Genomic DNA, 71,686 nt, shown 5'->3' with positions numbered 1-71,686 from the left:
CACTTGTCCTCCACAGCCCCACTCATGGGCTGCGTTCCTGTGGGCCTTGTCCCCCACACACATACACACAACCCTTCCATGCCCTGACAAGTAGGATACTATATCCAAGGGACTTATTCTCCTACCAATCAATCAATCAATGGATGGCACCAGCCCCCAACACTGAGACCCAGCACCTGCCTGGAGAGGCAGGCACCATGAGGGTTAGGAGCACCAGCTCCAGGACAGGGCATCTCTCCTCACCTGCCAGCCCTGGCTGCGTGTCCTAAGTGAGCCACCAAACATCCGTGTCTGTCAGTTTAGCCATCTGTAAGATGGGCTGTCATGCCAGGTCAACAAGGTAATAGAAGCCAAATGCTTAGAACACAGTATGGACTAGAACAGCACTTGGGCAGTGTTAATGACTCCTCCCATGTCTCAAAAACCCCTCTCTCCTTGTCCTAAGTGAGTAGTCCCTCCCCAGGGCCGTGTGAGGATGAGCTAGCCCTGTAGAGTGTGGGACCCCGGCCCAGCAGTCAGCAGGCACACTCTAGCACTAGCTGCCACCATATTTCTGCCCCTCCAGCCATGAACAGGACCTGGCACGGGGAAGAAGACAAAAGTGACAACAGTGTGGACCAAGTCACAGTGTTCGGTTTATAATTCGGTTTATAATTAGAACAGATGGAAACAAGTTACACGGAAAAAAAAAACCAGGATGCCACACTGAATGTGCAATGTAATTTCAAATGCATAAAAGTACTCAAGTAGAAAAAATGAAAACATATCTATATACTAATATTAGTTTGCTTGGAGTCATGGGATCATGGGTTATTTCAAATGGTTTTGTATTTTTTGAATTTTCTGCAATGAGCTTTTATCATGCTTTTATAAAGAAATACACACAAGGATACTTCAAGAAGTTCACAGAAAATAGAATTAAAGGGTAAGTTTATTTTGATGCCAAAAAAGATTAAAATGCTTGCATATGAGGGACCTTCAAATCATTCATGAGAAAAGTACATTATGAATAAAGCATGCGTGGATTTCAAAAACGTTTGGCACCAAATAAATTACTTTTAGTTCTGTTCTTCCATGAGCTTTGGGAAGTCCCCTTGAGCCTGCATACACACACACACACACACACACACACACACACACTTGTATAAATCTGCGCTAATAGCTCTCTAAGTCTAGGCCCCTGCCCCCCTAACCTGGTTTCATGCAGTGAGAAGCCTGTGGGTCCTGGCTGAACATCCACATGCAAGACCAACCACACCAAGGCCTGTGGCCCACCTGACAGAGAGGTGGGTTCTGAGCCAATGCACATGCCTTCATGGTGCCCCACACTGTGGCAGGGCAGTAATGTTTCCTGATGACAGGGGCAGCAAATCACAGGGACTGTGTGTCCCCAAGTACCAGGCTCGTCTCAGCCAGCTGAATAAACTTCCCTGGGGCAGCAGATTAACTCTGTGGCAGCCACGTGCATTGGCAGGCAATCAGATGCCTACTAAGAATTTGGCCAGGCTAAGGAAAAACTAGCCCGCCCACACTAATTAGGTGAGCTCTGCCTCTCCATGCCACTACTGTGCTCACTTGGCAAGGCAGGGACCATCCGGAGGGACCATCCAGCAGGAACAGCCCCAGGCAAGCAGGGCAGGACTTGGAGCAACTGCCTAGTTAGCAGCTTCCCAACAGAGGTGCTCCATCCCAAGTCATAAAAGAATCAATTACAGCACAGAGATTTACAGCAATTTGCCCAAAGCCAAGCAGCTGGTAAGTCGTGGAACCAGGACTCAGCGCTTGCATGGCAATGGCCTCCTCCCACCTATCTGAGGCCCTGACCAGAGCCGGAGTGAACTCCAAAGAGGAGGCTTCGTACAAGGGAACTTCATGGAGGGCATGCAGAAAACAACACGGAACACTCAAGTATGGGAGCTCTGGCATCTGCCCACCTGAGTGTGAAGCCCAGCTTTGCCCTTCTGCAGCTCTCGGGACAGGTAGGGCTCCAAGTCCTCTGTCAGCCAAGATGACCTGTCCTCAGAGGAGGTGGTAACAGAGTCAGCATGATGGTAACATGAAGCAATGCGAAGACTTAGCATAGCAACGCGGCACCCAGAAACTGCTGGGAAGATGGATGAAAAAGCCCGGGCCCCAGTGAGGTTTGCTTCTCACATTCCACACTGCCCATTTCACTCGTGCAAGGAGCATTCATTGCACAGCCACTGAGGAGCCTCATGGCAGGCATGAGGCAAGGTTCTGAGGACAAAGAGACCAGGAAGATGTGACCCCTGCCCTCGAGAGGAGTCAGGGGAGAGGTCTCTGACTGCACAGCGGAGGCCGCCAACATAGACCAGATGGAGATGAGGCTCCCGTGAATCTGAGTAATGTGTAAATATCACCACCACTGCATCATAGAGAATGGGGACAGTAACTGCCTGCTGAATTCACTGCCCACATCTGGGGGCCCAGAACTAAAGGAAGACTCATTGCCCAGTGGCTTGAACTGCTGGGTCCCAGACTTGGCAGCTACCCATCTAGCCTATCAGAAATCCATAACTAGTGGGGCGGAGGGCTACATGTTACAACCAGCTACAGCACTCTCCTCGCCTGTCCAGAGGGCTTTTCCTTCCTCAAAAGTGCTTCACTGGAGAGATGAACTCTGGGACTGAGGCCAAAGAGCCCTAGGGGCAGGGGGACTGAGAGGCGGTGGTGTATGGCGGAGAAGGGAGGTGCGAGGAACATAAACCCTGACTGTTGCTGATCTGCAGGAGGCACCTGCCAACCACAACCCCAAAGGAAGTGCAGGAGCAGGGGGCAAACATGGGCTCAGTGCTAAGTGCTGTCACCAAAACACCAAGAGCCAGGCAGCTGGTGTCTGTGCTGGTGTCATTCTGCATGAGGGCAAGACTAGATCCCAGTGAGTATCCAGGAGGCACTTTAAGCCCCCAGCAGTCAAATCGCTCAAGCCAAGTCAGGCAGCTGGTCACTAGCAGACAACCCAGCAACAGCAACATCCAGGAGAGGGAAAGCAAACCCTGAGGAATCTGAGGAGTGTAAGGGGCCGGGCCGTCCCCCATACACGTGCGGCAGGGCAGAGCATGAGAAGAGGTGTGAAAACTGCTGGCACAAGGCCAGAATGTCAGTGATGCTCCAGGGCTCACACCTGGAGGCCAGCATGAGGACACTCAGACACCGAACACTCTGCTTATGTTGTAGGAAACTCTGTGCCTTAAGTGATGTGTGCAAGTTACAGACAGTGCCACACTCAGGGACCATCTAATGCCAAACAACCAAAGCCTTTATGGCTAAGACACAGCATGCAGCAGTGGGCAGGGCCAGTGAGCCGTCTCTGTGGCTGCAGTATCACAGAAAGCTACACAGCTCAGGCACCAGATTCAAGACCAGGCCCTGCCTCGCAGGCAGCCCTTCCTGTTTGTTTCTTCTCTGTATTTCTGTGCTATCAGACAGAATGAAGAATGCAGCCTCTCAAAATCCCACAGAGGGACGTGCGGCCAGAGGAAAAAGGAGAAACAGAAGTCAACTGTGGGGCACACGTCACTCATTCTCCCCCTGAAAAAAGTGCTGTCAGCATCGTAACACCGAGTAGCACTGGATGATGAGGCAGGGACCGCTCAGCTCTGCCTGTGGTTGCCGGCTTCTCCCTGTGCCCGGGCTGAGCTCCAGCATCCGTGGGAAAAGACGCAGCCCAAGAAGCTCGGCCCAGTCAAAACCTGCATGAATCTTCAATCACGCTGGCATGGAGTCAGCACTTCTTGTTGAAGAGAAAAGACATCCAGGATTGTGTGTGGGTGTGGCTACATATGTGCATGTGTCTGCCTGTGTGCACACCCTCGCACATGTGGTCATTTGTTGGAAAGCTTAAACAAACAGTAGACTTTTCTGAATCTGGGACTATTTAAGCAAGAGTGAGTATTGACATCTTCCCAAGTCTACAAAGGATGACTTGTTGCTGGTGAATTATAAGTAAAGGGTTAAATCACTAGATAATCCTGGTCCTGAAATGCAGTGGAGTGTAACAGCTCATCTCCCTGGAAGGAATGTGTACACGTGGGGACAAAAGACTCCACTAAGACAGTATTGAAACTCAGAGTAGAGTGTGGTAAAGTGGCAGCAAAGAACATCAGGAGCCTATTTGTATACACAGACAATGTCATGGCTGAGAAAGGACTTCAAAGACCAATCCCGTTCACATAGCGACAAAGAAAATAAAAGAGCTTGGAATCAACTTAACCAAGGATGTTCAATATCTGGGAATCACAAAAGATTAAAGAATGAAATAGAAGAGGACACCAAAAAAAAAAAAATTGAGAAGCTTCTGCACTGCCAAAGAGACACTCAGCAAAGTGAAGAGGCAAACTAATAGTTGCAAAGCACGCAACTGATAAAGAATAAACTACCAGACACTTTCAAGAAACTCAACAACAGCAAAACAAAACACCAAGAAATGGGCAAGGGACTTCAACAGGTAAATATTTCAAGGAAGGAAATCTCAACGGCCAACAAACGCATGCAGAAATGCTCAGGATCACTAGCCATCAGGGAAATGCAAATTGATACTACAACAGCCTTGAGGATGTGGGGGAAGAGGCACCCTAATCCACTGCAGGTCAGATTATAAACTGGTATGGCCACTGTGGAAGACAGTATGGAGATAAGTCAGAAATTTGAATACAGACGTACCATATGAGCCAGCCAATCCACCTAAGGTATATACCCAAGGGAAATGAAATCAGCATACAAAAAAGTTATCTATGCCCCCATATTTACTACAGCTCAATTCACAAGAGCAAACATATGCAATCAGTCAACACACCCATCACCTGAAGACTGAATAAAGCCATTATGGGAATGGACACCATCCACGAATATACAGACTGCATAGCCTGCCTATTGTGCATCCTACTGCAATAAGCACAGGCCTGTGAAAACCTCTCTGTCTACACAATGACTTCTTTCCTTCAATATGTTTCCAGTAGTGGGCACATCCATATAGTTTTCCATGTTGACAGGACTAATCTCACGTGAGAAATTGTATTGCTCTACAGGTATATATTACAGAATACAGACATCGGATCCATAAACCCAATTTTACCTACCTTAAAACACTAGAACAGCAAAGTACACCTTAAGAAACTGGAAGGAGGAAAAAGTTTCAAATGGAAATCAACCCAACAGCATAGAAAATATCACAACAGACATTCAGTGAGACCAAACTAGAGTGCTTGAAAACTCAGTCAACCTGACAAAACGTTTATCCACAGGAAACAGGGGAAAATTGAGAACAGACTCAAGTGACTTGACAGCAGAAATGACAGAGAGGACATCACTACCAACCTTGCCAAAATAATAATCCAAAACCACTAGGGAAAAACCAAGGCACGGGGATTTGGTCAACCTAGATAGAGTGGAATGATTCTCAGAAAGACCCAAGCCACTAAAACTGAATACAGTAAAACAAGAAACCCTGAATACACTTATAATTTCCAAAGACACTGTAGTAGCAGGGAAACTGAAACAAACAAACCAAACAGACATGAACAAAGTCCAGGACCAGATAGATGGCTCCATTGGTGAGAACTCCCAAGGAAAAGATAATTAAAATCCGTGATTCACAAACCCTTCCAACAAGGAGATGAAGAGGAAAAGCCTTCCATTTCATTCCATCAGACCAGCATTATCCCAACATCCCAAACAAGCACACATCATCAAGAAAATGGCACACACATATCTGTCATGAATGTGTCACATGCCTCAACAAAATATGACCAGACGCCATCCAGAAGCACAACCAAAACTTAGCACACTGTCGGTAACTGAGAGTTACTCCGGGAATGCAAGGACCACAACCATACAAAATCAATCAATCCCAGAACAGAATACACATGGGGAAAGCCCACAAAGTATGCCAATAGACACAGAAAACCTATTTCACAAAAACGTCCATGACTTTTGCGAAACTAAAAAACGAATCATGAAATTAGGAACAAAAGGTACACCTCGGCCTGACAAGGCTCTTTCATGAAAATGCCACAGAGCGCTAACATCACACCCAATGCCAGGAACCCGAAACTGTCCTCCTAGACCAGGACACAGACACGCACTTTCGCTCTCCTTCCTCCCGACAACACTCACAGGCCTAGAGCAGGGCGGCTGGGCCCTCCAAAAGCAGACAGACAAGAACACAAGGCCGTTCTGGAAGAAGACCGAGCCACCTCTGCTCTCACACAGCTGCTCGCACTCTGGGGACCCTTCCAGACCATCTGCACAGCACGACTGTGACCCCACCCGCGCCTTCGGGACCCACGAGCAACAGGCACGCCAGCAGCCAGGACGCCCAGCAGGAAACCGCAACAGCTGTGCATCACTCACCTCCAAGGGGGCCCAGTCTGTTGGGGGCACAGAGGTCCATGAGAGCCGTTGCTTCCGGAAGGGGCCAAAGAAGAGCAATGCACCTGGGAAACGGTGCAGCAGCCTCACACATACAGCCTCTCTGATGCTGGCCTGCCCCTGGGGTCGCTGGGTCTCCCTCAGGCTCAGCCAGCCGCGTCGAGGACGGCTCCTCTCCATGTGGCTTCTGCAGGCTTCGGGCATGAGCAGATGCGGCGCTGACTCCCAGCAGAGCACCACGGGGCAGTCGGCGCCAGCCGTGTGGGTGCACTTCCGGGTCATAGCACCAGGCGCAGGCGCACTCCACATGGGCTGTCACCATGGCACCCCAGGACGCATCTGCACATTGCTGCATCCAGCATTCGAAACCCCAGGGCCGCTTCCACTCCCGCCTCTCCAGGCTGCTACCAGGGACACAGATGCTGATGGCCCAGGTTCTCTGGACCCCACCTCCATGCCTCGTGGGAGTCCTCAATGGACCTCCTGCCTCCTGCCTCCTGCCTCCTGGCTTCTGCCTGGCCCAGCGCTGGCCATTCATTGCAGCCGCTTGGGGAGAGAAGCAGTGCAGCGGCATCGCCAGCACTCTCTCGCACTCTCTCTCTCTCTCTGAGTGATCGTCCATGTGGAGGTTCATCCCCGAGATGGCTATAAACGCCGGGACTGGGACAGAAGCCAGGGGCTGAAGCAGAAGCCAGGGACTTTAGCCGGCGCTCCATTCTGGGTTCAGGGGCCTAAGTCCTTGGGCCGTCTCCCTCTGCTTTCCCAGGCCTGTTAGCAGACAACTGGATCCCACGGCAAATGGCTTCCGGGAGGGTCGGCACTGTGAGGGAGCAGGTAAAGCACTGCCACAGTGCAGGCATCCCATAAGGGCGCCAGTTCGAGTACGGCTGCTCCACTCACTTCTGATGCAGCTCTCTGCTGTGGTCTGAGAAGGCAGCAGAATACGCCCCAAGTCCTTGTGCCTCTGCACCCATGAGGAGATCCTGGCGAGGCTCCTGGCTCCTGGCTTCAGATACTCTCAGCTCTGCCCATTGCAGCTAATTGGCTAATGGACCAGCAGATGAAAGACTTTCTCTCTCTCTCTCTCTCTCTCTCACTCACTCTCGCTCTCTCTTTCTCTGCCTCCCTCCCTCCCTCTCATCTCCTCTGTGTGTTACTCTCAATGTCAAAGAAATAAATAAGATCTTCAAGAAAAGTAAACCAATTAAAAAAGGAAGACATAGGTATAAATAAAATACCACATCAACGCCAACTACTAGAGATTTTTTAGAATTGGTATTATATGCATTACCTACCCTATTAACATAGAATTTGAAAAAGAGTTTAACTGGGTCTTAGAAAGGATTTTGGTACCCAGTCATTCTCTTCTTCCTTACAAACATTCCGCATGGCATTATCTCTGACTTGCACATGAGGAAATCTTTGGGATTTATTTATCAGACACTTACGTACCCATGCACACAAGGACGTGAAACACCTGGGATCTACAGAGTTCTCCACGGAACACAGGTCTGCTTCCCAGTCACTTCCCTCCACAGTCTAGCCCTGCCTTTAAAGTATGGATCATGTTTGAAATAGACCAAATCGTGTCTTTCACAAAGAAAAATTGAATACCGAAAGATAGCGTTTGAGGTCCCCTGGCTTTTTTTTTTTTTTTTTTCAGGGAGAGTGGACAGTGAGAGAAAGAGAGATAGAGAGAAAAGTCTTCCTTTTCCGTTGGTTCACTGTGCTGATCCGAAGCCAGGAGCCAGGTGCCTCTCCTGGTCTCCCATGCGGGTGCAGGGCCCAAAGACTTGGGCCACCTTCCACTACATTTCTGGGCCACAGCAGAGAGCTGGACTGGAAGAGCAGCAACCGGGACTGAATCCGGCACCCAAACCGGGACTAGAACCCAGGGTGCCAGCGCCACAGGCTAGGATTAGCCAAGCGAGCTGTGGCGCGAATTGCAGTTAGTTACCTTCTAAAATACATGCAAATGCACTGTATGGGATCATTACTGAAGGTATAGTAATGTAAAATGTTTTTAAGTTAGTAAATCTCTATCCTGTAAAAATAACTTCCTAATTCATTTGTCATCAATTTAACACATGATGAATTAAGTGTATTTCAAATAAACACTGACAAAATTATTTTTTTTGTTACATTTTTCTCTTATATTAAATTGATGTAACTTTTCACTTTTTGTGAAAATCCGGCGCCCAGACTGGGAATAGAACCCAGAGTGCCAGCGATGTAGGCCGAGGATTAGCCTAGTGAGCCATGGCGCCCGCCGGTCCCTTGGCTTTTAATGGGAGCCTAATTCACTATCTCCTCTGTTCAATTCTCTGTCATTTCCTCCTGAATTTCCTGTTTTGAGTCAAGGGTGCTACCTTCTTCTTAGTCTTGGAAGTCTCTGCAAACTCTATGTGCCTGCTGTGTCCTGTGTCCATGTGAGTTGATCTCACCTTGGCCCCTCCTGCCTGGCGTGTCCTTTGTCCACAGGTGAGTTGATCTCACCTGGGCCCCAACTGCCTGGCATGTCCTATGTCCATATGAGCTGATCTCACCTGGGCCAGTTCTTCCCCTTCCCGCTGTCATGGCCCTGGTGCAGATCTCAGGTCCCTCCTGCTCTGCAAGCTGCAGCACCCTCTCAATGTCATGCCCCGTTCCCTGGCATGGCTCTTTCCAGCCTACTTGTCACAGGGTAGGGAGAGTTTGCACCTTCTGCTTAGCTCGGGAACCTGTGGGCTGGCCTTGTGTACCCTGTGAAGTCTTGGCTTTATCTCAAGGACACTCATGGTTTGCTTCAAGCCATCTTTTTAGCCTGGTTTCATACTTTCCCCATCTACATAGTGAGTATTTGGTTTACTGGGCATTTTTGGTTCTTGGAGCAGGTCATGTAGTTGGTGCTGTTCCTGCCTGAGCAGAAGCTCTGGGATGCTCCTTTCCCCAGCTCCCCTGCTGTTAAGAAGTCAGGGGATTCTTCCTCCTCTCCTTTTGATTACCTGGCTGAGATCTCAATGAGAGCATTTCGTTAGGCTCCTAGTGTCCCTTAGCTAGCTGATCTCTCCCTGTGTTGTGCACTCCTGGGCACAGGGATCCTGCTGTCTTTCTTTCCCTGTAAGTCGGGCAGTCTGTGTGGAGCTGAACGATTTCACATTGTCTTTTCTGAAGGTTTAGTAACCCAGGCAGAGTGACAGCCAGGAGTTAGAGGACCGATGTTTCTCTTCAAGAGATGGTATCTCGCTGAGTGATGTCAGGGAGGGTCTTCCTCACAGGATGATGGCTGCTTAGGCAGTGTCTGTGTGCTGGGGGGAGTGGAGTGAAATCTGGGCACGTGGGGGAGGAGTGGCAGACCCCCGACGTGGGGTGAGTCTCTGAGCCTTGGCTTCCTAATTTGTGGAGAAGGGATGGCAGTGTCTATGTGTGTCCTGAGTTTGCACTGTCCTGGATGTCTGTCGCTGCTGCCACGGTCATCTCAGGTCTAGGAATGCCCTGCATTCAAACCAAGGCACCTTGCAGCTTCTGTCCACCTCTGACCTTTTATGGTGCTGGGTTCTGTACCCGGATGGAGGGTTGTAGCAGGCCCCGAGTTTTCTTTGTTAAAGCTTTTTGAAAATTCAAGTTGAAGCATTTAAAAAATTTTGTTTATTTATGTAAGAGGCTGAGTGACAAAAAAGAGAAAGAAATCTTCCATCCAGTGGTTTACTCCACAAATGCCTGCAACAGCCAGGGCTGGGCCAGGCCAAAGTTAGGAGCCCAGAGTTCCTTGCAGGTGTCCCATGTGGGTGGCAGGGACACAAGCACTTGAGCCATCACCTGCTGCCTCCCATGGTGCTCATGAGCAGGAATCTAGATCTGTAGCATGGAGCAACCAAGACTGAACCAGACTCTCCAGTGTGGGATGTGGGTGTCCTAAGCTGCAGACTAACCTGCTGCACCTCAGTGCCTGCCACAGTTGAAAGCATTTCAATGATAAATTTTAGCTTACAAATTATGTATGTTCCTTTTAGAAATCTTAAAAAATATAAATGGATAGTAAAAAAATAATTCCTCATCCTGCATCCTAACTGTGCATAGACAGGCACACTTAACATTCTATGTGCTTATTTAGTACTGTATATTCTTTTTAAAAATTGGATTGATTTTAAAAATGGAATTTATTGGCCGGCACCACAGCTCACTTGGATAATCTGCCTGTCTGCAGCACCGGCACCCCAGGTTCTAGTCATGTTTGGGGTGCCGGATTCTGTCCTGGTTGCACCTCTTCCAGTCCAGCTCTCTGCTGTGGCCCAGGAGGGCAATGGAGGATGGCCTAAGTGCTTGGGCCCTGCACCCACATGGGAGACCAGGAGGAAGCATCTGGCTCCTGCCAGAGCAGCCGTAGCAGCCATTTAGGGGGTGAACCAATGGAAGCAAGACCTTTCTCTCTGTCTCTCCCTCTCTCACTGTCTAATTCTGCCTGTTAAAAAAATAATAAAAAATTTTGCCGGTGCCATGGCTCACTAGGCTAATCCTCCACCTAGCGGCGCCGGCACACCGGGTTCTAGTCCCGGTCGGGGCGCCGGATTCTGTCCCGGTTGCCCCTCTTCCAGGCCAGCTCTCTGCTGTGGCCAGGGAGTGCAGTGGAGGATAGCCCAGGTGCTTGGGCCCTGTACCCCATGGGAGACCAGGAAAAGCACCTGGCTCCTGGCTCCTGCCATTGGATAAGCGCGGTGCGCCGGCCGAAGCGCGCCGGCCGCGGCGGCCGTTGGAGGGTGAATCAATGGCAAAGGAAGACCTTTCTCTCTCTGTCTCTCTCTCTCATTGTCCACTCTGCCTGTCAAAAAATAAATAAATAAATAAAAATAAAAAAAATAATAAAAAATTTTACAAAATTGAATTTATTTTATAAATCTGTATTTTGATTTTTGAAGTAGCATAAAACTTTTCCATATTATGAAGGTTTTCTGGGAGTCAACTAGAAAATGGTAGATCCCTCTGCTCTCTCTCTCTTTTTTTCCTCTCTCTCAGCCTCCTTTGCCTTTCAAATAAGATGAAAATAAATTAAAATTAAATGCCTGTGATAGTGGTTTGTGCTAGAGACTTGATATCTATATATGTACACATTCACACATACATAAACACATATCCCAGTAAGTAAATAAATTCTTAACCATAAGACCCAAAACTCTAAAACGACTAGAGGAAAGCAGAGGGAAAGGTCCTTGGCATCGATCTGAGCAGTAATTTCTTGGATGTGACCCCAAAGGCGTGGGTGGCAAAAGCAAAAATTAGACATATGAGATTGCATACAAGAAAATCTTTCTCCAAGCAAAGGAAACAGATGGGATCTCTCTGTCTCTCGTTCTCTGTCTGCCTTAACCTCTCTGTCTCTGACTTTCAAAAAAAATTAAACAATTTTTTTTGTAGTAAAATAGGTCAGGAAAGCAAGGAAGATGGAAGAGGGGATAACAGAACAGGATACTTTTCTTTCCCTGAGGTTGGTATCTGAAGAACGTGGGGGTTATTCAGGGTGAGTACAGATGCGTTAAGGGGCTGTGGGGGCCCTGCCGGGACCCTCGGTGCCTCCCAGCAGTCAGGCAGGAGCAGGAAAGGACACAGGGTGCCGGCAGGTTCAGCGGCATCAGGCACTGAGACCACAAACGCAGTCCTGCAGAGAGGAGGGTGCACCAAGCACCGCCACTGCCAAAGCAAGCTTGGGTCCAGCACTTCGGTGCCTAGTACTGTCCCCCTGTGTCCTGCATCCTCAGGACGGCCCCAGGAGGGGAGAACCAGGGTTGACACTTGTGCAGCACCTGCTAAGTGACGAGCACTGCTCTGGGTTCTCAGGCACGGGGGATGTCACAGTGAAATAAACAGATTACCAGAGCACCCACCCCGATAGCCCTCCTGTGGTCACTGGGACACCTCATATGGAAAAAGAATGTCAAGTGCCTCACACCTGGTGCATGAAATGAGCTCCAGGGTGAGAGCTCTTCCTAATTTAAGATAGAAAATAACTCTACCACCGGCACAAAGAAAGAAAACGTTGCAGGCACCAGAGAAGCATTCCATCCGCAGAGCAGGCATTTGGTAGGCTCAGTGGGCCCAAGGTGAAGCTGAGGCGAGAATGGAAATAGATGCTCTTTAATATCCACAGGCAAACCTGCTGCTGTCACCATGGCCCCACACAGGAGCCTTGCGCACGTTCCCAGTTTCTAGTGCTGGCGGTCATCTGTCACCACTGGGAGCCTTGCCTTGTACAGCAAAAGCACCAGGAATTATTCCTTTTGTATATTCTGGAAGTATATGGTTTGTTTCCATTAATTTAATTCCACATGTAAATGTATGGCAGCTTGGGAGGAAACTAAAGAAAGAATGATGGCTTTAATTTTTCACTGGTAACTGTGTTGCTCTGAGGTGGCTACACCGGGCAGTGTGTTACATGATTATGGTGCTTCTGCCTCCTAAGGGTGACTACACCAAAGCTGAGAATCAGGAGACTTTGGTCCTCCTGCTGGTTCCCCGTGCACCTGCTATGTGACCTTAGTTAGTCACCTCATCTGCCTTTACTTCCCCTGTCCATAAAAAGGAGGAGAGTAACATAGACCCCAGCCATCCTAGGCCTAACTAGAGACAAGGGCCTTTGGCCCTTTGGGAGTTAAACAATCTATGGATCTTTCTCGCTCTGTCTTTCTGCCTTTCAGGCAAACGAAAGTAAATTTCTGGCCAGTGCCGCGGCTCACTAGGTCAATCCTCCACCTGCAGCGCCGGCACACCGGGTTATAGTCCCGGTCGGGGCACCGGTTTCTGTCCCAGTTGCTCCTCTTCCAGTCCAGCTCTCTGCTGTGGCCCAGGAGTGCAGTGGAGGATGGCCCAAGTGCTTGGGCCCTGCACCACATGGGAGACCAGGAGAAGCACCCGGCTCCTGACTTCGGATCGGCGCAGTGCACTGGCCCCAGCGCACCATCCGCAGCAGCCATTGGAGGGTGAACCAATGGCAAAGCAAGACCTTTCTCTCTGTCTCTCTCTCTCTCACTGTCCACTCTGCATTAAGATTTATTTTATTTGAAAAGCAGAGTTACAGAAAGAAAGACACACAGAGAGAACTCTTCCATCTGCTGGTTCACTCCCCAAATGGCTCCAACTGTCAGAGCTGGACCAGGCCGGAGCCAGAAGCCAAAAGCTAGGAGCTTCCTCTAAGTCTCCTACAGGGACCCAAGCCCTTGGACCACGTTCCATTGCTTTCCCAGGCATACTAGCAGGGAGCTAGATCAGAAGTGGAGCAGCTGGGACACAAACCGGCACCCACATGAGATATCAGTGCCACAGGCGGTGGCTCAACCAGCTACACCACAGTGCCAGCCTGAAAATAAATGTCTTTAAAGATTTTTAAGACCGACCAGGTGTGGGCAAGACCCAGTGGAAAATTAAACGCAAGGTAGGGAAGAGAAGGTGACTGGGCTGCACGTCTGCCAGTTGCCACCTGCCGGTTGCTATGCATGTCACCCACAACCTGCATCACCAGCAGTAAACACCCAGTGGGGCTGCCCAGCACACAGACGACAGACAAGAGTGTTTGCTCCCGGGGTTGCACTGGGACTTGCTGGGAAGAAAGCTGGGGAACTTTCTGGGGTGATGGAAATGTTCTGTATTATATCTTGATGAGGGCTTAGATTACACAATGACATGGGCCAGCATCTGTTGAAACTCATCAGATGAAACATGTTAGACCTGCACATTTCAGTGCATGTGCATTTTATCAAAAACATTGAGCTCAGAAGCACTCACAGGTGCTTCTGAAATCCGGAACTTTAGACAAGATACTGGGCGGGGTGGGGGGTGTAGGTAGGACGCCAGAGAGATGTGTTACAAGGCAAATGCAGCAAAATGCTAAGTATGGAAGCTACACAACAGGCACACAATTGTTTAGATAGGATTCCTGCAAGTCTGCAATGAATACTGTCCTGATAAAAGGCAGGAAAGAAAGGGATGGCTGACACGGGACTGAGTTCCAGAAAAGTTCAAAGGCACAGCAACAGCAAAGGAAACAGCAGCCCAGAAAGGTGGAAAAGCTACACCTTGGGCTTGGCACTGTGGTGCCGAGGGTTAAGCAGCCTCCTGCAATGCTGGCGTCCTTCGGAGGTTTGCCCAAGTGCTTGGGCCCCAGCTATCCACATGGGAATCCTGGATGGAGTTCCTGGCTCCTGGCTTCAGCCTGGCCCAGCCCTCAAGTGCTGAATCAGGAGGCAGCCCTGGGCTGCAGGAACCACAGGATGGGCCTGTTCCTGTCTCCCAGTCTTCCACTCAGTAACCAGTCTGCTGAGGATCTGACCCCTGTTCAGATCCAGTAATGGGAACCAAGGGCACGAAGGGGTCAACTTCATGCCTGTAGCATGTGGTATTTGATCTCCACCCCCATCAGGACTGCACTAAACTAAAGGAAGCTTTGAGGTTTTCTGAACAGTAGCTATGTAAAATATCGCTTGTAAAGGCAACAACGCAAACTTCCCAGGTCTGACGCACTGACCACACCTACCCTTGGTGGGGAGCAGTTTGGAGGTGACCTGCAGTGTCTCCAGGGGTTCCAGGCCAATGTTTTCTAAGGTGACGATGAGTTGATGAGTCTCCCCGTTGAACAGCTGCATAGACACGTTGGTAGATATCTCGTCACCAGAGGAAGGCTGCAATGAGTGTGCCGATCTAAACCAAAAGCAGGGAGAATAAACTGAAGGAAGAAACCAACGCTGTGCAGGAATGATTCACATCAGGGGCAGGTGCTGTGGTGTAGTGGGTAAAGCCGCTGCCTGCAGCACCAGCATCCCATGAGTGCCAATTCAAATCCCAGCTGCTCCACTTCCAATCCAGCTCTCTGCTAATGTGCCTGGGAAAGCAGGGGAAAACGACCCAAGTGCTTGGGCCCCTGCACCCATGTGGGAGACCCAGAAGAAGCTCCTGGTTCCTGGCTTTGTCTTGGTCCCAGCTCCAGTCATTTGGGGAGTGAACCAGCAAATGGAAGATCAATTCGCTTGCTCTCTCTCTCTGTCTTTCAAATACTAAATTTAAAAAAAAAAAACTGATTCACATCAGGTAAAAGGACGACCACATTTTGGCATTTCAGAAATAGGAGCTAGAGAATCTTGGCTTTGAATGAGAAATTTGGGAGCCAACCATGCTAAGAACAAGTCAGGTTCTGTAAGCCAGGCATATGACGCGCCTCGGCTCCAGGCTCCGATCAGAGGCAATGTTTTTTCCCAAACCAAATCCTGAGAAAAAAAAACAGCACAACAGGTTGAGGCGATTTCCTATGTGCCATCTATAACAGTGTTCCTCACACCTAGGTCAGCGAAGGAAAGCCGATGCACAACCTCCCTGCATGACCCCTGTGCAGCTTGCACATCAGTCCCTCCTGGGGGAAGGTTTCGGGAGGTAACAAAACTCAGCCAGAACTAATCACTGGCCATCTCGCACAGCAGGGTGTCCAGGCCCTCTGTGCTGCAGGGGACAGGGGCGGAAGGAGGCACCCACAGTGCAGGAGCCCCGGAGCCACGAGGAACGGCGTCAGAGTGAGACTGCAGCTGGCACTGCTGCAAAGGCACACTCGGGACATGGCACTGGGACCCAGCTCCCACCAGCAGCACTGTTCTCCTCAGCCCTGCGCTGGCCCCAGAGCCTTCCCAAGGCAGGAACGAAGTTTCTGTCTGTTTGCTATCAGCTCCTTGCCATACACCTAGTGTCTAATAGGTACTCACTAAGAATGCACTGAACAGACTGATAAGCACCTCAACTCTGAACCTCCTGTGTGGCATACAAGAGCATCTCGTCAGTGTCTGCCCGAGCCCAGGACAGAGTGACCACTGTGTGTTCAGCGGCTGTTTGCTTGGTGCCTGGCCTGGTGCAGCATCTCTCAAGGTGTGGAATGCAGGGGCTGGTGTTGTGGTGTAGCAGGTGAAGTCTCTGCATGCAGCACTAGTATCTCTTAATGGGTGCCAGTTCAAGTCCCTGCTGCTCCACTTCCAATCCAGCTCCCTGCTAATACACCTGGAAAAACAGTGGGAGATGGTCCAAGTATCTGAACTCCTGCCACCCACATAGGAGACCAAAATGAAGCTCCTGGTTCCTGGCTTCAACCTGGCCTTTGTGGCCATTTGGGGAGTGAACCCACAGATGAGACCTCTCTCTCTCTCTCTCTCTTTCTCCAGGTGTGTGTGTCTGTGTGTGTGTGTGTGTGTGTGTTTCTCTGTAACTCTGCCTTTCAAATAAAAATAAATAAGTCTTAAAAAAAGAGACTGGAAGGAAGGCACAGCCCCATTGTGCCCACACACAAGCCATCAGGCCACGGGCCTAGCATCATTCCTCCTGCCAGGCTCTGTGGCCCCCCAATGCCCACAGGGTTCTTCTCTTTTGCGTGACTGACCGACAGGGAGGCCTGTGTCCACTGTGCCATGCGCTGAGCTCACTTCTGTCTCTGGGGAGCTGCCTCTCCAGGGCTCTGCATGGGTCCCATCCTGCTGTTCTCAGTCGTATTTCACTCCCTTCTTTACGGTCTGTGTTTGACCATGCTTTGTAAATCCCACACTTTCTATGGAGCCTTCCTGAACCCCACAAGACAGGGTCAGCGTCCCCTCCTCTGGTTCACATTACAGGAGCAGTCAGCAAATCCCAATGATCACACCAACCCCCTAAAGCCCCCATACCCCCGACAGGGAGCTCTTCTAAAGGGTCATGGCCTAGGTCAGGGTCCTGGAGCACAAGGTGGTGTTCGCAGATGCTGGTGAGTGCATTTCACCAGTCACAGGGGCCTTTATAGCAGATTAGTTACAATCAACACCTAATTAATCAAGAGTCACTTGAAGAAAATACTTATTTATTTATTTATTTATTTAAAAGGCAGAATTACAGAGAGCAAGAAAGCGCACTTCCATCCACTGGCTCACTTCCCAAATGGTTGCAAAGGCCAGGGCTGGGCCAGACCAAAGCCGGAGCCAGGAGCTTCTTCTGGGTCTCCCACGCAGGTGCAGGGGCCCAAGCACTTGGGTCATCTGCTGCTGCTTTCCCAGGCCATTGCAGGGAGCTGGATTAGAAGGAAAGCAGCTGGGACACAAACCAACACCCATATGGGATGCCAGTGTTGCAGGCAGCAGCTTTACCCACTACACCACAATGGCCAGCCCAGAGAAATAGGGGGCCTTTTGAAAAATATGTCTTATACCATTTTTCAGTAAGAGATAAAAGGCAGCCATCCTGGCCTTCAGTGCCCATGCTGAAGCATGTGTCGGGAGCATGCGTCAGTGCGTCTCCACTGCTCAGCTGCACCCCAGGTGTAAATGGGCCATATTTGGTTCCTGTGTCAGGGCCCTGCTTGCCTGTCTTGCTCAGCGGCAGCCCAGGTACAAATGTGCCACATTTTGTTCAGCCACTTGCCAGGCAATGGGCATCCAAGTTCTGCCTGCTTTCTGGACTATTACAAAAAATGCAGCTGTGAACATTCATATACAAGTTTCTGAGTCACTGTGTGCTTTCCTCGGCCTTGGGTAGACACCGAATTTCTGAGTCATATGGTCAATTTACGTTCAACATTTGTAGAAACATGGCAAGCATGCAGACTTCTCCAGCACCACACATGGCTACCGCCTGTCTTCTGACGACAGCCACCCTGGCAGGTGTGAGCAGGAACCCCACACGGTACCAGCTCCAGAAAGATTGATGATGCCACACACCTTTCCAGGTTGCTCGTTAGCTCCTGGGAAGTCTTTCATGGGGAGAGAGCTAACCCATACTTCTGTCAACCTTTCTAATTTAGTTGTTTGCCTTCTTAGTTTGGGTGTTAAGTAGCAGATCCTTACCAGAGACATGATGTACAAATATTTCCTTCCAGCCTGTGAGTTGTCTGTTCATTTTCTTAGTGGTATTTCTGGAAGCACAGCAGTTTTTAATTTTGATGAAGCCCAATTTATCAGTGTTTTTTTCTTTGTGGATCTTGCTTTTGGTGACATGTCAAAGAACTCTTTGGCTAATACAAGGTCGTGAAAACTCTCACCAGCTTTCTTTTCAAAGGCGGGTGCTCTGAGCTCTCACAGTCAGGTCTGGGATCTGCTTTAGAATTCATGTTTCCTGCATTTCATTGCATTCCCCAATCACCTGATGCTTTCTCCACCTCTGACAAATGCTCCCAGCTGCCCACTGTGCATGGCTAACTCCTGCTCCCAGCCCCTCACGGCCACCAGTGGGGACCGGAGGGCAGTGGCCATGCTGGTTCTGCCTTCTCCCTCTCTCCCGCTGAACACAGCCTCCTTGAGCACCAGGCCCCAGAATGCTGGGCCCACGGTTTCAGCTCTGGCGCCTGGCCCACTGCCTAGCAAGCAACAAGCATGTATCAGACACACAAACCAGTTAAAACCTTTTAGAAAATCTCAGACATCCTAAAAATAGCCAAAGGATGTCCAAGAAGTGTCACCCCTGAGGGCAACAACTGAGAACGGCCCAAATCCAACAGCAAGGAAAGGGCGGTTATGAAATCCTGAGATATCCTCAGGCTGTCCTTTTTAAACGCAACTAGAAACCTTTTTTTAAGACTCTGTGAAAGTGTGAGGAAAAGCTTATTAATGTGATTTCACAAAAACTCATCTATGACACCGTGTTCAGAAAAGTGTTTTCTAAAGTGGCAGGAAGCACCTCCAAGCATTCACAGTGACTGGCTCCAGGCCTCCCAACAGCCACTTCCCTTTCTCCTTTATGCTTCCCAGTGATGCTGAAAATCTAAAACAAAAATAAAACAATCCCATATGGGTGCCAGACTTCCACAGTAGAGCCGCTGGTCTTTATTCCCAGGAGGTGGTTCAGCAGGCAGTCACTGACAACACCAAAGACGGTGGTGTGGTAACCTGGGACACAGGAAAGTAGAGACCTCACAACTCCCAGCAAAGTTCCATGCCCCGTGTCCACCTTCCTGTCCACTGCTGAAGTCCCCAACCAGCAAGGGCAACCCTGCAGAAGACCTGGGTCCTGGTGCTGGCTCCTTTACCTGCCAGTCCCTGCTCACAGCCTCAACATTCCTCGGGCTCCTCCTTTGTGGTGGGATTACAACAGCACCTGTACTCCCATCCCACCAGGCTGACTGGGCCCAATTGGGAAAGCTCCTGTAAGCCATCAATCTCTGCACAACCCGTAGTCAGCATCTCAGCCCGGGACTCACTTGCTTTTCAGATTTATCCATCTCCACAGTGAGGATGGCAGTTAATATTCCTTCCCGGGACATAATGTAATTTAATGAGTATTTGAAAAATGCTTCAGAACCTTCTGTTGAGAGACGAAAGTTCAAGAGCCAATTATTATTATTGCAGCAGCTTTGTGATGGGGCGAACTGGCTGTGTGTGTGTGAGCACTGCCGTTTAAGATGAGCAAATTTCCCACTGGTGAGATAAGCACTTGAAACTATTTAAGCAAAGCTGTAGAACGGCTTTTGAAATTTAGCTAATTATTGTCAACAGCATTTACTGTGCAAGAAAATGAAACCATACCCAGTGGCTCGAGGCTCAGGTGACAACCTGCCTACACTCGTGTGAGCCTGAGGTGTGCTCAGTGGAGAAGCCAGCATGGCTTTCAAGGGCTCCCGGGGCCCCAGCAGCCTCCTCGGTCCTCCTGAGGTTCCTGCTGGCTGGGAGCTGCGCTCTCAACACCATTCCAGCTCACCCTCCCTCAGAGGGTGGGCTTGTCAAAACACCCCTGCAATGGGCAAAACACTATTCTCCCCACAAATCCATACCTGGAACCAGGGTTTCTCGCATTTCCCTTTCAACAGGAACCTGATATATGTTTCGCCTGCTGAGCAACCACTATTTTATAATCCCTAATTAGAGTCAGGCCTTTCCTTACCATTGCTGAAAATGGCTGTCACATAATAGTCTGATGACAAAGACTTGGGGTCCACAATTACTGTGCACAGCAGTACAGGGTCAGCCCGTCTAGCTTTGTGCACAAGACACACCAAAGAACAATGCCAACTGCTCTGCAAAGAGATGCACAGCTCAGGGACCACTAAGTCCACACAGGTAGTGGAGGAAGTGGAAAAGGATAGGGCACTTGCAAGACAGCAAAGGTAGAGGAACAATGTGTAACCCAGCAGGAAGGCTCAGCAGAGGAGCACAGAGATGGACCATACAGGGCTGGGGAACTTGGCCTGATGAAGAGGGAAAGTGACTCCCACTGGTTGACCACGACGCCTTTTAGAGGAGAGAGAGGGGTCTCAGAGGAGAGACTGCTTTGGGGAGGGGAGGCAGTACACTTGGGTTGGACGTGTAGAACACGCATGTCCCACCCGCTGGACACCAGGGGGATAGCTGGGAAGTGCTGGGGCACAGGCCAGGGAAGGGCACCTGACCCCAGGAGTGGTCAGCAGTCTGCGGGGCTGTGAGGCAGAAAAACACTGTGGGGCTGGGGACACCCTCACCAGCAGTGACTTACGGAGGACAGAGAGGAGGACAAGAAACACAGAGCGAGGAGCACCTGTCAGAGGGCTGGGCTGCAAGGGGACACCTGCATGAGACCAGCAAAACTGAGGAAGAAGGGCCAAAGAGACCGCGGAAAATCTGGAGGGTGTGGTGTAACCGAGGCTGGAGGACACAGCTCGCCACACATGCAGGGTGGCAAATGAGCACTAAAGCTCCAAGCAAACCAAACCACTGGTCCCAGGTTTAGGCAGAAAAACGCCACTAGTGATGCCACAGACAGGTGTCCTGGTGAAGGGATAAGGGTTAAACTCAGGATGTGGAAGGGTGCAGGAACATGGCACTGGTGGCAGAAGCGACTCAGTGTGCACAGCCAACTCTCCCAAGAGATCCAGCAGAAGACAGGGGCTTCCTGAGAGCACATGGGACATCGTGGCATCAGGAAAAGTCAGGATGCAGAGGTAGGAACCAAGCTGTTGGAAGACTGTCTGGAGGAGGAGGCAGACAGAGCACAGGAAGGGGCCCCACCCAGCGCAGCAGGAGCCTGGCAGGTGCCAATCACACTCCAACAACTTGCACCACATCCCAAGGAAAGGCAGTCTTTCCCCATCCCTTGATGGACGAGGACTAACGAGATGGGTGAGAGGCTCTGGACCCTGGTGTACAGAACAGCAGTGTGGCAGCCCCTCAAGAGCAGCAATCAGAAAAGCCCTTACCATTCACGGTGATCGTTCCAGTCGTCTGTGGGACCCCTACGAGCGTCACCAGGTACAGACCAGACTCGGCCGGAAGGGAGAGCGCTGTGGGGCGCGACTCGAATTCCACTCCACTGGTCAGCAGCCCCTGCAGCAAGGCACAGAGCAATGTGAGCAGGACCAGCCTGCACCGCACACCTGGCAGCCCAGAACAAGGCAGTGGAAGGCTGCGGCTTCTTAGAACCCACAGAGAACTGCAGAGACCATGCACACGTGACACCCGGGGCAGTCAGATCAACAGCCGCTGCCCTTGATTTTGGTCCTCTCTGCCATGTTTCTGATGTTCGCTTTGCTTTCTTCTTGTACCAAATGGGAATATGAACACTAAGGAAACTTTTTATTTTTCTTTTTTGAAACACTTATATTTATTTGAAAACAAGAGGGAAACAGAGACAGAGAGATCTACTGTTTTACTCCACTAATGGCTGCAATGGCCGGGGCTGGGCCAGGCCAAAGCCAGGATCCAGAAGCTTCCTCCTGGTCTCCCACAATCTAAAAGATGTCAACAATCACCAGTCAACTATTAGAAAATAAAATGTTTAAAAAAAGTAACAAGACACCAAAAATTCCAACTATCTTGGAGTAAATCTAACGAATAATGTGCAAGATCTCATCACAGTTACAGAAACCTGCTGAGATAAATTAAAGAACTCAAGACACAGAGAGTCCTGCCCTGTTTGTGGGGTTCCGCTTTCCACAGTTTGCAGTCAAGGCAACCCTCAAACTCTCAGGTCCAGGGCCGGCATTGGGGCGTAGCAGGTAAAGCCGCTGCCTACAACACCAGCATCCCATATAGCTGCTGGTTTGCATCCTGGCTGCTCCACTTCCGATCCAGCTGCCTGCCCATGTGCCTGAGAATACAGCAGAAGATGGCCCAAGTGTTTGGGCCTCTGCCACCCATGTGGGAGATCCAGACAGAACTCCTGTCTTCAAGCCTGGCTCAGCCCTGGCTTGGGCGGACACTTGGGGAGTGAACCAGCAAATGGACTCTGTGACTCAACTTTCAAATAAATAAATAATCTTTTAAAAAAAAAAAAAACCTCTTTTATCTGTGGCAGGACAAGGCATGTGAGTGGGTGTGCTGGGAGGAAGGGCACAAACATGTAACGCAGGAAGGCAAGATGCTGGGCCTCGGTGTGAGTTCAGGGTGTATGAAACCTGCATGCACAGATGTGTGTGTGGTGTAGACAGCTGGGTGTGTGGAATGCACATACACTGTCTCTAACTCTGTGCACAGGAGACGCCGGCAGCAGAGACACTCTGGGGGCAGTGAGCACGCCTGCCGCCCACATGTGAGGCAAAGGCGTGAAGTGATCTGCGTGTGTGCGTGTGGAGGGGGTGCAGTGGGCAGGATGCACTCAGAGAAGCTGATCGCATGCCTTTCATCTCTAACAGACACACCGGCCTCTCTGTCTTCATAGAACAACCAGGGCGGTGTGGCCACCGCTGCCTGCTGAAACGCGGGTGGCGTGTGCACGTCTGCAGTGTTCCATGAGTCAGCTTTTGACACAGCACCATGGTATGCTGGCTATATTCAAGTGGTGGTTTTCTCTTGTCTAAGTCTCTACCCTTCCTCATTTATTAAAATATGTAATTTATTACTTTTAAACCAGGTAAAAATGCTACTTTTAAAAATGAAAAAAATATGTATAAGAAACAGCAGCAATCATCTGACACTTTAACTACTTTGTGGTAAATTCCCCCCTTGGATTCCAAGAGCCAGACAGCCACAGCAGAGGCTGACCATGGCCATGTCCTGAGGCCAGTGCACCCTTGTGCAACAGTTGGGGGAACACCGGTGCTCAGTCAGTCTCAGGACTGCTGGCTTAACACAGGCTTGGGGAGCAGTCACATGCAGCAGGGCTGCCCAACAGTCCTGGCTTGTGGAAAACTGTGGCTCCACCCAGCAGTCTGGCCCAGCCAGCAGGGTCGTCTCTCCCAGGCAGGCACCATGCATCCCCAACACAGCTCATTGTGTTCACACCAGGGATAAGGCCTATAGGCCTTCGTATCCCCCGGGTCCCACGCACCCTGTACCTGGCACAGGGCATGGCCCTCAGTGAGACACCAGCAGGAAGAGCCTGGTTCTCACCTGGAACACCGGTTATGAAACTGGTCGCAGTACAGAGAACCTTGGGAATGGATCCCATGGTAGTCTGAAGGCAGCACAAGTCCCCCAAACAAGCATGGACTCAGGGCGTGAATCTTCCACACCCTACATGGTGCAGTAACACAGCACCTCTCTCTACAGCTCCCGCTGCACCTCAATCCCTGTGTCACCTCACAGCAGCACAACAATCTCCAGTAAGCCCCTGTGAACTCCAAAGTGCTGGCTTCCAGTCTCATAGCCAATGGGCAAAGCTCTGTGCGTGTACAAGCCCAAGGTTGCTCTGTGCTGTCTACTCGGCAGCAAGCATGAGACACGGTAATGACAAAACACGGACTTCACTCACCAAACGCTTACTATCTTGGACAGCAGACTTGTGTGCCAGAATTAATGCCTCTAACAGTAAGCAAAGACACATTTTAGTGACACGCTGGAGTTCTCGGTCACAGAGGCCCCTGCGGTGGTACATACCATGTTCTGCACTCGAAGCTCAAACAGCATGGGGTTGTACACCATCAGCTGGACTTCACACACGTCCCCTTGAACCCACTGGAAATCTAGACACACACACAAAAGAACCCTGGGGTTAGCAGGTAGTTTTGAACTTCCCATGGGGTTTCAGATCAGCCCGCTGACGATTTTCTTCCCACAAAGGTGGTGGCCGCCATGCCCATTGTGAGGTGGGAAGTTCAGAGCTTGGTGTGCCCTGCTTTCTCTGAAACCACACAAAGCAAGGTATCGCCACTGTCCTGATGCTACTCACAGGGTGCCTCCTCCACCCTCTGCAGGCTGTGCTCCCGCTGGCACCCAAGGCCACCTCACAAAGCTACAGCTGGACCTGGTGTGGCCCCTTACGGCACACAGCACCCCAAGGGCCCACAGGCTCTCAACGCAGGAAGAAGGCTGGGGTCATTGGCAAGAGGCCCAGAGTGTGGGTCACCTGTGCCCCCAAGACCATGACTTCTCCACCCAGCCCACCTCCTTGTCAGTTGTAACTCAGCAGCTGCTGGGGAGACAGCACAGGATCCTGCACAGGATCCAGGACCAGCTCCACCACACCTGTGATGGTGACCGGGAACTGGCATCTTGGATCCATTCACAAGATGATGGCACAGAGTAACACAGTGCAGGACCGACTGCCACCTGGTCGGAACCAGCACTTGTCTTATTTTACGAAGAAGGAAAACTCTTCCTGACAGGTGGGGCAGCCTGCCCATCTTAGGCCCTGATAAATCATTGCTCAGACTCAAAACACAAGGCTGTCAGCTCTGGAACCCATGCTCTGTCTCCCTCCACCAAGCTGCCCCTCAGTAGCTCCTGGGACTCAGGCTGCCCTCTCTCTGCAGGGGTCTGACGTCAGCCTCTGATAAGCTGCAGGGGCTTCTCCACAAAGGAGCCAGGGCAGCTGTGCTCATCCCACCTGCCCCCTCCACCCTTAGCAGCCTCCCTTGGCCTGCAAGGGACTGGCACCCTAGCCCACCCCCAACCAAAGATGAGGAACTCATTGTCTCTTTTTTTTTTTTTGACAGGCAGAGTGGACAGAGAGAGAGAGAGAGACAGAGAGAAAGGTCTTGCTTTGCCATTGGTTCACCCTCCAATGGCCGCCGCGGCCGGCGCACTGCACTGATCCGATGGCAGGAGCCAGGTACTTCTCCTGGTCTCCCATGGGGTGCAGGGCCCAAGCACTTGGCCCATCCTCCACTGCACTCCCTGGCCACAGCAGAGAGCTGGCCTGGAAGAGGGGCAACCGGGACAGAATCCAGCGCCCCAACCGGGACTACAACCCAGTGTGCCGGTGCCGCAAGGTGGAGGATTAGCCTAGTGAGCCACGGTGCTAGCAGAACTCATTGTCTCTTAAACAAGTCCTTATGTCTCGTATCACAGATTTGTTCTCTCTCATGGTCAAAAAATGATCATTGTGCTTTCCAGGGTGCCGAAAAGAGTAATTTGTACTTTGACGGCCTTCGTCCACTACAGGTAAGTCTAAAGTCAATCACTGAGTCTGTGAGAAGTGATTTTTGTCAGAAACAGACAATCCCCTGCCCGTGCCCCTGCCTCAACAGTCCCTCCCTGAAACAGCAAGGGAGCAGGAGTCAGCGGCGGTGAAACCCGCTGTCTCAGGTTTGGCCCATCCCCTGCGCCCATTATCATCTGTGCAGACAGGTGCTTCTGTGGCCACGTTTGCCTCTGCCTGTGGGAAGAAGCGCTCCTGATTGCCTGCTGCATCCCAGCACCGAGCCCCAGGCACACGAGTGCCAGTGCAAACATCATCTACAGGGACATCAGGAACTCTCTAATCTGACCCTCAGCACAGTGCTCCCATGAGCTCCCAGTGTGCCCACAGCATGGAGGGCACACGTGCAGCCCAGGTGGCCCTGTCGGCTGTCCAAGGTCACATGGTGGGAAGTGGGGGTTGCAGGGCTAGGCTGTAACCCAGGCTGCCACGTTCTGTCCAGGCCACCCTGCCTGGCAGCGGTGACCTCAGACTGAATCTGGGATACCACAAGGTCCTTTCACAAGAGGGAGGAATCTCTTCACCCCTCCATGCCTTGCCTGGGACCTTGGTTGCCATCATCTCTGCTCAGAGCAGGGCCCAGACGAAGCCTGCACACAGGCACTCAGGCCAGGAATCAGTGCAGGCGGAGGGCAGGTGGTGTCAGCACTGGCCCTCGGGGTCTGCCTCACCTCCAGTGCCCAGTTAAAGATGGACTTACAGAGACTAGAATCTCAGGCAAAAGGGACACGAGTCTTCACACTATAGGCAGAAAATTGTCCAAAAGATATCAGAAGTCATGGAACACAAAGTACATTCTCCTACCCATGAGTATTCAACAAATAATATGCATCTCAGCTGAACCTTCTGTTATAGATATTTCAGAAAAAACACAAAGCTTGACATTATCCACTGAATAGATGAGCAGGCACTTCTTACTATGATGCAAAACTGTATCACAGAGGACAAGGGTGGAGGGCGTGAGGCATGGCGGTTCAGACACCACTTGGGATGCCTGCATCCCGTATCAGAATGCCTGGGTTTCAGTCCCTGCTCCACCTCAATTCCAGCTTCCTGCTAACGTGCACCCTGGGAGGCAGGAGGTGCAGTTCCAGCTTCCTGCTAACACGCACCCTGGGAGGCAGGAGGTGACAGCTTGGGTACTCAGGTCCTTGCCACCTGGATCATTGAGTTCTGGGCTCCCATCTTTGAACTGGCCCAGCCCTGGCTGTTGTAAGCATTTGAAGAGTGAACTTGTGGATGGAAGATCTCTCTCCACGTCTCCCTCCCTCCCTCGCTCTCTCTCTGTCTCTCCCTTTCAAATAAAATGAAAAGTAAACAAACAGTCAGTCCCTGAGTGCCAAGTTCTAAGTCGAGGGAAGGAGACAGGGCCTGGCCATGACCTGGCTGGCTGGCTCAGGGCAGGCGATGTGCACCCCTCAGTCTCCACCCTCTCCGTGAACAGGCACCTGCAGCATCAGCATCCCATCACGATGAGAACTCCTACCTGGTGTCGGCTTTGGGCCTCATTCACAAAAGGAAGCCTCATCAATTGCTGAAGAACAAAGAACAGTAATGAGGCTGGATGCCAGGCATGAGCCACAAGGGCAGAGACTCCAAGCCCAGCTCCAAGGCCTTGAGTTTAAGGCTCTGATGTCTCTGTCTTTGAATCCTTAATAATGTTGTAACCAGGGGCTCCCCGATCCCCTGCTGTGCTGGGCCCTGTGGATCACACAGGTGGCCTCAAGAAGAGGAGCCTGGCCTCCAGCCCCTAAGCCCTCTATACAAGTCTGCTCTAGAGCCTCTCTGGCCCCGCCTCCCCAGTGCACAGTCTTTGCTCAGGCTCAAAGGGGAGGTACCCAGGAGCACCTCTGCCACCGACATCCTGTCTCCCTGTTTGACTTCCTGTCTCACTGTTTGACTTCCTATGCACTTGTCCAGCCTGCACGAACTGGGTGGGTAGGGGCAGGCTGCACCCCTCTGGCTTAGCTCAGTGCAGCCCAGTGTCAATGTGCTTGGAACACTTACACTAGCCAGGAACTGGGCTCACATGATTTACTGAACACTGACAGCAAAGGACAGAATGGTGTATAGGTGGCTGCCACACCACCATGAAGCCATGACGCTGTACCTGAGCCCTTAGGAGTCAGGCATAATCTGCAGCTAACTGGGGCCCACACCAGCTGCACGTGCACATTAGAGCAAACCAGAGAGCACCCCTGGGAGCGGGACACTTGGTCTGGGGATGTGTGAGCCCAGCTCTTGGCTTTGTCACTAAGCAGCTAAGTAACCTGTAGGAAACCATCTCTCTGAGTCTGTGTTTTTCTGTCTATAAGAGGAGATAAAAATCAACTCCTCCAAAATTAATGCGACAACTAAAGGCACAAAAATATGAGCCAGCCTCTTCTCAAGCAGCATCTGAATGAAGAAGTGATCTCCAGGGACAGAAAGCACAGGTCTGTCTAGGACTCCCACCTTGTTCTTTCCCTGTAGCTGAGCAAACAACTTTACTTCCAAAGATGCACTGTTTTCAGGGAGTTCTGACAAAATGCAACTTGTTGGTGATGTTTACGGTGAGGCCCTACTAGGAGCTGAGGCCAGCTGGTGCTGGAGTTACAGGAGGAACACTACGATGATGATCTCCACACAGCGCTCCAGTGTCCCTTCTGAGGGGAACAACACGGCACTGCGGACAGCACAGACTGAGCAGCGAGGCCACTTCTCCTGGCAGTGAGGTCCTGGACAAGCCCTGTCCACTCCATTCACTCTTTCATTGTGCTGTGGGCATTGGGGACAGGACAGGGAGCAGCACAGAGCTCCTGGCCTCTTGCTACATTGCAGGAGGGAAGCCATAAAGAGGCAAATGTCTAATTGAGTTAAGGAAAGGCACTACCGAGGGGCAAGCTAGGGATGCTGAGGGCAGGGTGGCCTCCAGAGTGCTGGGAGCAGCAGATTCCCCCTCTGAGAAGATGATATTTGAACAGAAACCCAAGCAGCATGACTGTGAGTGAGGCAGCGACAGCAATGGGACGAGGTCCATGCAGAGACCAAAGCTGTGGGACTGGGACAAGTCATGTGTTCAAGGACCAGAAAGGAGTCATGTGGCTGGATCTGAGAAGCAGAGGTGAGAGAGGTGGGGGGTCAGGACAGGCAGGCAGCAGGGGTAGTATGCGAGGCAGGGCCCCTAAGGAATGAAGGTGCCTTTTCCCTAAAAGGAGGCACAGCAATCAAAACCAGAAATAAAGAGGCAGCACAGAAAGTGCTGAGGATCAAAAACCGAGAGCGAGAGAGCTGCCAGCAGCCTTGGGCCTCCACACCAGGAGGGGACCAAGGGCAGTCGGCCTCTGGGCAGGGCCAGGCCTTCCCTAAACTCGGGCTCCTTGTCTAGGAAATGCAGGCCCCTGCCCCTGTAGATCTGTCATGCGGACGCACAGGCCAACCAGCATGACAGGCAATCCCCACCCCATATGCAAGTGGACACTGGTGTCTGTCTCCAGGGCAGTGAGGGAGAGAGCTCAAGCCACGGCCAGGCCTTGCAAAGGTCACCCGCACACAGGACAGGGAGGGCCTGGGGCACACTGTGCCCTGGGTCAGTGACAGGAGAGACATGAGTGGTTGCAGCCTGGGAAGGGGCGGGGAGCTTGGAGCCAGAAGGGCAGAGGCCAGGTCTTCAAGAGAACCAGGGTTCTGCTCCCCCTCTCCCCACGTTCACGGGGAAACGGCACCAGGGACACGGCCCAACCGAGAACAGAGCTTTCTCTGCTGGGTGGGAAGTCAGCACGGACCGTGTGAGATCACGCTTGTCTCCACTGCCACTCTGACATCATCTGTGTTAAGTCTCAATAAACACAGCTCTTTCCAGTTCCTGGGACTTTCCTGAAAATGCCATCAATGAAATAGAGCTTTAAAACTCAGCTCCACGGGCAGCTGCCTGCCAAAGGCAGCAAACCAGACAAGCTTCCGTGGGAGGAAAGGCACACAGGCGGCCAGCCTGGAGCTTTGCGCTGACATCCAGAGGCGCCAGGGGCAGTGGGAGGCCGGGCGGAGGGACAGAGCTGGGGCGACGGGGCCTACCTATCTTCTTGTTGCACTCTTCACCGCGGTCGTGTGCGATGACCGGCGAGTAGATGAAGGGGCTCTTGGCCGACACGTTCTGACCCAGCAAGGTCTTTCATTGTCTGTGGCCGGAGGCTGGCGGGGAAGTTCAACAGCTTCACACGCCTGTGAAATGGCACAAAGACATCAGCAGCCACGCTGGCCTGGCCTCAGGGAGACAGGACGTGTGGGAACAACAGTGGATCGGTCAGAGGAGATGAACCAAAGGAAGGGAAAGCACTCAAAGTCAGCAGCAGGGCAAGGCAGCCGAATGCCACACACAGTGAGCCCAGGAAGGCCCAGGAACACCCCCACCCCAGGATGGGGGCACAGCCGCTTTCCCCTGGCCCCACAGACAAGGCCCAGGATGAGCCCCCACTGCTACTGCAACCAGCAGGCTGGGCTGCCCTGGGCTCAGGAGCCAGAGGCCAACAGCACCCCTGCTTTCCTGTCAGTGCCACCTGACCCTTACCCTGCCTCCCTGGAGTGGTTGGCTCACAGACCCTCAGAACCAACCCCACACTTCATCTGTGTGGTCTCACTGACGCATCACATCCACCGTCAGCTTGGGTGCTGTTAGTATGATCTCCACATAACCAGCTATCAAACAAGAGATTAAGTGCACAGCCTAAAATCCCATGGCTGGACATAGATGACAGCAAGAGATGCTGGCTCTGAAACCATGGCGGGGGGGGGGGGGTGGGTGTCTCTCCTGGGAGATAGTCTTGGCAAGGTGGTGGATCAGCTCAGGAATATTGCTAAGGAAACCTCTTTGGATGGGGGAGAACAGGTATGATAGCAACACTGCCGGCAATGCACCTGCATGTCCCTCCACCCCCACCTCCCAGAGAAAAGGCCATGGGAGCAGCTCTGGCCACCAGGTGAGGGGTGGGTACTACGCAGCTCCCTCCCAGAGGAAGCCTGGGCCTCCTACTTTCTCCTCCCACAACTGTAAAGCCAGACGCAGGGAAGGTGAAGCAACCAGGATCATGGAGCAACCCCAGGGAGCTCAGGGGCCTGGAAAAGGGCCCAGCTGGCAACAGATTTCATTGCAACAAAGCACTAAGTCTGCAATGAGACTGCAAGGGAAATTTCTGCTACCATGTAGCCCAACCTCTACTGGAGAATGAGGACTGCCGTACCAAACCCACGAAGCCACAGCCTTGCCGGGCTGGATGGGGTCTCCAGATGCCTTGTACAGTCTACTTCCCTACCCGCTACATACACTCACATACAGCATCCCCACCGCACCCAGCAAAAACACCCGACAACTTCCCATCCCCATCTTTGCAGAGTCTGGGTCACAGCTGTGATTTTCAGCCAGTGTCCACGGCATTCGCAGGCAGGAGCTGCAGCTCACAAACCAGCATCCTGCAAACCATGGGTTATGTCAAACATGCCCCGTCCGCCCCCCTTCTCCTGTGGGCACCCTGTGTCCCGTTTACCAGAGAGGGTCAGAACTGTGCATCTTTTGTCTGCTTCAATTCTGCTGGAAGCTTGCAGAGGACAGCTGCACCAGAGCCCTCTCTGTGTCCCCGCCAGGCACCCAGTCCAGGACTCTGACTTTGAATAGAATCCCAAGCTTCCAAATCTTTCAGAAGCTAAGCTCAAGGCTAAGCAGCTCATTCTTGACTACTGCAAATCCCAGCCCTGTGAACGTCCTGGAAATACCAGCTGCACAATCCGTGGACTCAGACAGGCCCCTCTGAAGGCTAGGCTGAGCCTCAGGCCCACACCCGGCCACCTAGGGGACCTGCCTGTGGCCAGTGCTCACCATCTGCCTGGGAGACATTCTCAGGTAGGAGAAAGACCATGACCACAGGGCAAGGAGTTGCCAGCGTCCAATCCCAGAGGCCACTGGCACTGCGTGGCCCTCAGCTCTTTCACTGGAAAGGTAGGAAAAGTGAGAAGTCCCTGAAAAATAGTAAGATCCCATGTACCTCAGCAGTCACTAAGCTGGGAAACACATGTCAGGCACCTGTATTAGCACCTGACACATAGTAGGTCAACACAATCCCCTCCTCTGCCCCTTCCTAAAACAACATTTACTTATGCACACACAGAGCAGAGTCCCTGCTGTAAAAATCACAGCACTGGACTGCAGTGAAGACACGAGGTTCTGGATCCCTGCTGCTGACCCCTGGGCTAGGACACAGTTGCTCTACACCTGAGGGTTAACTCATGTATAAGACAATTCAGGTCTCTTGGGACACAAACAGCTTCCTACTCCACACCACAGTCACCATCTAAACATGACTTGGCTGTGCTTCCAAGGAATCATCACTGTAAACAGAGAAAAATCTAGATCCACCTAAAATGTTCTTAAACATGGAAAAGGGATGGGCATTTGGCACAGCAGTTAAGATGTTACTTGGGACACTAGCAGCCCAGGTCAGAATGCCCGATTAGGCCGGCGCCGCGGCTCACTAGGCTAATCCTCTGCCTAGCGGCGCCGGCACACCGGGTTCTAGTCCCGGTCGGGGCGCCGGATTCTGTCCCGGTTGCCCCTCTTCCAGGCCAGCCCTCTGCTGTGGCCAGGGAGTGCAGTGGAGGATGGCCCAGGTGCTTGGGCCCTGCACCCCATGGGAGACCAGGAAAAGCACCTGGCTCCTGGCTCCTGCCATCGGATCAGCGCGGTGTGCTGGCCGCAGCGCGCTGGCCGCGGCGGCCATTGGAGGGTGAACCAATGGCAAAAGGAAGACCTTTCTCTCTGTCTCTCTCTCTCACTGTCCACTCTGCCTGTCAAAAAAAAAAAAAAAAAGAATGCCCGATTAGTGTCCCAGACACTCTGCCTCCTGTCCAGCTTCCTGCTAGTGCACATCCTGGGAGACAGCAGATGATGGCTCAGGTACTTGGGTCCCTGCCACCCATGTGGGAGCCTGGAGGGAATTCCTGGCTCCTGGCTTTGGCCTGGCCTAGCCCTGGAGGAGGCAGGGAGTTAAAAGGCAATAGAAGGAGAAATCTCTTTAAGATGGCCCAGAAGGCTTCCTTCCCCCCAAAAGCTGCCTTGAGCAAGACAAAAGTGCCAATCCCACTCCTTTCCCATGAGAATAGCAAGGAAGTAGTGATTCCACCCTCTGAGTTTTCAGTTTACAGTGAAAACAGAAAGAAGGCCCTTTTTGTTTTATCATGAGCAGGCAAGACAGGACAGACAAGATTACAAACCCAGCCTTTTGATGCGTTTTGCCCCAGCCTCCTAACTGACTGTTAGCTACTATTCTGTTTTTCACCCCCGAAGTTGTACTTAAGAGACTGGACAGATACAGTTTCTGGGGCTGTCTCTCTTGGATAACCCTCCTGGCTGCAGTGGCAGCAGGTTTCTGACTTAAATAAAGCTCGCTTTGCTCACTGCTGTGTCCAGGTGGAAATGCTTCTTTCGTGGCAGACAAAGAACCGAGGATGCCTTTCTTCACTGTTTTTTTACCCATAATACTGGCTGTGGCAGCCATTTTGGAGAGTGAACCGGCAGATGGAAGATCTCTCCCTCCCTTTCTCTCTCATTCTGATTCTCGCTCTCACTCTCACTCTCTCATTCTCTGTCTCCCTGCCTTTCAAATAAAATGAAAATAAATTTAAATTTTTTTTTAAAATGTAAAAGCATTCCAAGGGCTCTTTAGGCAACATTCTTTGTTCTTGAGTGTTGGTTATGCATGAGATCAGAGGCCAAAAAACTCATTTACCTGTACACATGTGTTTACTTCTTGGTATGTATACTTTTTTCAACAAAATTATTTTTTAATAAATGTGAAACTACATATTATATTGTGTCTTTTTTATCTTTATTTATTTATTTTTGACAGGCAGAGTTAGAGAGAGACAGAGAGAAAGGTCTCCCTTCCACTGGTTCACTCCCCAAATGGCCGCTATGGCTGGGTCATGCTTTGCCCCTTCCAGCCCTCACATGGTACCTTAAGACTTCCAGGTACTAACAAAACTTGTCCTTTATTTTCCCATGGCGCCCTTGCTTTCCCATCACTCTGGCAGGACTATTTTTAATGTATATTTATGTGTGCTGCTGCAAACGCTCTAGGAAATAAGGCAGAATAGTACCCGCATAATAACCACTTGAACCATTTCTAGGCGAGCCAAGCATGCTAGACTAAGAGTCTAAGGCCGAGTGTCTTCATTGATCCAAATGCATCCAGCAGCACCCACCCCCTTCCCTTCCTGCCCCTAACAAGTCAGTCCTGATGCCACCAGACAGGACAGAGCCAGGTGGGTGCCTGCACCGGCCCAGCACGGATGACGAGGTCCAGGCAGAGCAGGAAGGGCCCATGGGCTGGGTCCAGCAGCACCCCAGCAGAGGCAGGCAGAGCTACAAAGGGAGACACATAGGACAACAACAGGTGACAGATGAGAAAACAGAGAAGTAGCTGTTCATGAGAGGGGAGGGCAGGGTCCTCACTACCAGAGAAGGGGCTGTAGATGTGAGACACCTGGAACAGAGCCTGCTAGGCTGGGCTGCAACTGACTGCAGGGCTGGAGCAGGGGAAGTGTTAGATAAGATGAACCCTACGCATGTGACAAAGGACACAGCAGACTTCTTGAAGGGGCCCCCACTGGCCAAATCAGGAATGATGGAAGCATCACAATAACAATAGGATGGAGTTTATCATATAATAATATATTACAGGACACCATAAGTATACATATAGCAAAGTAGGCAGATGGATAGATGGGTGGATGGACAGACAGTAGATAGATAGAAATATGGATAGATAGAAAGATGGTCAGATAGATTGGTAATTGACAGATATATAGACAGATGGGCAAACAGAAAGGTGGGTGGATGGATATATTAGATAAAGACAGATGGGGAGAGAAAGACAGGAAGATGGATAAATGGATGGATAGACAGATGAGAGGGTGAGAGTGACAGAGACAGAGAGAGAGGATAGACAATCAGATGAGAAACACGTGGACCAACACAACCACTCCTCATTCCCTAGCTCTAGCTCTAATTAACATGAATTTTCAAGAGTAAATAAAGTCACATTTCATTTCATAGGGAACGATGGATTTAATTCAGCTGACATAACTTAATACTTGTATGTATAGGCAAAAGCATTAACTGGCAGGAAACGGTAAAGTCACTTTAATCAGTGCAAGAGCTCCCTGGAGCTTCCAGGAGAACACAGACCTGCAGAGACCTCTGCTGCTTACACTGCACTTCCCCAGCGTCTCACTCAGTCCTCACAGGAGCTCAGCACCAGCGGCCTCACTTTGGGGGGAGGAGATGAAGGCACGGAAAAGCTAAATGGTTCTTTCACAACCACATGATTAATTACAGAAAACAGAGTTTGGATACAAGTCTACTGGGCAGAATCCTATGGTTTTTCCAATTTTACATTAAGGGAAGTTATTGATGTTTGGCCTTAAGAAGTTACATCAATAACTGTTAGCTACAGTTCCTCCTTCCTGAAGCCCAAGGAAGTGCTTACGCATCAGAGGCCTGTGACAGAGAGGGATTCAGAGGAGGAAGCCCACATGGCCTGTTCCAGAAGCATGACCCGGGGTGTATCTCTGGAGGAGAAAGATCTTACTTGGACAAGGAGAAGAAAAACATTAGAGGCTGAAGAATTACAGAGCAAGGACATCACGTTTGTCCTAATTCCTTATCTTTCCAAGCAGGGAAAACTTAGGAGAACAGCACAAAAGCAAAAGCTGGCAAGCACATTAAAGTAAGTGAATGTGTATCTGTGCATGACAATTAGTCTTGGATAAAAACACAGGCCCCCAGACCCAGCCCTCCTAGGCAGAACATGTCACGAGTTCAGGAAGAGGCAACACAGCTCATAAAACAGAGCACACCCCCACTCTGTGGCGGAGCTTCCTGTCCAAGGCCTCCCTCTCAGAGGAGGGAAGGGCAGCTCCCACCAGTGTGCTGTCTTGCCCCACAGCATGGCAGTCTGGACACGAAAACTGGCCTCTGTGCCTGGGGCAGCATGGCAGGCTGAGTGGGTTACAACGCACGACATGGGGCCGGGACTGAGGGCGGACTCCTAACGTCCACTCCCCCACTCCGCCCATTGGCCAACAATCCTGAGGCTTCACCTCCGTCATATAGTTCAGGGGTGTGGACCTGGGATAGTGGAAAGCATAGGGACACTTGTAAAGGCCCCTGAGAGGGTGGACCCTACCTTTCCTGGCTGGGCCCTCGAAAAGCAGACAAGAACACAAGGCCGTTCCGGGAGGAGACCCAGCCACCTCTGCTCTCACACAGCTGCCTGCACCCTGGGGACCCTTCCAGACCGTCCGCACTGCACGACTGTGACCCCACCCGCGCCTTCGGGACCCAAGAGCAACAGGCACGCCTGCAGCCAAGATCCCCAGCGGGACACTGCAACAGCCGCACGTCACTCACCTCCAAGGCGGGGGGGGGGGGGGGGAGGTCTGCCAGCGGGACAGAGGTCCACGAAGCCCGTTGCTTTCCGAAGGGGCCGAAGAATAGAAACGCACCTGGGAAATGGCACGGCAGCCTCCACACGCAGCCTCTCCTGATGCCGGCCTGACCCGGGGGCCGCTGGGTCTCCCTCAGGCTCAGGCTCGGCCAGAAGCGTCAAAGAAGTCTCCTCTCCTCATGGCTTGCACGGGCTCTCAGGCAGGAGTAGACGTGGCGCTGACTCCCAGAGGAGCATCGCGGGGCAGTCGGCGCCAGGGGTGCCAGTGCACTTCCAGGTCACAGCGCCAGGCGCAGATGCACTCCCCACAGGCCATCACCATGGCACCCCAGGACGCTTCTGCACACTGCTGCATCCAGCGTCTGTAGCCTCAGGGCCGCTTCCAGTCCCGCCTCTCCAGGTGGTGACCCAGGGACACAGACGCTGATAGCCCACATTCTCTGGACCCCACCTCCATGTCTCATGGGTGTCCTAATTGCAGCTCCTGCCTCCTGACTCCTTCCTCCTGCCTCCTGCCTCCTGGCTTCTGCCTGGCCCAGCGCTGGCCATTCATTGGAGCCACTTGGGGAGAGAGGCAGTACAGGGGGCCTCGCCAGCACTCTCTCGCACTCTCTCTCTCTCTCTGAGTGATCGTCCATGTGGAGGTTCACCCCCGAGATGGCTACAAAGGCCGGGACTGGGACAGAAGCCAGTGGCTGAAGCAGAAGCCAGGGACTTTAGCCGCTGCTCCATTCTGGGTTCAGGGGCCTAAGTCCTTGGGCCGTCTCCTTCTGCTTTCCCAGGCCTGTAGCAGACATCTGGATCCCACGGTGAACGGCTTGCGGGAGGGTCGGCACTGTGAGGTAGCGGGTAAAGCCAAGGCCCCCAGTGACGCCACCCCATAGGGGCGCCAGTTCGAGTACGGCTGCTCCACTTCCGATGCAGCTCTCTGCTGGGGTCTGGGAAGGCAGCAGAAGACACCCAAGTCCTTGTGCCTCTGCACCCATGAGGAGATCCCGGCGAGGCTCCTGGCTCCTGGCTTCAGATACTCTCAGCTCTGCCCATTGCAGCCAATTGTGTAGTGGACCAGCAGCTGGAAGTCTTCTCTCCAAACACACACACACAGTCCCTCCCTCCCTCCCTCCCTCCCTCCCTCCCTCCCTCCCTCTCTCCCTCCCTACCTCAAGACCCCTCTGTGTGTAACTCTTATGCCAAGTAAATAAATATGATCTTCAAGAAAAGTAAAAAAAAATTTTAAAAAGGAACCCAGAGCTATAAATAAAAAACCACATCAAGGCCAACTCCTAGAGTTTCTTTTTGTTTTTAGAAATTGGTATTATTTACATTACCTACCCTATTAACCCAAATTTGAAAAAGAGTTTAACTGGTCTTAAAAGGGATTTTGGTACCCAGTCATTCTCTTCTTCCTTACAAACATTCTGCGTGGCATTCTCTCTGACTTGCGCATGAGGAAATCTTTGGAATTGAGTTATTCAAACACTTACGTAACCACGCACACAAGGACTTGAAACACCTGGGATCTACAGAGTTATCCACGGAACACAGGTCTGCTTCCACTCACCGCCCCCCACAGTCTAGCTCTGCCTTTAAAGTATGGATCATGTCGGACACAGGCCAAATCGTGTCTCCCACAAAGCAAGAGAGAATACAGAAAGGTAGCATCGGAGGTCACTGCTGACATTTGCTCCGTGCACATTATCATGTTGCTACTTTTTCTCTCATTCCTCAATGTTAGATACAAATTGGGAGGGAGGAAGTCCAACTATCCCTATTTGCAGATGACATGATTCTCTATATAGGAGATCCTAAAGACTCCACTAAGAGACTATTGAAACTCAGAGTAGAGTGTGGTAAAGTGGCAGGGGAGAAAATCAGCAGCCTATTTGTATACACAGACAATGTCATGGCTGAGAAAGGACTTCAAAGACCAATCCCGTTCACATAGCTACAAAGAAAATAAAAGAGCTTGGAATAAATTGAACCAAGGATGCTAAATATCTGAGAAACACAAAAGATTAAAGAAGGAAATGGAAGAGGACACCAAACAACAGCAACAACATATTGAGAAGCTTCTGCACTGCCAAAGAGACACTCAGCAAAATGAAGAGTCAAACTAACAGCTGCAAAGCATGCAGCTGATAAAGAATCAACTACCAGAAACTTTCAAGAAGCTCAACAACAGCAAAACAATCCACCCACTCAAGAAATGGGCAAGGGACTTCAACAAGCAAACTATTTCAAGAAAGGGAATCTTCATGGCCAACACACACATGCAAACATGCTCAGGATCACTAGCCATCAGGGAAATGCAAATCGATATTACAATGGCCTTGAGGATGTGAGGGAAAAGGCACCCTAATCCACTGCTGGTGGGAATGTGAACTGGTATCACCACTGTGGAAGACAGTATGGAGATAAGTCAGAAATCTGAATACAGACGTAGCATATGAGCCAGCCACTCCAGCTCTGGGAATGCACCAAGGGAAATGAAATCAGCATACAAAAAAAAGAGTTCTCTCTGCCCCCATATTTACTACAGCTCAATTCACAAGAGCAAAGATATGCCATCAGCCAAAATGCCGATCCCCTCAAGACTGAATAAAAACATTATGGGCTACAGACACCATACATGCATCTGCAGACTGCATAGCCTGGCTATTGTGCATCCTCCTGCAATAAGCATAGGCCTGTGAAAGCCTCTCTGTCTACACAATGATTTTGTTTCCTTCAATATGTTCCCAGTAGTGGGTACAGCCATACAGTTTTTCATGTTGACAGGACCAATTTCACATGAGAAATTGTATTGCTCTGCAGGTATATATTACAGAATACAGACATCGGATCTATAAATCCAGTTTTAACTACCTTAAACACTAGAACAGTAAAGTAAATTTAAGAAACTGGAAGGAGGAAAAGATGCAAACAGAAGTCAACCCAACGGCATAGAAAATATCACAATAGACATTCAGTGAGACCAAAATACAGTTCTGGAAAACTTAGTGAAACTGACAAAACGTTTATCCTCAGGAAACAGAGGAAAAAAAGGCGAACAGACTCAAGTGACTTGACAACAGAAATGACAGAGAGGACATCACTACCAACCTTGCCAAAATAATAAACCAAATATACTAGGGAAAAACCAAGGCATGGGGATTTGGTCAACCTAGATAGAGTGGCTTGATTCTCCGAAAGATGCAAACCACTAAAACTGAATACAGTGAAACAAGAAACCCTGAATACACTTATAATTTGAAAAAAGACTGTAGTAGCAGGGAAACCGAAACAAACAAAAAAGACATGAAGAACATGAAGGAAAGTCCAGGACCAGATGGCTCCACAGGTGAGAACTCCCATTTAGAAGATAATTAAAATCCGTGATTCACAAACCCTTCCAAATAGAAGATGAAGAGGAAAAGCCTTCCATTTCATTCCATCAGACCAGCATTATCCCAACATCCCAAAAAGCACATCATAAAGAAAATGGCATATATATATATATATATATATATATCCATCGTGAATGTGTCATATGCCTCAACAAAATATGACTAGACGCCATCCAGAAGCACAACCAAAGCTTAGCACATTGCGCGCAACTGAGAGTTACTCTGGAAATGCAAGGATGCCTACCATAAAAAATCGATCTTTCCCAGAACAGAAGTGGAGGATGGCCGAAGTCCTTGGGGACCTGTACCCACCTGTGATACCAGGATGAAGCTCCTAGTTTCCTATCAGAGGACACCAAACAACAACAGCAACAACAACAACAAACTGAGAATCTTCTGCACTGCCAAAGAGACACTCAGCAAAATGTAGAGGTCAACTAACAGTTGCAAAGCATGCATCTTTGGCCGTGCGGCCATCTGGGGAGTGAACCAGTGGATGGATGATCTCTCTCTCTCTGTCTCTACCTTTCTCTGTAACTCTGACTTTCAAATAAATAAATCTTTTTTTTAAAAAAAGGACAGTGCATAGCACTGGATTGTTCTTTCTCTTCTATTTTTAAGTAAGAGCAGTCTTTCTAATTGTTTCTATCAAGCAGTGATTGAAAACCAGTATCTACCTTACAGAGTTGGTGGGAGAGGGCACCTAACAATGTCCAGCACCAGGGACTCCCCCCATGCCTCCACGGCATCCTGCAGCCTGCTCTCTGCTGTACTTGTTGGTGGGACAGTGAACAGGAATCACAGGAAGAAAGCGCCCAGCACAACCTCCTACTGCAAAACAAACAGCAACACCTCATTCCAGAAGCCTGAGTTCGTGTGAGTCCTTGCCAAGGAGCAAACGGGGCCCACAGTTAAATGGAGTTAACTCCCCAGTTAAATGCTTCTGAGAGGGGCAGACTGAGAGCCACTGCAGGGTCAGCTCCTGCTTGCAGGAGGCCACAGATGAGCCTCTGCCCCTGAGCCTGAAGCTTTCCCTAGATGAGGGCTTCACAGCGGCCTCGTGACTGCACAGGTGGAACTGCAAGTGATAATTCACAGCCTGCACCAAAATCCCCACGGTCCTTGGGTTTCCACCTTGCTCTCCCATGACCCTGGCCTGTTCTGCCTTTTTCTGTGCAAACAATCAGCATTGTACTTCTGTTAACCATGATCAGCAAGGGGGGGCACCACACACACACACACACACACACATGTCCTGTCCCACATAGGTGTGTGGCTCCCTCATTGCATTTACAAACCACAGGGTATCCAAAATGCTAGTTCTGATTTGCTTTTATTTCAAAAGCCAGAGGAAGGTGTTCCCACATGTGAGCCACAAACTGCCACTTCGTTCTCCACTTAGGATGGCAGAGGGAATGCCTGAGCCTCTCCCATGACAGACACCAAGGCAAAGACACCACCAAGCAGGTCAGTATCGAACACTGAAGGTGCCACCAAAACCCACAGAGCTCAGATGTCCACTGGAAGCTTGTATGCTGTTCCTAGGCAACGACATTACACGTGGTACTGCCCCCTGCTGCTCACAAATAATCCCCACTGGGAGTCTGACTGCTGAGCCTGCCCAGGACCCTGGCCCTGGGCACCACTCATTATGCCCAACTCCCTTCTCGGGGAGAACTCGGGATATGTTTACCCACTGCCCACTGAGAGGAACACGCAGTGCAGAGGCACAGAGCACCGCACAAACCGAGAAAATCCACCGCATCTGATGCTTGAAGCCTGGTAAGTCATCCCCTTGACTTTCTCCATTGCTAACGCACCCAGTGCTAAGCCTGCTTGTGAACAACATAAAGAAATTGTTTTCTTAAGCACCAGCACAAGCCGAAGGAACTTCCTGATGGTTCATCAAACACTGCAGAGAGACAGCAAATTCTATGCAGGCTGCCGTGGACTGAACTGTCTGTCCCTCTAAAATCCAGGTGCTGAGGCCCTGGACCCCAAGGCGAGGGCATGAGGAGGCGAGGCCTTTGGGTGGTGGCCGGGGTGGCTAAGCTCAGGAGGGTGGGGTCTCCCCCTGATAAGAAGAGGTAGAAACACCAGAGTTCCCCCTGGCCTCCTCCAAGTGAGGACACAGCGAGCGGGAAACACACTCTGCCAGCACTGTGGTCTCGGCCTTCCCAGTCTCCAGACGTGAGAAAGCAATTTCTGCTGCCTGAGCCACTCATCCTGTGGTGCTCTGCTCCAGCAGCCCCAGCTGCCCAACACAGAGTAGCAGGAGAGACCCCAACAAGCTCCCTGTTACAGGAAAGAAAATGGAATGGCCGTGCAGGGAGCTGAGCCACAGACGCGTGGATGAGAACTCTGAGATCTTCAACAACTCCCCAGAGAAGCTGGGGTGTGGGGAGCAAACCGGACTAGACTGAGTTACTGGAATTAAGACTTATTCTATGCATCTGCTCTTCCACAATATGGCGCTGGGAGAGAAGTAAACAGCTTCTACACAGCTGCCTCCAGTTCAACCAATAAACTGTAGGACTTGCTCCTGATTGGAGAGCAGCGTACTCGGCGTGTGGGCAGCCGAGTTGGGATTGGCGGAGGAGGACTATAAAGGAGGAGAGAGACGGCATGCACCAGGAACATCTAAGGGGAACATCTAGCTGAAGGAACACCTGTGCAGCCCCCGAGAAAGCCGGCCGGCGGTGTGCCGCTCCCCTGCGGAAGTGGGGAATGTGGCCAGGGGGAACTGCCCTTCCACGGAGGTGGAAGGGATAGTAGCCAACCCGGGAAGAACCAGCAGCAAACCCGGGAGGGCCGAGCAGACGAAAGAACAGCGCAGGGTCCTGTGTCGTTCCTCCACGAAGAAGGGGAGCGACATAGTGGTGCCGTGACTCGGATATGAAGCCTAGGCAGGGTCCTGTGTTGCTCCTCCATGAAGAGGGGGAGCGACATAATGGTGCCGTGACTCGGATAGGAAACCTAGCTCGGATAGGAAACCCAGGACGGATAGGAAACTTAGGAGGGAAGAAACGGGAAGAACTGGGAAAATACCGGAGAGAGAGACTAGCAAACACCCTAGGGAAAAGCCGGACGAAAAAGGTGCCGGAAGAAGCTATTGAAAGCCTAGGCATAGACTCAGATACGGACTACGGGGGGAAGCTGGGAGAAATCTCTAAGGTCGAAAGCGAAAGTGAAAGCTAGAACAAACAGACTCGGATGCGGACTGTGGGGAGAAGCCAGGAGAAATGAGGGAGGAGTATTGTTGGAGGAAAGCATGGGGAAACATACCGGGTAGAGAAAAATGTTAGGGAAATTGAAGCCGCGGGGGGCAGGCCGAGGCTGAAACGAAAGCCACTTTGGGATTCTCAAGTTAGCCCGGGAATAGGGGACGAAAAGTTGAAACCAGAAGCTGAAACGTAAGTCTGGTTGGGATCCGTCTGATTAGCCCGGGGAGCAAATGACGGGAAGCCAAACCGTGGGGCGGAGACGTAAGCTGGGTTGAATTCGCCAGGCTAGCCCGGGGAACTTAGATTGAATGCTAGTGGCGGACACGTAAGCTACGCTGTGTGACTCGCGGAGGCTGCCTTGCGCAGAGAGAGCGTGCGGGGCACAAGTAGATAGGGAACGCGGGGCTAAGTGCGAGACCGCGGAGTGTGCGCGCAAAGCCGAGCTGCGCAGATGAGAGAGACGCGGGCTGAAGCGGCTCAGAGCCGGAAAGCTGCCGAGAAGCAGCCTCGGGGCGGGCGCAGCCGGGAAGCCGCGGGGATAAGAGAAACAGAAGTTTATAAGTAAAATGAGAGAAATAGGAATGCTGGAAGATAGAAGTAAAATGGGAGAAATAGGAATGCCCGGAGATAGAGAAATAGAGAAGTAAGGCCTCCCCACAACACAGCAATGTGAGAGCTTGGATTCGGTCTGCCTGATTAAGTGAGGCGATGAGCACCTGCGGCGGCTAGCAGCTTATGCGCCGCAGGTCACCAAAGACAGGCACGAATTAACATCAGTAAGGCCTCCCCACAATACAACAATTAGGAGGCTTGGATTCGGTCTGCCTGATTAAGGCGGTAAGCACCAGCAAGCAGCTCGACCAGAGTATGAGCTGCAGGTCACCGAAGATAGGCACGAACCAACACTAATAAGTCTCCCCCACAATACGGCAATGAGAAAGCTTGGATTCGGTCTGCCTGATTAAGGCGGAAAGCGCCAGCAGGCGGCTCGACCAAAGTATGAGCTGCAGGTCACCGAACACAGGCACGCATCAGCGCCTAAAAACCTCCTCACAACATGGCGAAGAGAGGACCCGGATTCGGTTTGCCTGATTGATAGGACTTGTAAGAACCTGTGGCAACTCTAGCAAGTAGAGCAGAGTGTGTGCCGCGGGACACCGAAGACAGGCGCGTATCAACGCCAAAAATAAAAAGAAAGGGGGATCTGTGGGAAGCAAACCGGACTAGACTGAGTTACTGGAATTAAGACTTATTCTATGCATCTGCTCTCCCACAATATGGCGCTGGGAGAGAAGTAAACAGCTTCTACACAGCTGCCTCCAGTTCAACCAATAAACTGTAGGACTTGCTCCTGATTGGAGAGCAGCGTACTCGGCGTGTGGGCAGCCGAGTTGGGATTGGCGGAGGAGGACTATAAAGGAGGAGAGAGACGGCATGCACCAGGAACATCTAAGGGGAACATCTAGCTGAAGGAACACCTGTGCAGCCCCCGAGAAAGCCGGCCGGCGGTGTGCCGCTCCCCTGCGGAAGTGGGGAATGTGGCCAGGGGGAACTGCCCTTCCACGGAGGTGGAAGGGATAGTAGCCAACCCGGGAAGAACCAGCAGCAAACCCGGGGAGGGCCGAGCAGACGAAAGAACAGCGCAGGGTCCTGTGTCGTTCCTCCACGAAGAGGGGGAGCGACATAATGGTGCCGTGACTCGGATATGAAGCCTAGGCAGGGTCCTGTGTTGCTCCTCCATGAAGAGGGGGAGCGACACTGGGGGGAATTCTGAGGGGGACATGTTCACAAGAAAGAACAAGAACACAACTTCAGAACCCACACACTCAGGGGAGAAGCAGGAGAAAGAGGACCCGTTCATGATCCACACCACAAGACACAAAGCCCTTTGCCTGTCACGGCCAAAATGCTGGGAACACACGACAGAACAAGACAGGGTCCTTATGCCACACACCTTCTAAAGGATGGCATCTGGCCTAGTGCTTAGGACACCCATGTCACACATCAGGGCTCAGGCTCCTGACTCCAGCTTCCTGCCAGGGCAGACCCTGGGAAGCAGTGGCAATGGCTCGAATAACTGGGTTCTTGCCACCAATGTCAGATACCTGGATTTAGTTCCTAATTCCTAGTTTCAGCCCTGGGGCCATTTTGGGCATTGTAGGAGTGAACTAGAAAATGGGAGATCCCTCTCCTCCCTCTCTCTCTCTTTCTCTCTCTCTCTCTTTCTCTCTTTTTATCTCTCAACCTCCTTTGCCTTTGAAATAAGATGAAAATAAATTAAATGCCTGTGATAGTGATTTGTTCTAGAGATTTGATGTCTATATATGTACACATTCACACATACATAAACACATATCCCAATAAGTAAATAAATTCTTAACCATAAGACCCAAAACTCTAAAATGACTAGAGGAATGCAGAGGGAAAGGTCCATGGCATTCATCTGAGCAGTAATTTCTTGGATGTGACCCCAAAGGCATGGGCGGCAAAAGCAAAAAATAGACATATGAGATTGCATACAAGAAAATCCTTCTCCAAGCAAAGGAAACAAGCAACAGAGTAGAGAACTGACGCACACACTGAGAGAATATTTGAAATCATTTATCAGGTGAGGGGCTACTATCTTAATACAAAGAACTCAAATGAATCAGTAACAAGAAAACATCCCCTGAATGGACACTTCTCGAAAGAAGACATACAAGTAACCATCTCCAATTATCAGAGAAATGCAAATTAAAATCACAACAGAGAGGCCAGTGTTGTGACACTGTGGGTAAGCTGCCACCTGAGACGCTACATCCCACCTGGGCACTGGTTTTTGTCCCACTCACTTCCCTTCCAATCCAGCTCTCTGCTAATGAGCTGGGAAAAGCAGTGGAGGACAGCCCACGTGTTTGTGCCCCTGCATCCAGGAGCTCCTGGCTCCTGGCTTCGGCCTGGCACAGCTCTGGCCATTGCGGCCATCTGGGGAGCAAACCACCAGATGAAAGAGCCCTCGCTCTGTCCCTCCCTCTCTCTTCCAACTCTAACTTTCAAATAAACATATATAGCTTTAAAATAGATAAATAAAAATAAAACCATATAAGACATCATGTCACTCCACCAGACTGGCTATTACCAAAAGACCCAGGCCACAGGTGCAGAAAGAAGGATCTAGCACACTTCTCAGGGGAACGTCAGTCAGTACAGCATTTTGAAAACAAGCACGGAGGGTCCCTAAAGGCTAAAAACAACTCAAGCTCTCCCACGACCGCACCAGCCCACATCCGGATTTATGCACATGTGCATGTAAGGTGTATACGTACATGTATGTCATGTGTGTATGTACATGTGTGTGATATCTGTGTGTGACATGTGTGTGTAATATGCATGTGTATATGTATGTGATTTGTACATGTGAATATGTGTGTATGTGATATATACAAGAATACATATATGTATATGGCAGAGCCATGTCTTCACTTACATGTCCACTGCAGCACTGCTCACCACAGCCAAGACAATGGAAATGCATGAATGCCTCTTGGCAGGTGAATGGACAAGGAACAGCAGCTGCAACACACCCAGGAATACCCAGACCCAAAACACCCACAGGAAGGTCTGTCATTCACAGCATGTTCACGGAGATGAAAGTCACGCACTGTATATGAGGACTCTAAAGTCCTTAAAACACAGGATTGAAATATTCTTACTGGGGCTGGTGTTACAGCACAGGTGGTTAAGTCACCGCCTGTGTCTCCAGAACCCCATGTGAACACCAGTTCATGTCTTGGCTACTCCACTTCTGATCCAGTTCTCTGCTAACATGCCTGGAAAAGGAGCAGGAGATGGCCCAAGCTCGGGCCCCTGACACACATTGGAAACCTAGATGGTTTTCCAGATTCCTGACTTCTGCCAGGCACAGTCCCAGCCATTGTGGCTACTTGGGGAGTGAACCAGCAGGTGGAAAATCTTTCTTCTCTCCCTCTCTGTGTGTTTGTGTGTGTGTGTGCATGCACATGTGTCCCTGTGTGTCTCCCTCATCCCACACCCATAACTGCCCTTCAAGTAAACAAATAAATCTTAAAAAAATAAAAGGAAGGGGAAGAAATACCAGAGAGCTGATCTGTCTCCACCCCATGAGAACACAGCAAGAAGATGACCGCCCTCATCAGGACCCAACCATGCTAGCACCTGGGTCAGACTTGCAATGCTGAGAACCGTCAAAATCAAAGCCTGTGGTCAGGCCAGGCCAGGTGTGGGGTTTGTTACAGTAGCTTGAGCTGACTAACACACCCCCAAGGCCTCCATAAGAGCATGTGACAACCTGACACAGCTAACCCGTGAACTCACGTCCCCATGCGGCCAGGCCTGGTGCTGCAGCAGATACAATTCCCATTGCCCCCAGCTCCGTCTCCTCACTGGCATCACCAGATGGGAGAACTCCATCATCACCACTGTGTGTCCCACCGACACAGCAGGTACACTTGGGGGAAAAATCACAGCATTCCACTCCCTCAGGACAACCACCTAGCACATCAGGACAAGATGGTCAAGATTGGGAATTGAGAAACTGTCTCTATAATGTGCCTGCAGTAAGTCATGCTGCTAACCAAGTGCAGGGGCAAGGTCTCGGTTGAGCGAGTCATATGACCGGTGGTGGGTGCCACAGAGAGCTGACTACAACGCACACCTGGGAGCAGGTGAGCTCTCAGAAACGAGGGAGCCGCTTACCGTCACTCAGGTCCTGCAGGAGACCCTCCTGGCAGGAGAAGTCCAGGCTCGCTTTGATGGTGACAGTGAAGGTGGCTGCTTGCCCAGGCTGCAGGGGGAACTGGGCAAGGGTTTCTTCCAGCTTCCAGCTCAGGAAGTTGCCGTACAGTTTCTCTGCAATGACAACAACAATAGCGATGTTGATGGTGATGGCAGAGCAGAGGCACAATGAGACTGACACCAACCCGGCTGGGAAATTCTGGCACATGCTCAAAAACAAAAGTGAGAACCACTCAAGATGTCAGAAAGCAAAGTCCTAGGAAAAGCCCTGAATCAGAAGAGGCCGTGAGGCACAAAGAGGAGGGAGAATGCGTCACACCAAGGCACAGGCCCAAGGCCAGGCCACCGTCCCTCCTGGGGAGCCGCCGGATCTGCAGATGAAATGAAGGCCTGTGGCTCTGGCAAGTGAAGCTAAGTTTCTCCACCATGAACATTTTCTGTATTGTACTGCTGTGAGGGAAACAGACCCATGTTAAGCAGGGACACTGCTTCAGAGAAAGGAATCCAGAATTAGAAACACACAGCTAAGAGCAGAGCCTCAGGCAGGGCCAGCGAGGAAGCAGCCTTGGGCCTGGAGCACCGTGCAGAATGGTAAATCCTGAGCTGCGGTTTGTCTGCAGACAGCATGGGGGAGACAGACACTGCATCGGGGGCTGGTGCAGAAGCTGTGCACGGTGGCCAGCACCGCGGCTCACTAGGCTAATCCTCCGCATTGCAGTGCCGGCACACCGGGTTCTAGTCCCGGTCAGGGCGCCGGATTCTGTCCCGGTTGCCCCTCTTCCAGGCCAGCTGTCTGCTGTGGCCAGGGAGTGCAGTGGAGGATGGCCCAAGTGCTTGGGCCCTGCACCTCATGGGAGACCAGAAGCACCTGGCTCCTGCCATCGGATCAGCGCGGTATGCTGGCCACAGCGGCCATTGGAGGGTGAACCAATGGCAAAGGAAGACCTTTCTCTCTGTGTCTCTCTCTCACTGTCCACTCTGCCTGTCAAAAAATAAAAAAAAGAAGCTGTGCATGGTGACCTCTGCAGAGAACAGGGCAGGGGGCATCATCATTGCATCGGGGGCTGGTGCAGAGGTTGCACACGGTGACCTCTGCAGAGAATGGAGTGGGGTCATCATCACTCACAGCAAGGCACCCTATGGAAGGACAGGAAGAGACACAGGGGACACCCAGTGTGGCCTGGGAAGTGGCCATCCCTCCTTCATTAGTAACTGGGAGTGAGATGTGAGACATCCAACCAGGGCCCAGTATTCTTTGCAGCCAGCACACCTGGGAAAACTGACAACCTCCAATGGCTGTGCCACAAGGTCAGCTTCCAACTCTGCTCCACTGAGAAGCTCCCAGCCCCACTGCCCTCCTGCTCACAGGGGCAAGCACAGATGCCGCACAGCCCTGAGCAGTGAGGTCCAGTGTTCCGTCAGCCAGCAGAATGACACAGACACACCGAGCACATGCAGGGTGGGTCAGTCATGGCTCCTGGGCAGTGCACTGCAGAGCCTAGGGTCCAGGTATGCAGCACGAGGAAACCCTCCCAGAGAGACTTGAGGGGAGGAAGAGAAGCCAGCGATGGTTAGTAGGAGGAGGATTCTGGTCCTGTGCTGTGTCCAGCACGATCTTGGTATGTGGCACAGCTTAATAGATGTCACGCTCAAAACCGCCTTCACACACTGGTTTTGTGGTCTGTCTCCTGTGTAGCCGCAGCACGTGGGGACTTCAGACATTGACAGCAGCCATCCTTAGTGGGCAAGGCACTGCCCTAGCCCACAAAGATCGTTGAAGCCTGTGTGTGTTCCTACTCTCCAGTCTGCACCGCAGCCCTGAGGTCCAAACTACCCTGGGACACCTGCTCTGGGTGCTGTAGCAGCTCCAGACGGAAGTTATGCCATTCCTCCCGCACCACGGATGGGACCGAGACCCTCCAGCAACCCAGGAAGTCTATAAAGATATTACATGGATTTTAATGAACTCCACTTTTTTGCTTTTTAGCCCGGTCAATCCATTCAGGAATGGAATGGATAAGAGATGCCAGGTGACAGAGAGCCAAGTGGACCCTGCTTACTAGGGCCAGTTCCAAGGCCCCAAGAACACAGGAAATGCAAGCTGACTGCCCCCGTGGCCTATGCATGAGCCACACCAGCAGCCACCCCCTTCCTAAGCACAGCCCATGTCAGACAAGACACCAAGGCCTTGCAAAATCTCACCTCCCAACATCCTCTCCAAGCTGTTTCTAGAGCACAGTCTATAAACGGCAGCCACTGTGTCAGCTGCCCAGTTCACACAGCCAGGGATGGGCAGGAAGCATGGGCAGGCTCTGAGCATGCGCTCCTGCAGCAGGAGGAGCGCACACACTGAGGGGCCTCAGGAGGGCACTCTGGTCCACATGCTGCCAGCTCTCCTCCACCAGCACAGCCTGCTGCCTCTGTGGAGAGGGCCAGGCCCACTGTCACCACAGAGGGGTCCCACTTGTCCTCCACAGCCCCACTCATGGGCTGCGTTCCTGTGGGCCTTGTCCCCCACACACATACACACAACCCTTCCATGCCCTGACAAGTAGGACACTATATCCAAGGGACTCATTCTCCTACCAATCAATCAATCAATGGATGGCACCAGCCCCCAAACACTGAGACCCAGCACCTGCCTGGAGAGGCAGGCACCATGAGGGTTAGGAGCACCAGCTCCAGGACAGGGCATCTCTCCTCACCTGCCAGCCCTGGCTGCGTGTCCTAAGTGAGCCACCAAACATCCGTGTCTGTCAGTTTAGCCATCTGTAAGATGGGCTGTCATGCCAGGTCAACAAGGTAATAGAAGCCAAGTGCTTAGAACACAGCATGGACTAGAACAGCACTTGGGCAGTGTTAATGATTCCTCCCATGCCTCAAAAACCCCTCTCTCCTTGTCCTAAGTGAGTAGTCCCTCCCCAAGGCCGTGTGAGGATGAGCTAGCCCTGCAGAGTGTGGGACCCTGGCCCAGCAGTCAGCAGGCGCACTCTAGCACTAGCTGCCACCATATTTCTGCCCCTCCAGCCATGAACAGGACCTGTCACGGGGAAGCAGACACAAGTGACAATAGCGTGGGCCAAGTCACAGTGTTCGGTTTATAATTCAGTTTATAATTAGAACAGATGGAAACAAGTTACACGGAAAAAAAAAAAAAAACAGGATGCCAGACTGAACGTACAATGTAATTTCAAATGCATAAAAGTACTCAAGTAGAAAAAATGAAAACATATCTATACACTAATATTAGTTTGCTTGGAGTCATGGGATCATGGATAATTTCAAATGGTTTTGTATTTTTTGAATTTTCTGCAATGAGCTTTTATCATGCTTTTATAAAGAAATACACACAAGGATACTTCAAGAAGTTCACAGAAAATAGAATTAAAGGGTAAGTTTATTTTGATGCCAAAAAAGATTAAAATGCTTGCATATGAGGGACCTTCAAATCATTCATGAGAAAAGTACATTATGAATAAAGCATGCATGGATTTCAAAAACGTTTGGCACCAAATAAATTACTTTTAGTTCTGTTCTTCCATGAGCTTTGGGAAGTCCCCTTGAGCCAGCACACACACACACACACACACACACACACACATATTTGTATAAATCTGCGCTAATAGCTCTCTAAGTCTAGGCCCCTGCCCCCTTAACCTGGTTTCATGCAGGGAGAAGCCTGTGGGTCCTGGCTGAACATCCACATGCAAGACCAACCACACCAAGGCCTGTGGCCCACCTGACAGAGAGGTGGGTTCTGAGCCAATGCACATGCCTTCATGGTGCCCCACGCTGTGGCAGGGCAGTAATGTTTCCTGATGACAGGGGCAGCAAATCACAGGGACTATGTGTCCCCATGTCCCAGGCTTGTCTCAGCCAGCTGAATAAACTTCCCTGGGGCAGTGGATTAACTCTCTGGCAGCCATGTGCATTGGCAGGCAATCAGATGCCTACAAAGAATTTGGTCAGGCTAAGGAAAAACTAGCCCACCCACACTAATTAGGTGAGCTCTGCCTCCCCATGCCACTACTGTGCTCACTTGGCAAGGCAGGGACCATGCGGAGGGACCATCCAGCAGGAACAGCCCCAGGCAAGCAGGGCAGGAATTGGAGCAACTGCCTAGTTAGCAGCTTCCCAACAGAGGTGCTCCATCCCAAGTCATAAAAGAACCGATTACAGCACAGAGATTTACAGCAATTTGCCCAAAGCCAAGCAGCTGGTAAGTCATGGAACCAGGAGTCAGCGCTTGCATGGCAATGGCCTCCTCCCACCTATCTGAGGCCCTGACCAGAGCCAGAGTGAACTCCAAAGTGGAGGTTTCGTACAAGGGAACTTCATGGAGGGCATGCAGAACACAACACGGAACACTCGAGTATGGGAGCTCTGGCATCTGCCCACCTGAGTGTGAAGCCCAGCTTTGCCCTTCAGCAGCTCTCGGGACAGGTAAGGCTGCAAGTCCTCTGTCAGCCAAGATGACCTGTCCTTAGAGGAGGTGGTAACAGAGTCAGCATGATGGTAACATGAAGCAATGCGAAGACTTAGCATAGCAACGCGGCACCCAGAAACTGCTGGGAAGATGGATGAGAAAGCCCGGGCCCCAGTGAGGTTTGCTTCTCACATACCACACTGCCCATTTCACTCGTGCAAGGAGCATTCATTGCACAGCCACTGAGGAGCCTCATGGCAGGCATGAGGCAAGGTTCTGAGGACAAAGAGACCAGGAAGATGTGACCCCTGCCCTCGAGAGGAGTCAGGGGAGAGGTCTCTGACTGCACAGTGGAAGCTGCCAACATACACCAGATGGAGATGAGGCGCCCATGAATCTGAATAATATGTAAATATCACCACCACTGCATCATAGAGAATGGGGACAGTAACTGCCTGCTGAATTCACTGCCCACATCTGGGGGCCCAGAACTAAAGGAAGACTCATTGCCCAGTGGCTTGAACTGCTGGGTCCCAGACTTGGCAGCTGCCATCTAGCCTATCAGAAATCCATAACTAGTGGGGCGGAGGGCTACATGTTACAACCAGCTACAGCACTCTCCTCGCCTGTCCAGAGGGCTTTTCCTTCCTCAAAAGTGCTTCACTGGAGAGATGAACTCTGGGACTGAGGCCACAGAGCCCTAGGGGCAGGCGGACTGAGAGGCGGTGGTGTATGGCGGAGAAGGGAGGTGCGAGGAACATAAACCCTGACTGTTGCTGACCTGCAGGAGGCACCTGCCAACCACAACCCCAAAGGAAGTGCAGGAGCAGGGGGCAAACGTGGGCTCAGTGCTAAGTGCTGTCACCAAAACACCAAGAGCCAGGCAGCTGGTGTCTGTGCGTGTTCCCCTGAGCAGGTACCTGCTAAGATCGGTGTATATATTTTCTCCCTGACTTCTGCATGGGCTCTGCTCCCCATCCCATCTTAAGAAGGGCACCAAGTCCACATGGCATCCGGTACTCTGCTGTCCAACCCTGACCACAACCCCGTGAAACGATACCATTCTTTCAAGTGTAATTTTTTTTTGACAGGCAGAATGGACAGTGAGAGAGAGAGAGACAGTGAGAAAGGTCTTCGTTTTACCGTTGGTTCACCCTCCAATGGCCGCTGCAGCAGGTGCACTGCACTGATCCGAAGCCAGGAGCCAGGTGCTTCTCCTGATTTCCCATGCGGGTGCAGGGCCCAAGGACTTGGGCCATCCTCCACTGCACTCCTGGGCCACAGCAGAGAGCTGGCCTGGAAGAGGAGCAACCGGGACAGAATCTGGCGCCCTAACCAGGACTAGAGCCCGGTGTGCCAGCACCACTGGTGGAGGATTAGCCTATTGAGCTGCAGCGCCGGCCTGAAGTGTTATTCTTTACACGAGTGTGGTACACCGAGATCCCGGGATAACCGCCTGGGAATCTGGCAGCCAGTGGTCTCCGAGCTGCAGGGCCAGGCATCCTGCATTCTCTTGCCCTTCTGCCCTGCTCACTTAGGTCCCATCTGTACTCCCAACCAGCGGAAATTAGCAAGCCCCACAGTGTGCGCCTAAAGGCCTTCCACTTTCTCTTGAGATCAAACTTCTCCATCATGACCCTGGGAGGAAAGCCACTGCCATCTGGCACACAGTGGGCCAGCAGGATGGAGGGCTCTTAGTCACGCAGGAGTTTCCAGGTCCTTCTGGGAGGCACACCCAGAAATCCACTCACTGTGGCAAGTGGTGCAGAGCAGGAAAACACAGGATGTATAACAAGAGCTCTGTTCCATTAGGTGAGTGGATCTGACTCCTATACCCCACCGCAAGACCCAGCAGTGTTTATGTGCTAAGCACATGCCTAGTGTGGCGACTGGCATGTAAACGTGGTGCACACACGTTCAACTGTTGCCAAGTGAGGTGAGCATCTCTGCAACAGAGGACAAGCAGAACATGTGAGGCTGCAGAGGTGGAATTCATTCCACTGGATGGGGAAGCTAAGCATTCGGGAGGGGACACGTGGCCTGGGCTGCAGGGAGGACAGAACTGGGCATGCACAGAGGACAGCCAGGAATGAGTGGAGCCCAGCAAGCGTGAGTGCAGAGGCCATGGAGCCTAGTGGCACAGAGGTGGGTCCAACTCATCCTGCAGTCTCCAGGGCACAGGCATCACCAGCAGTGGGAGACACTCACTGTGGGCTCACCCAGCAAAAGACGAACAGCTGATGGCAAAGGACAGACACCCGGACAGGCAGAGGCAGCAATGGTGGGGAAGGGGAGTAGAGCACCTAACCCCTCCCTGGACAGCCCCATCCTGTCCCTCTGCTTGCACAGAACATGCTGCACCTGCCCCTGTCCAGCTTTGGTACCACATTCTCAGCCCCATGAGGACACAGATCACAGTCCCTGAAGCACAGTGGGCACCAGGGGAGAACAGAGGGAGAAATGTGGGCAGGGAGCCTCTGAATGTAGGTTAAGAAACTCACTAGAGGAAAACGATTTTAAAATGTTCAAGAAAGGTGGGGGCCGACACTGTGGCATGGCAGGCTAAGCTCCACCAGTGACGTCAGTTTCTCATATAGGCAACCGTTCGAGTCCCAGCTGCTCCACTTCTGATTCAGCTCCCTGCTGATTGCCTGGCAAAGCAGCAAAGGATGGCCCAAGTGCTTGGGTCCCTGCCATCCATGTAGGAGACCCAGAAGAAGCAGCTGGCTCCTGGCTTCAGTTTGGTTCAGTTCTGGCCGTCGTGACCCTCTGGAGAGTGAACCAGCAGATGAAATATTTTTCTCTCTCTCTCTCTCTCTCAGTCTCTCTCACTCTGCCTTTCAAATAAATAAAATTAAATAAATATTTTTTAAAAGAGTTCACGGGGCCGGCCCTGTGGCATAGTGGGTACAGTTGTTGCCTGCAGTGCAGGCATCCCATATGGCTACCAGTTCAAGTCCTGGCTGCTCCTCTGCCAATCCAGCTCCCTGCTAATGCACCTGGGAAAGCAGCAGAGGATGGCCTACATGCTTGGGCCCCTGCACAACATTGGAAACCTGCATGGAGTTCCAGGTTCCTGGCTTCAACCTGGCCAAGCCCTGGCCATTACAGCCATTTGGGGAGTGAACCAGCATATGATCTCTTTCTTTGTCTTTCCCCTCTCTTTGTAACTCGGCCTTTAAAGTAAATAAATGAAATTCTTTGTAAGATAGATGATAGACAGACAGATAGATAGATAGATAGAAAGAAAGATAGATCAATCTGACCTGAATATCTCTGATGTCTCCCAGGCACCAGCAGACCAGGGCAGCAAACCTCAGCTCTTGTCCCCACTCACAGGGGTGGTGACACAGCAGTCACTCTTCAGACACTCTGGGGAATTACTCATTCTGGAATTACTGCACGAGGGGAAGACTAGATCCCGGTGAGTATCCAGGAGGCACATTAAGCCCCCAGCAGTCAAATCGCTCAAGCCAAGTCAGGCAGCTGGTCACTAGCAGATAACCCAGCAACAGCAACATCCAGGAGAGGGAAAGCAAACCCTGAGGAATCTGAGGAGTGTAAGGGGCCGGGCCGTCCCCCATACACGTGTGGCAGGAGCAGAGCATGAGAAGAGGTGTGAAAACTGCTGGCACAAGGCCAGAATGTCAGTGACGCTCCAGGGCTCACACCTGGAGGCCAGCATGAGGACACTCAGACACCGAACACTTTGCTTATGTTGTAGGAAACTCTGTGCCTTAAGTGATGTGTGCAAGTCACAGACAGTGCCACACTCAGGGACCATCTAATGCCAAACAACCAAAGCCTTTATGGCTAAGACACAGCATGCAGCAGTGGGCAGGGCCAGTGAGCCGTCTCTGTGGCTGCAGTATCACAGCAAGCTACACAGCTCAGGCACCAGATTCAAGACCAGGCCCTGCCTCGCAGGCGGCCCTTCCTGTTTGTTTCTTCTCTGTATTTCTGTGCTATCAGACAGAATGAAGAAGGCAGCCTCTCAAAATCCCACAGAGGGACGTGCGGCCAGAGGAAAAAGGAGAAACAGAAGTCAACTGTGGGGCACACGTCACTCATTCTCCCACTGAAAAAAGTGGTGTCAGCATCTTAACACCGAGTAGCACTGGATGATGAGGCAGGGACCGCTCAGCTCTGCCTGTGGTTGCTGGCTTCTCCCTGTGCCTGGGCTGAGCTCCAGCATCCGTGGGAAAAGACGCAGCCCAAGAAGCTCGGCCCAGTCAAAACCTGCATGAATCTTCAATCACGCTGGCATGGAGTCAGCACTTCTTCTTGAAGAAAAAAGACATCCAGGATTGTGTGGGGGTGTGGCTACATATGTGCATGTGTCTGCCTGTGTGCACACCCTCGCACACGTGGATGACAGGTCATTTGTTGGAAAGCTTAAACAAACAGTAGACTTTTCTGAATCTGGGACTATTTAAGCAAGAGTGAGTATTGACATCTTCCCAAGTCTACAAAGGATGACTTGTTGGTGGTGAATTATAAGTAAAGGGTTAAATCACTAGACAATCCTGGTCCTGAAATGCAGTGCAGTGTAACAGCTCATCTCCTGGAAGGAATGTGTACACGCGGGGACAAAAGACTCCACTAAGACAGTATTGAAACTCAGAGTAGAGTGTGGTAAAGTGGCAGCAGAGAACATCAGGAGCCTATTTGTATACACAGACAATGTCATGGCTGAGAAAGGACTTCAAAGACCAATCCCGTTCACATAGCGACAAAGAAAATAAAAGAGCTTGGAATCAACTTAACCAAGGATGTTCAATATCTGGGAATCACAAAAGATTAAAGAATGAAATAGAAGAGGACACCAAAAAAAAAAAAAATGAGAAGCTTCTGCACTGCCAAAGATACACTCATCAAAGTGAAGCCAAAGATACACTCATCAAAGTGAAGAGGCAAACTAATAGTTGCAAAGCACAACTGATAAAGAATAAACTACCAGACACTTTCAAGAAACTCAACACCAGGAAAACAAAACATCAAGAAATGGGCAAGGGACTTCAACAGGTAAATATTTCAAGGAAGGAAATCTCAACGGCCAACAAACGCATACAGAAATGCTCAGGATCACTAGCCATCAGGGAAATGCAAATTGATACTACAACAGCCTTGAGGATGTGGGGGAAGAGGCACCCTAATCCACTGCAGGTCAGATTATAAACTGGTATGGCCACTGTGGAAGACAGTATGGAGATAAGTCAGAAATTTGAATACAGACGTACCATATGAGCCAGCCATTCCACCTAAGGTATAAACACAAGGGAAATGAAATCAGCATACAAAAAGTTATCTATGCCCCCATATTTACTACAGCTCAATCCACAAGAGCAAAGATATGCAATCAGTCAACACGCCCATCACCTGAAGACTGAATAAAGCCATTATGGGAATGGACACCATCAACGAATACACAGACTGCATAGCCTGCCTATTGGGCATCCTACTGCAATAAGCATAGGCCTGTGAAAGCCTCTCTGTCTACACAATGACTTCTTTCCTTCAATATGTTCCCAGTAGTGGGTACACCCATACAGTTTTCCATGTTGACAGGACTAATCTCACGTGAGAAATTGTATTGCTCTACAGGTATATATTACAGAATACAGACATCGGATCCATAAACCCAATTTTACCTACCTTAAAACACTAGAACATCAAAGTACATCTTAGGAAACTGGAAGGAGGAAAAAGATTCAAATGGAAATCAACCCAACAGCATAGAAAATATCACAACAGACATTCACTGAGACCAAACTAGAGTGCTTGAAAACTCAGTCAACTTGACAAAACTTTTATCCACAGGAAACAGAGAAAAAAGGAGAACAGACTGAAGTGACTTGACAACAGAAATGACAGAGAGGACATCGCTACCAACCTTGCAAAAATAATAATCCAAAACCACTAGGGAAAAACCAAGGCACAAGGATTTGGTCAACCTAGATAGAGTGGATTGATTCTCAGAAAGACCCAAGCCACTAAAACTGAATACAGTAAAACAAGAAACCCTGAATACACTTATAATTTCCAAAGACACTGTAGTAGCAGGGAAGCTGAAACAAACAAACCAAACAGACATGAACAAAGTCCAGGACCAGATAGATGGCTCCATTGGTGAGAACTCCCAAGGAAAAGATAATTAAAATCCGTGATTCACAAACCCTTCCAACAAGGAGATGAAGAGGAAAAGCCTTCCATTTCATTCCATCAGAGCAGCATTTTCCCAACATCCCAAACAAGCACACATCATCAAGAAAATGGCACACACATATCCGTCGTGAATGTGTCACATGCCTCAACAAAATATGACCAGAAGCCACCCAGAAGCACAACCAAAGCTTAGCACACTGTGCATAACTGAGAGTTACTCCGGGAATGCAAGGACCACTACCATACAAAATCAATCGATCCCAGAACAGAATACACATGGGGAAAGCCCACAAAGTATCCTGACAGACACAGAAAACCTATTTCACAAAAAGGTCGACGACTTTTGCGAAACTAAAAAACGAATCATGAAATTAGAAACAAAAGGTACACCTCGGCCTGACAAGGCTCTTTCATGAAAAACCCACAGAGCGCTAACATCACACCCAATGCCAGGAACCCGAAACTGTCCTCCTAGACCAGGACACAGACACGCACTTTCGCTCTCCTTCCTCCCGACAACACTCACAGGTCTAGAGCAGGGCGGCTGGGCCCTCCAAAAGCAGACAGACAAGATCACAAGGCCGTTCTGGGAGGAGATCCAGCCACCTCTGCTCTCACACAGCTGCTCGCACCCTGGGGACTCTTCCAGACCGTCCGCACTGCACGACCGCGACTCCACCCGAGCCTTCGGGACCCACGAGCAACAGGCACGCTAGCAGCCAGGACGCCCAGCAGGAAACCGCAACAGCCGCGCTTCACTCACCTCCAAGGGGGCCCAGTCTGCTGGGGGCACAGAGGTCCGTGAGGGCCGTTGCTTCCGGAAGGGGCCAAAGAAGAGCAATGCACCTGGGAAACGGTGCGGCAGACTCCCACATACAGCCTCTCTGATGCTGGCCTGGCCCTGGGGTTGCTGGGTCTCCCTCAAACTCAGCCAGCCGCGTCGAGGACGGCTCCTCTCCGTGTGGCTTGTGCAGGCTTCGGGCAGAAGCAGATGCGGCGCTGACTCCCAGCGGAGCACTGCGTGGCATTCGGCGCCAAGCGTGTGGGTGCACTTCCGGGTCATAGCACCAGGCGCAGGCGCACTCCACATGGGCTGTCACCATGGCACCCCAGGACGCATCTGCACACTGCTGCATCCAGCGTCCTAAGCCCCAGGGCCGCTTCCACTCCAGCCTCTCCAGGCTGCTACCAGGGAAACAGATGCTGATGGCCCAGGTTCTCTGGACCCCACCTCCCTGCCTCGTGGGAGTCCTCAATGGACCTCCTGCCTCCTGCCTCCTGCCTCCTGCCTCCTGCCTGGCCCGGCGCTGGCCATTCATTGCAGCCGCTTGGGGAGAGAAGCAGTGCAGGGGGCATCGCCAGCTTGCGCGCTCTCTCTCTCTCTGAGGGATCGTCCATCTGGGGGTGCACCCCCGAGATGGCTACAAAGGCCAGGACTGGGACAGAAGCCAGGGGCTGAAGCAGAAGCCAGGGAATTTACCCGGCACTCCATTCTGGCTTTAGGGGCCTAAGTCCTTGGGCCGTCTCCCTCTGCTTTCCCAGGCCTGTTAGCAGACAGCTGAATCCCAAGGCAAATGGCTTCCAGGAGGTTCGGCACTGTGAGGGAGCAGGTAAAGCACTGCCACAGTGCCGCCACCCCATAAGGGCGCCGGTTCGAGTACGGCTGCTCCACTTCCGATGCAGCTCTCTGCTGGGGTCTGGGAAGGCAGCAGAAGACACCCAAGTCCTTGTGCCTCTGCACCCATGCGGAGATCACGGCGAGGCTCCTGGTGCCTGGCTTCAGATACTCTCAGCTACGCCCATTGCAGCTAATTGGCTAATGGACCAGCCCACGAAAGACTTTCTCTCTCCCCCTCTCTCTCACTCACTCTCGCTCTCTTTCTCTGCCTCCCTCCCTCCCTCTCATCTCCTCTGTGTGTTACTCTCAATGTCAAAGAAATAAATAAGATCTTCAAGAAAAGTAAAGCAATTAAAAAAGGAAGACATAGCTATAAATAAAATACCACATCAACGCCAACTACTAGAGTTTTTTTTAGAATTGGTATTATATGCATTACCTACCCTATTAACCTAGAATTTGAAAGAGTTTAACTGGGTCTTAGAAAAGATTTTGGTACCCAGTCATTCTCTTCTTCCTTACAAACATTCCGCGTGGCATTATCTCTGAGTTGCGCATGAGGAAATCTTTCGAATGTACTTATTCAGACACTTACGTACCCACGCACACAAGGACTTGAAACACCTGGGATCTACAGAGTTCTCCACGGAACACAGGTCTGCTTCCCAGTCACTGCCCTCCACAGTCTAGCCCTGCCTTTAAAGTATGGATCATGTTGGAAATAGACCAAATCGTGTCTTTCACAAAGAAAAATAGAATACCGAAAGATAGCGTTTGAGGTCCTCTGGCTTTTATTTATTTATTTTTTTTTTGACAGGCAGAGTGGACACTGAGAGAGAGAGAGATAGAGAGAACTTCCTTTTCCGTTGGTTCACTGTACTGATCTGAAGCCAGGAGCCCGGTGCTTCTCCTGGTCTCCCATGCGGGTGCAGGGCCCTAGGACTTGGGCCACCTTCCACTGCATTCCTGGGCCACAGCAGAGAGCTGGACTGGAAGAGCAGCAACCGGGACTGAAGCCGGCACCCCAACTGGGACTAGAACCCAGGGTGCCAGCACTACAGGCTAGGATTAGCCAAGTGAGCTGCGGCGCGAATTGCAGTTAGTTACCTTCTAAAATACATGCAAATGCACTGTACGGGATCATTACTGAAGGTATAGTAATGTAAAATGTTTTGTTAGTAAACCTTTATCCTGTCAAAAATAACTTCCTAATTCATTTGTCATCAATTTAACACATGATGATTTAAGTGTATTTCAACTAAACACTGACAAAATTAAATATTTTTGTTGCATTTTTCTCTTATATTAAATTGATGTAACTTTTCACTTTTTGTGAAAATCCGGCGCCCAGACTGGGAGTAGAACCCAGGGTGCCGGCGATGTAGGCCGAGGATTATCCTAGTGAGCCATGGCGCCCGCCAGTCCCCTGGCTTTTAATGGGAGCCTAATTCACTATCTCCTCTGTTCAATTCTCTTTCATTTCCTCCTGAATTTCCTGTTTTGAGTCAAGGGTGCTACCATCTTCTTAGTCTTGGAAGTTTCTGCAAACTCTATGTGCCTGCTGTGTCCTGTGTCCATGTGAGTTGATCTCACCTTGGCCCCTCCTGCCTGGCGTGTCCTTTGTCCACAGGTGAGTTGATCTCACCTGGGCCCCAACTGCCTGGCATGTCCTATGTCCATATGAGCTGATCTCACCTGGGCCAGTTCTTCCCCTTCCCGCTGTCATGGCCCTGGTGCAGATCTCAGGTCCCTCCTGCTCTGCAAGCTGCAGCATCCTCTCAATGTCATGCCCCGTCCCCTGGCTTGGCTCTTTCCAGCCTACTTGTCACAGGGTAGGGAGAGTTTGCGCCTTCTGCTTAGCTCGGGAACCTGTGGGCTGGCCTTGTGTACCCTGTGAAGTCTTGGCTTTATCTCAAGGAAACTCACGGTTTGCTTCAAGCCATCTTTTTAGCCTGGTTTCACAGTTCCCCATCTACATAATATGTATTTGGTTTACTGGGCATTTTTGGTTCTTGGAGCCCATCATGCAGTTTGGTGCTGTTCCTGCCGGAGCAGAAGCTCTGTGCTACTCCTTTCCCCAGCTCCCCTACTGTTAAGAAGTCAGGCGATTCTTCCTCCTCTCCTTTTGATTACCTGGCTGAGATCTCAATGAGAGCATTTCGTTAGGCTCCTAGTGTCCCTTAGCTAGCTGATCTCTCCCTGTGTTGTGCACTCCTGGGGACAGGGATCCTGCTGTCTTTCTTTCCCTGTAAGTTGGGCAGTCTGTGTGGAGCTGAACGATTTCACATTGTCTTTTCTGAAGGTTTAGTAACCCAGGCAGAGTGACAGCCAGGAGTTAGAGGACTGATGTTTCTCTTCAAGAGATGGAATCTCGCTGAGTGGTGTCAGGGAGGGTCTTCCTCACAGGATGATGGCTGCTTAGGCAGTGTCTGCGTGCTGGGGGGAGTGCAGTGAAATCTGGGCACGTGGGGGAGGAGTGGCAGACCCCCGACGTGGGGTGAGTCTCTGAGCCTTGGCTTCCTAATCTGTGGAGAAGGGATGGCAGTGACTGTGTGTGTCCCGAGTTTGCACTGTCCTGGATGCCTGTCGCTGCTGCCACGGTCATCTCAGGTCTAGGAATGCCCTGCATTCAAACCAAGGCACCTTGCAGCTTCTGTCCACCTCTGACCTTTTATGGTGCTGGGTTCTGTACCCAGAGGGAGGGTTGTAGCAGGCCCCGAGTTTTCTTTGTTAAAGCTTTTTGAAAATTCAAGTTGAAGCATTTAAAAAATTTTGTTTATTTATGTAAGAGGCTGAGTGACAAAAAAGAGAGAGAAATCTTCCATCCAGTGGTTCACTCCCCAAATGCCTACAACAGCCAGGGCTGGGCCAGGCCAAAGTTAGGAGCCCAGAGTTCCTTGCAGGTGTCCCATGTGGGTGGCAGGGACACAAGCACTTGAGCCATCACCTGTTGCCTCCCATGGTGCTCATGAGCAGGAAACTAGATCTGTCGCTTGGAGCAACCAAGACTTAAACCAGACTCTCCAGTGTGGGATGTGGGTGTCCTAAGCTGCAGCCTAACCTGCTGCACCACAGTGCCTGCCACAGTTGAAAGCATTTCAATGATAAATTTTAGCTTACAAATTATGTATGTTCCTTTTAGAAATCTTGAAAAATATAAATGGATAGTAAAAAAATAATTCCTCATCCTGCATCCTAACTGTGCATAGACAGGCACACTTAACATTCTATGTGTTTATTTAGTACTGTATATTCTTTTTAAAAATTGGATTGATTTTAAAAATGGAATTTATTGGCTGGCACCGCAGCTCACTAGGATAATCTGCCTGCCTGCAGCACCGGCACCCCAGGTTCTAGTCATGTTTGGGGCGCCTGATTCTGTCCTGGTTGCTCCTCTTCCAGTCCAGCTCTCTGCTGTGGCCCAAGAGGGCAATGGAAGATGGCCCAAGTGCTTGGGCCCTGCACCCGCATGGGAGACCAGGAGGAAGCATCTGGCTCCTGCCGGAGCAGCCAGAGCAGCCATTTAGGGGGTGAACCAATGGAAGCAAGACCTTTCTCTCTGTCTCTCCCTCTCTCACTGTCTAATTCTGCCTGTTAAAAAATAATAAAAAATTTTACAAAATTTAATTTATTTTATAAATCTGTATTCTGATTTTTGAAGTAGCATAAGACTTTTCCATATTATGAAGGTTTTCTGGGAGTGAACTAGAAAATGGGAGATCCCTCTCCTCTCTCTCTTTTTTTTTTCTCTCTCTCTCAGCTTCCTTTGCCTTTCAAATAAGATGAAAATAAATTAAAATTAAATGCCTGTGATAGTGATTTGTGCTAGAGACTTGATATCTATATATGTACACATTCACACATACATAAACACATATCCCAGTAAATAAATAAATTCTTAACCATAAGACCCAAAACTCTAAAACGACTAGAGGAAAGCAGAGGTAAAGGTCCATGGCATTGATCTGAGCAGTAATTTCTTGGATGTGACCCCAAAGGCGTGGGTGGCAAAAGCAAAAATTAGACATATGAGATTGCATACAAGAAAATCCTTCTCCAAGCAAAAGAAACAGTTGGGATCTCTCTGTCTCTCCTTCTCTGTCTGCCTTAACCTCTCTGTCTCTGACTTTCAAAAAAAATTAAACAATTTTTTTTGTAGTAAAATAGGTCAGGAAAGCAAGGAAGATGGAAGGGGGGATAACAGAACAAGATACTTTTCTTTCTCTGAGGTTGGTATCTGAAGAACGGGGGGTTATTCAGGGTGAGTGCAGACGCGTTAAGGGGCTGTGGGGGCCCTGCCGAGACCCTCGGTGCCTCCCAGGAGTCAGGCAGGAGCAGGAAAGGACACAGGGTGCCGGCAGGTTCAGCGGCATCAGGCACTGAGACCACAAACGCAGTCCTGCAGAGAGGAGGGTGCACCAAGCACCGCCACTGCCAAAGCAAGCTGGGTCCAACACTTCGGTGCCTAGTACTGTCCCCCTGTGTCCTGCATCCTCAGGACGGCCCCAGGAGGGGAGAACCAGGGTTGACACTTGTGCAGCACCTGCTAAGTGACAAGCGCTGCTCTGGGTTCTCAGGCACGGGGGATGTCACAGTGAAATAAACAAATTACCAGAGCACCCACCCCGATAGCCCTCCTGTGGTCACTGGGACAACTTCATATTGAAAAAGAATGTCAAGTGCCTCACACCTGGTGCATGAAATGAGCTCCAGGGTGGGAGCTCTTCCTAATTTTAAGATAGAAAATAACTCTACCACCGGCACAAAGAAAGAAAATGTTGCAGGCACCAGAGAAGCATTCCATCCGCAGAGCAGGCATTCAGTAGGCTCAGTGGGCCCAAGGTGAAGCTGAGGCGAGAATGGAAATAGATGCTCTTTAATATCCACAGGCAAACCTGCTGCTGTCACCATGGCCCCACACAGGAGCCTTGCGCACGTTCCCAGTTTCTAGCGCTGGCAGTCATCTGTCACCACTGGGAGCCTTGCCTTGTACAGCAAAAGCACCAGGAATTATTCCTTTTGTATATTCTGGAAGCATATGGTTTGTTTCCATTAATTTAATTCCACATGTAAATGTATGGCAGCTTGGGAGGAAACTAAAGAAAGAATGATGGCTTTAATTTTTCACTGGTAACTGTGTTGCTCTGAGGTGGCTACACCGGGCAGTGTGTTACATGATTATGGTGCTTCTGCCTCCTAAGGGTGACTACACCAAAGCTGAGAATCAGGAGACTTTGGTCCTCCTGCTGGTTCCCCGCGCACCTGCTATGTGACCTTAGTTAGTCACCTCATCTCCCTTTACTTCCCCTGTCCATAAAAAGGAGGAGAGTAACATAGACCCCAGCCATCCTAGGCCTAACTAGAGACAAGGGCCTTTGGCCCTTTGGGAGTTAAACAATCTATGGATAATCTTTCTCGCTCTGTCTGTTTTTCTGCCTTTCAGGCAAACGAAAGTAAATTTCTGGCCGGTGCCGCGGCTCACTAGGCCAATCCTCCACCTGCAGCGCCGACACACCGGGTTCTAGTTCCGATCAGGGCACCGGATTCTGTCCCAGTTGCTCCTCTTCCAGTCCAGCTCTCTGCTGTGGCCCGGGAGTGCAGTGGAGGATGGCCCAAGTCTTTGGGCCCTGCACCCCATGGGAGACCAGGAGAAGCACCCGGCTCCTGGCTTCGGATCGGCGCAGTGCACTGGCCCCAGCGCACCATCCGCAGCAGCCATTGGAGGGTGAACCAAGGGCAAAGCAAGACCTTTCTCTCTGTCTCTCTCTCTCTCACTGTCCACTCTGCATTAAGATTTATTTTATTTGAAAAGCAGAGTTACAGAAAGAAAGACACACAGAGAGAACTCTTCCATCTGCTGGTTCACTCCCCACATGGCTCCAACTGTCAGAGCTGGACCAGGCCGGAGCCAGAAGCCAAAAGCTAGGAGCTTCCTCTAAGTCTCCTACAGGGACCCAAGCCCTTGGACCACCTTCCATTGCTTTCCCAGGCATACTAGCAGGGAGCTAGATCAGAAGTGGAGCAGCTGGGACACAAACCGGCACCCACATGGGATATCAGTGCCACAGGCGGTGGCTCAACCAGCTACACCACAGTGTCAGCCTGAAAATAAATGTATTTAAAGATTTTTAAGACTGACCAGGTGTGGGCAAGACCCAGTGGAAAATTAAACGCAAGGTAGGGAAGAGAAGGTGACTGGGCTGCACGTCTGCCAATTGCCACCTGCCGGTTGCTATGCAAGTCACCCACACCCTGCATCACCAGCAGTAAACACCCAGTGGGGCTGCCCAGCACACAGACGACAGACAAGAGTGTTTGCTCCCGGGGTTGCACTGGGACTTGCTGGGAAGAAAGCTGGGGAACTTTCTGGGGTGATGGAAATGTTCTGTATTATATCTTGATGAGGGCTTAGATTACACAATGACATGGGCCAGCATCTATTGAAACTCATCAGATGGAACATGTTAGACCTGCACATTTCAGTGCATGTGCATTTTATCAAAAACATTGAGCTCAGAAGCACTCACAGGTGCTTCTGAAATCCGGAACTTTAGACAAGATACTGGGCGGGGTGGGGGGTGTAGGTAGGAGGCCAGAGAGATGTGTTACAAGGCAAATGCAGCAAAATGCTAAGTATGGAAGCTACACAACAGGCACACAATTGTTTAGATAGGATTCCTGCAAGTCTGCAATGAATACTGTCCTGATAAAAGGCAGGAAAGAAAGGGATGGCTGACACGGGACTGAGTTCCAGAAAAGTTCAAAGGCACAGCAACAGCAAAGGAAACAGCAGCCCAGAAAGGTGGAAAAGCTACACCTTGGGCTTGGCACTGTGGTGCCGAGGGTTAAGCAGCCTCCTGCAATGCTGGCATTCTTCGGAGGTTTGCCCAAGTGCTTGGGCCCCAGCTATCCACATGGGAATCCTGGATGGAGTTCCTGGCTCCTGGCTTCAGCCTGGTCCAGCCCTCAAGTGCTGAATCAGGAGGCGGCCCTGGGCTGTAGGAACCACAGGATGGGCCTGTTCCTGTCTCCCAGTCTTCCACTCAGTAACCAGTCTGCTGAGGATCTGACCCCTGTTCAGATCCAGTAATGGGGACCAAGGGCACGAAGGGGTCAGCCTCATGCCTGTAGCATGTGGTGTTTGATCTCCACCCCCACCAGGACTGCACCAAACCAAAGGAAGCTTTGAGGTTTTCTGAACAGTAGCTATGTAAAATATCACTTGTGCAAGGCAACAACGCAACCTTCCCAGGTCTGACGCACTGACCACACCTACCCTTGGTGGGGAGCAGTTTGGAGGTGACCTGCAGTGTCTCCAGGGGTTCCAGGCCAATGTTTTCTAAGGTGACGATGAGTTGATGAGTCTCCCCGTTGAACAGCTGCATAGACACGTTGGTAGATATCTCGTCACCAGAGGAAGGCTGCAATGAGTGTGCCGATCTAAACCAAAAGCAGGGAGAATAAACTGAAGGAAGAAACCAACGCTGTGCAGGAATGATTCACATCAGGGGCAGGTGCTGTGGTGTAGTGGGTAAAGCCGCTGCCTGCAGCACCAGCATCCCATGAGTGCCAATTCAAATCCCAGCTGCTCCACTTCCAATCCAGCTCTCTGCTAATGTGCCTGGGAAAGCAGGGGAAAACGACCCAAGTGCTTGGGCCCCTGCACCCATGTGGGAGACCCAGAAGAAGCTCCTGGTTCCTGGCTTTGTCTTGGTCCCAGCTCCAGTCATTTGGGGAGTGAACCAGCAAATGGAAGATCAATTCGCTTGCTCTCTCTCTCTGTCTTTCAAATACTAAATTTAAAAAAAAAAAACTGATTCACATCAGGTAAAAGGACGACCACATTTTGGCATTTCAGAAATAGGAGCTAGAGAATCTTGGCTTTGAATGAGAAATTTGGGAGCCAACCATGCTAAGAACAAGTCAGGTTCTGTAAGCCAGGCATATGACGCGCCTCGGCTCCAGGCTCCGATCAGAGGCAATGTTTTTTCCCAAACCAAATCCTGAGAAAAAAAAACAGCACAACAGGTTGAGGCGATTTCCTATGTGCCATCTATAACAGTGTTCCTCACACCTAGGTCAGCGAAGGAAAGCCGATGCACAACCTCCCTGCATGACCCCTGTGCAGCTTGCACATCAGTCCCTCCTGGGGGAAGGTTTCGGGAGGTAACAAAACTCAGCCAGAACTAATCACTGGCCATCTCGCACAGCAGGGTGTCCAGGCCCTCTGTGCTGCAGGGGACAGGGGCGGAAGGAGGCACCCACAGTGCAGGAGCCCCGGAGCCACGAGGAACGGCGTCAGAGTGAGACTGCAGCTGGCACTGCTGCAAAGGCACACTCGGGACATGGCACTGGGACCCAGCTCCCACCAGCAGCACTGTCCTCCTCAGCCCTGCGCTGGCCCCAGAGCCTTCCCAAGGCAGGAACGAAGTTTCTGTCTGTTTGCTATCAGCTCCTTGCCATACACCTAGTGTCTAATAGGTACTCACTAAGAATGCACTGAACAGACTGATAAGCACCTCAACTCTGAACCTCCTGTGTGGCATACAAGAGCATCTTGTCAGTGTCTGCCCGAGCCCAGGACAGAGTGACCACTGTGTGTTCAGCGGCTGTTTGCTTGGTGCCTGGCCTGGTGCAGCATCTCTCAAGGTGCGGAATGCAGGGGCTGGTGTTGTGGTGTAGCAGGTGAAGTCTCTGCATGCAGCACTAGTATCTCTTAATGGGTGCCAGTTCAAGTCCCTGCTGCTCCACTTCCAATCCAGCTCCCTGCTAATACACCTGGAAAAACAGTGGGAGATGGTCCAAGTATCTGAACTCCTGCCACCCACATAGGAGACCAAAATGAAGCTCCTGGTTCCTGGCTTCAACCTGGCCTTTGTGGCCATTTGGGGAGTGAACCCACAGATGAGACCTCTCTCTCTCTCTCTCTCTCTCTCTCTCTCTTTCTCCAGGTGTGTGTGTCTGTGTGTGTGTGTGTGTGTGTTTCTCTGTAACTCTGCCTTTCAAATAAAAATAAATAAGTCTTAAAAAAAGAGACTGGAAGGAAGGCACAGCCCCATTGTGCCCACACACAAGCCATCAGGCCACGGGCCTAGCATCATTCCTCCTGCCAGGCTCTGTGGCCCCCCAATGCCCACAGGGTTCTTCTCTTTTGCGTGACTGACCGACAGGGAGGCCTGTGTCCACTGTGCCATGCGCTGAGCTCACTTCTGTCTCTGGGGAGCTGCCTCTCCAGGGCTCTGCATGGGTCCCATCCTGCTGTTCTCAGTCGTATTTCACTCCCTTCTTTACGGTCTGTGTTTGACCATGCTTTGTAAATCCCACACTTTCTATGGAGCCTTCCTGAACCCCACAAGACAGGGTCAGCGTCCCCTCCTCTGGTTCACATTACAGGAGCAGTCAGCAAATCCCAATGATCACACCAACCCCCTAAAGCCCCCATACCCCCGACAGGGAGCTCTTCTAAAGGGTCATGGCCTAGGTCAGGGTCCTGGAGCACAAGGTGGTGTTCACAGATGCTGGTGAGTGGATTTCACCAGTCACAGGGGCCTTTATAGCAGATTAGTTACAATCAACACCTAATTAATCAAGAGTCACTTGAAGAAAATACTTATTTATTTATTTATTTATTTAAAAGGCAGAATTACAGAGAGCAAGAAAGCGCACTTCCATCCACTGGCTCACTTCCCAAATGGTTGCAAAGGCCAGGGTTGGGTCAGACCAAAGCCGGAGCCAGGAGCTTCTTCTGGGTCTCCCACGCAGGTGCAGGGGCCCAAGCACTTGGGTCATCTGCTGCTGCTTTCCCAGGCCATTGCAGGGAGCTGGATTAGAAGGAAAGCAGCTGGGACACAAACCAACACCCATATGGGATGCCAGTGTTGCAGGCAGCAGCTTTACCCACTACACCACAATGGCCAGCCCAGAGAAATAGGGGGCCTTTTGAAAAATATGTCTTATACCATTTTTCAGTAAGAGATAAAAGGCAGCCATCCTGGCCTTCGGTGCCCATGCTGAAGCATGTGTCGGGAGCATGCGTCAGTGCGTCTCCACTGCTCAGCTGCACCCTGGGTGTAAATGGGCCATATTTGGTTCCTATGTCAGGGCCCTGCTTGCCTGTCTTGCTCAGCGGCAGCCCAGGTACAAATGTGCCACATTTTGTTCAGCCACTTGCCAGGCAATGGGCATCCAAGTTCTGCCTGCTTTCTGGACTATTACAAAAAATGCAGCTGTGAACATTCATATACAAGTTTCTGAGTCACTGTGTGCTTTCCTCGGCCTTGGGTAGACACCGAATTTCTGAGTCATATGGTCAATTTACGTTCAACATTTGTAGAAACATGGCAAGCGTGCAGGCTTCTCCAGCACCACACATGGCTACCGCCTGTCTTCTGAGGACAGCCACCTTGGCAGGTGTGAGCAGGAACCCCACACGGTACCAGCTCCAGAAAGATTGATGATGCCACACACCTTTCCAGGTTGCTCGTTAGCTCCTGGGAAGTCTTTCATGGGGAGAGAGCTAGCCCATACTTCTGTCAACCTTTCTAATTTAGTTGTTTGCCTTCTTAGTTTGGGTGTTAAGTAGCAGATCCTTACCAGAAACATGATGTACAAATATTTCCTTCCAGCCTGTGAGTTGTCTGTTCATTTTCTTAGTGGTATTTCTGGAAGCACAGCAGTTTTTAATTTTGATGAAGCCCAATTTATCAGTGTTTTTTTCTTTGTGGATCTTGCTTTTGGTGACATGTCAAAGAACTCTTTGGCTAATACAAGGTCGTGAAAACTATCACCAGCTTTCTTTTCAAAGGCTGGTGCTCTGAGCTCTCACAGTCAGGTCTGGGATCTGCTTTAGAATTCATGTTTCCTGCATTTCATTGCATTCCCCAATCACCCGATGCTTTCTCCACCTCTGACAAATGCTCCCAGCTGCCCACTGTGCATGGCTAACTCCTGCTCCCAGCCCCTCACGGCCACCAGTGGGGACCGGAGGGCAGTGGCCATGCTGGTTCTGCCTTCTCCCTCTCTCCCACTGAACACAGCCTCCTTGAGCACCAGGCCCCAGAATGCTGGGCCCACGGTTTCAGCTCTGGCGCCTGGCCCACTGCCTAGCAAGCAACAAGCATGTATCAGACACACAAACCAGTTAAAACCTTTTAGAAAATCTCAGACATCCTAAAAATAGCCAAAGGATGTCCAAGAAGTGTCACCCCTGAGGGCAACAACTGAGAACGGCCCAAATCCAACAGCAAGGAAAGGGCGGTTATGCAATCCTGAGATATCCTCAGGTTGTCCTTTTTAAACGCAACTAGAAACATTTTTTAAGACTCTGTGAAAGTGTGAGGAAAAGCTTATTAATGTGATTTCACAAAAACTCATCAATGACAGTGTGTTCAGACAAGTGTTTTCTAAAGTGGCAGGAAGCACCTCCAAGCATTTACAATGACTGGCTCCAGGCCTCCCAACAGCCACTTCCCTTTCTCCTTTATGCTTCCCTGTGATACTGAAAATCTAAAACAAAAATAAAACAATCCCATATGGGTGCCAGTTTGGGTTCTGTCTGCTCTTCTCCACTCAAGCTCCTGGCTAATGGCCTGCGAAAAGTAGCCCATGTGTTTGGATCCCACGCCCACATGGAAGACCCGGATGAAGCTCGTGGTTCCTGGCTTCAGCCTGGCCCAACGCTCCCCGTTGCGGCCATCTGGAGAGTGAACCAAAGGATGGAAGAGCTCTCACTCACTCTGTGTGTCTCTCCCTCTCTTTGTGACTCTTTCAAAATAAATAAATATTTCTTTAAAAACTAAAATAAAAGAATTCTGTCAAAGAGAAGAGTGATTCTTTTAGATGCCCTAAGATCCTGACTTTGTTTGGGAAGAATAATTTCACATTTGGTCCTAGCCTTAGTATGGGACATCTTGACTGCTCCAATTTGCTCTGGGCAAAACGGATGAACTACTGTGGACTCTCAAGGC

The 71,686-nt window shown here is 50.9% G+C and overlaps 1 protein-coding gene and 1 long non-coding RNA gene across 2 annotated transcripts in view; both read right to left on the bottom strand.

Moving 5' to 3' along the window:
* Positions 1-21,514: 21,514 nt before the first annotated feature.
* On the bottom strand, positions 21,515-29,859 carry LOC149120421 (uncharacterized). The gene is made up of 3 exons (XR_016225658.1): positions 29,728-29,859; positions 24,132-24,217; positions 21,515-21,641 (listed from the first exon to the last, which is right to left on the bottom strand). It is a non-coding gene; the product is annotated as an uncharacterized LOC149120421 (long non-coding RNA).
* A 36,980-nt stretch (positions 29,860-66,839) lies between these two features.
* LOC149120420 (trafficking protein particle complex subunit 9-like) overlaps positions 66,840-71,686 on the bottom strand; it is a 15,437-nt gene continuing 10,590 nt past the window's right edge. Inside the window, exons 5-6 of the mRNA XM_089320790.1 lie at positions 66,997-67,141; positions 66,840-66,883 (exon numbers count right to left, since the gene is read on the bottom strand). Of these exons, the coding sequence (XP_089176916.1) occupies positions 66,840-66,883; positions 66,997-67,141 (189 nt within the window). The remainder of the gene's footprint in view (positions 66,884-66,996; positions 67,142-71,686) is intronic.

The sequence above is a fragment of the Oryctolagus cuniculus genome, chromosome 19 (genome assembly GCF_051225735.1).
Source record: "Oryctolagus cuniculus isolate XC-2025 breed Fujian yellow rabbit chromosome 19, ASM5122573v1, whole genome shotgun sequence".
NCBI classification, from domain to species: Eukaryota; Metazoa; Chordata; class Mammalia; order Lagomorpha; family Leporidae; genus Oryctolagus; species Oryctolagus cuniculus.
Note: the sequence above shows the minus strand (reverse complement) of the source record. Positions and strands in the feature narration are given on the sequence as shown.